Raw genomic sequence first — 54,925 nt, forward strand, 5'->3', positions numbered from 1 at the left:
AAGAGTTTGTTAAACAATGTTGTTGCACTGTAAAGTTCTCAATTCAAGAATCCGGGTTGTGCCCAACAATTAGTTGTTTTTTATTTCCCTCTTTTTGTACAAAAGATCACTTAATACTGACAAAAGTTCAGACTCTTTTTTATTCTTGTGTCAAAGAACCATGTCCACAAGAAAGAGCTCCTAAACATAATATTAATATCTCTAGCTTACCCTTTGTAGCATATGAACTTTAGTATGGACCCATTTCATATTGTACTGAATTTTTAGTAAAGTGAAAATATTATTAATATATGTTTAAAGCATTTTTAACTGAGATTGTCGCAATTTATTGTTTAAAATTAACATTTTAAACTTTTTAATGGTATAAATTTTGTTATAGCATAGCCTAAATATTTAAATTATTACTGAAATTTCAAGCATGATTTTAATATTAAATCAGTAAATGGCCTTTTAAGGATTAAGACAATTGGAACATGTTTATCTAAAAGGGGCAGTCTTTTAGATGCCCTTAAGACATTTTTAAGTGTTAGAAGTTTTTATAATTAAAACACGTCAAACTTTGCTTTGAAATTTTAATAAATTACAATTTTAACAATAATGCCAGTAATTAGTATTTCTTTTTAAATTTAATGGCTTAAGTGTTCAAATAAAGTATATAGGTGGGAAACAACAAATTTCTTTTCTAGACTAGTTTGCATATTGCTAATCAGAATTAAATAAAACTAACCGAGACCACATAGTTATCATTGTTAAACTGTTGAATTAAGGATCAGAATGGCTCTACTTTATGGCTAATTATCTCCAAATTGTTTACAAAAAAATAAAAATAAAGAAATGAACATGAAAAAGAAATACTATTTAGGTGATTAAAGCATCTTACTTACCTACAACAGAACCTTGCCATCTGCTTCCCTATTAGGCAGTTATGACTAGTTTTTCAAGGGGTTCACAATAAAATCGTATGCAATTAAAAGGGGTTCTTTAAAGATATATGTTATTAATTGAGTGGGATCAAGACTGAGTTTTTAGTGGGTCGCTAGTATAATATCACACAAGGTTTTTAAAAAGATCTTTTAGAAATTAAATAACCTACTTAGACTAGGGATGATGAATTTTGATAAGGGCGATTTTAGAACAATTAAAATTGTTACTTTAGGCATTGTTAACTTTCAAGATGTAACATTTTACTAAAAATTAAAATGCCAAATTAATAATAAATGAGAGATAACATCGCTGTTTCTTTTTGGAACAGGAAAAATAATCTATCAATTGACCTAATCCTTTAAAGCCAAGATTCCACTTTCACTTGCTTCACTAAGAGGTCACTTATCCAGAACGAGCTTTGAGTCCCCATCTTGTGATAAGGCCTAAGGCCAATTGCTACGCCCAAGCGTGCCTGGTGGCTGCACCACCTCCACTTTGGTAAGCCGTGTGGTCCTTAGGCAGTGTCGCGCCAATCGTTGTTGTTGCTGTTACCGTTGTTGTTACATAGCCATCCATTGCTACAAACACATGTTGTTCTTCTACGCCACTCCCCCTATCCCACCAACATAATCAGTTGCCTTGTTTTTGGAGGATACTGATCGATCCTTCACAGTATATGTTGAATGCGGAAGACCACCATTGGGCAGAGATGATAGAATGAGTGAAATGAGTTACCTCAGTTGGTTGCTCCCAGGACTGTCATTTATATAGTCATAGAATTGTCTTTCTTGAAGTTGAATGTAGAATTTGTGTTCCTCCTAGGACAGGGGCTCCTTTACCTTTAGGATAACTTCCAGTTAGGGCCTTTGAAATTCCTTCTAGAATCGTTACTTTCTCTGGACCATTTCAAAAAAAGTTGACAAACTGGGCGGATACGTGAAAGATATTCTTTCTTTTCCATCACTTCGACATGTATAAAAAAAATATTGTGACATTTCATTTCTTACAGCATTCTTAAACTGATCATTTTTTATATATCATAATAGACGATTCCAACGTTTCGAGTCAAAAAGAATAGTTACAAGAGGTTTTTCAAACCAGAAAAGATTTTTCTTTTTTTTTTTCTATCAATATTTCTAACTTCGAATTTTCTTGATTGCCATCCAGATAAAAAGTTTCATAAAGTGGTCTATTTTTATAGCATGTCTCGTTAAAATGAAAATGGAATTCATCCTTTATTTTTTCCTTTTCATTCACTTGGATCTCTTTCGTTTCGTCGATTTTGTCCCGATCCTCCTTTTCTTCCGAAAAAAGGGAAGAAGAAGGATCTTCTTCGGTGGATCCCTATTTAGTCCCATTCGTTTCAGAAGTTGTTTCTATTTCTACATTTGTTTCTTCCTCACTTTCCTCCCTTTCTTCCGTTTATGAGGTTTCTTTCAGTTTTCTAGTAAAAATGGGTGACGGTATTCTACCTAAAGAGTAGACGCAGGTAATAAATAAGAGAATACTAAAGATTCGAGCCATAGAATTTCTCAATTCTGACACAAGGTACTAAATATAAATAAAACTTCTATAAAAAATTCCACAGAGATGGTTTGGATAAATAAAATTCATCTTATTCTTCTTATTAGTAATTATATAGAATTTGAATCAAAAACAGATAGAAAATCATTTTCAACAGAAATTGCTTATTTCTTAAACTTAAAAATTTGCCGGAAAATCGACATCAAGTTTCAATTTTAAGGGACTCCCTTTATTTCCAGATTACAAAAAAGAAAAAAATGGATTTAGAACTCTTACAAATTCTAAAATTTGTATTTGATCAGTTCTAGCGAATTCAAAAAATAAAACAATTAAAAATAATTCTCTTGGAATAAAAGAAATAAATAAACAAGTTCCTCATTGGTCACACAAATTAATTGACAATTTGGAACAACAAGAGGGAGAAAATGAAGAAAACATGGAGGAAGATTATGAAATTCATTCACGAAAAGCCAAACGTGTAGTAATATTTACCGATAATCAAGAAAATACAGCTACTTATAATAATACCAAAGATACGACAGATTTTGACCAAATAGACAAAGTTACTTTGATCCGTTATTCGCAACAATCAGACTTTCGTCGAGACATAATAAAAGGATCCACGCGAGCACAAAGACGCAAAATAGCTATTTTTGAATTGTTTCAAGCAAATTCACAATTTCATATTATACTTATACAGAGAAAAAAATAAAAATAAAAAGTAAAAAAAAAAAGACGAGGACACAAGAGAAGACAACAAAAGAGAGGAAAGAACTCGGATAGAAATAGCTGAAGCCTGGGTTAAGGTAAATTGCCCAGCTGGTACCAAACCATGAGACTGTATATTAATTTGATACCAAGACTTTAATATGAATCAAAATTGTACTAAAAGTACAGAAAAGTATATCAATTTAGTCTAAATATTCAATTTCTGACAACGGATGGTGACGTGGTAAGCTGAGAAAATAAAGTTAATTGATTTGGCACACGCTGAGAGGACAAAACAACCGAAATATACCTCCTCAGCTTACCACGTCATCATCCATTGTCAGAAATTGGACATTTAGACTAAATTGATATAATTTTCTGTACTTTTAGTACCATTTTGATTAAAATTAAAGTTTTAATATCAAATTGATATACAGTCTTAAAGTTTGGTACCAGCTGGGCAATTTACCCAAAAGATTATCCGATGTGGTATAACATTCATTATTCTAGTGGCTACCATATACTATGATATAATAATTCAGCTGAATTCAACTTTAATTGATCTTTGAAGCTTGGAAGGCTATTCGCTTGACTAACAAGTAAAGACGAGCAAGATAAAGGCTGTAGGTGTGTCCTTTTTATTAACTCGCTCAGTGTCACAGTACGCCTTGCTTACCCACACGGTTTGCTTAAATCCGTCCCAAAACTTGGTTAAAGTTTATATATGAAAATACATATATTTTAACTGTAGACCAGACTCGAGCCAAGCTTGATTAATACAAATCCGACTAAGCCGCCTGGTCCGCGGGCCGCTTTTGAACAGGTCTAAGTGCCACTGGTAGCCAAGAGCTTCGGCCGAAAAACATGCTGGCAATAGATGTTTTAACCTTGGTCTAGTTATCAAGCCCATTTATTTATCCAATCACAACCCCAAATAACAAAAATGTCAAAAGTATTAAATTTTTATTCAATGAATGGGTGGAGTTGGGCCCATTTATTTATCCAAAACTATGAACATTTTGATTCACTCCACCACCAAATAATATATCAAGATTTGGGCATAATTCATAAATTTGAACATAAGAATCATGATTATAATAATGTAGGTGGGATCCATAATCCATACAAAAAAGAAGCATAGTTGAGGGTATCTTTATATCAACTAACCCGCATGCAATCTTAATTACCAAATCTAAATTTAGTAGGAAAATTTTGCATCTCTCATCATTATGACACATCAAACTACTATTTTTTAGAATTATGAGCCTTAATCTGATTTTCTATTTCTGATACATATTTTATTTAAAAATTGCTCTATTTTTTAAGGAAAAAAAAACACAAACATAAAAGTAGTTCTTTTTAAGAGAAATTTGGATTGAGTGATTTTAAATTAGTTATTTTGTAAAATTTATGGATTTAGCATAATTCATAGTTTAGCAAGTTAAAAGGTGGTCTAAAATTTATGAATTTTAAGAAATCATCATTTTTTCTAAAAAAAAAAATTATTTTTTAAAATATTAATTTCTCAGTTTGGAAGTGAAAAAGTCTAAAATTTCATCATTTTAAATGTTATAATACTTTTTTATTTAGATGTTATTTTAATATATTTATTTTATTTTAAAATTATCCTTAATTTTAAACAAATATCTATTATATATAATAAAATTTTATAAATTAATAAATTTTGGGCCCATGATTCATCAAATGCTATTGGGCACTTGTTCGGTATGCGGACGGGAACACCTACTTTATGCCCATTTGTTTTTTCTACGCCTTTTGAATGTTTTTTTTATTATTTATGTAACTTTTTTAATTTTTTTAAAATATTGTATGCCTTTTGGAATTTTTTTAAATATTATATATTTTTTAAATATTTTTTTTATTTTTCATACTTTTTACTTACCTTTTAGACTTTTTTTCGACTCTTTTATATTTTTGCACTAATGTGTACTTTATACTGTTAAGTATATAATATATGCGAATGTATTTATTAAATATTTTATTGATATTTTTATATATTTAAAATAAATTTAATATATTTATAGAATATATTAAACATTATTAACTACGAGATATGAAAATCATTATTCTTTCAATATGAGAATGTTTGTCACGTCAAAAATAAAAATGCAGCGTTGTTGAGGTCAAGATGTTGGTAGCTTTTTAATTTTTGAAAGAAACTATGGGTATGGAAAAGGTGTTGGTTACTAGAGATGGTAATGTCGCGATTGTTATAATGGTTGCATGGCGTTTACGAACAATGTACAATGACGATGATGAGTTCAAAAGAAATTAAAAAAAGTTAATAAATCCCTTTTGAATTTGATTTACAATAACGATGGTTGTGGATTTAGAAAATTGATGATACTGGTTTTTTTCAACTTAAACTGTGTTGAAACTTTGCTTAGTAGAGCCTTGAAATGGAGGTTTTAAGTTTTATTAATTGCGAAGAAGATAAAGATATGAAGACGCAACAAAAAGAATTTTTTTTTTTTTAGAAAGCGGAAAAGCGATTAAACTTGAAAATAAAGACAAGGAAGAAAATGAAGGAAAAATTAAAGAGAAAGTACAAAACATATATTAATAATGTATTTATAGAAGAAAGACAAGAACTTAGCGGCTCCGAGAATAATGAAGATGGTTGAAGACACACGTTTCTTAACTCGAGTATATAAAAGTTATATTGTTGGTTTTATAGTATTTTAATTAAATTTTGAAATATATTCTATTGTTAACTATGAAAGTTTTGAAAAGTTTAACTTTTTTTCTTTATATAAAAGAAAGGCAAATGGCTCAATGACAATGAACACAACAAAGGTGGCTTACACCGTTAATATCATGATCAAACCAAGTCTGAAAATCAGGGGGAGGAACAACTAAGAAATGGAACCCAAAAAGTTGTTAACTTCTGTTACGACCATCAAACTTTATATGTCTCATGTTTTCTTTCCAATATTAGTTGTATTGATTTTATATACGGAGTAAAATTTGTGTCATATATCTAAAATAACCCCGTTATATATGTAATATGTATTGTTTGCTATATACTTTAAAATATTATATTTTATTATTTTTTTAGAATATTATTTTTATATAATATATAATTGATATATTCATTTTATATACTTATACTTATATAATACTCAAAGTAATAAATTTTATAAGATATATTCAAACGCACACAATGTAAACACAAATTTATTGAATTCAATAAATATATGTTTCTCATATATTTAAATTCTTAAAAAAACATATAATATAGTTGTTTTAAAGAATTTTAGTGCTGCAATTTAAATACATTCTAGTAATTGTACCATAATTCCTCTAGCATTTTGCATTATGTTATTTTATTAATATCGGATCTAGATATTATTAAGTTATATTATTTTTATTATTTTTATGATTATTGTTACTAATATTTTTTTAAATACCATAATACTGCATTGCAAATGCTTAATGTATAATTTTTTGTGATTGATTATATGTCGTTATGTGCTTTTAGGTTGAGAATATAGTAAAATGTGCTATTTGGTAGGTAACATCAAGACCGTGTGTGCATATTAGGTATCAAAAGTTAAGATAATATTTATTATAAGATTAATTTATTCTGATTTGAGTATATTTTTCTAGGCTTATTTTTGGGAGACTAGTTGGCATTACCGAAGATAATATATGTGATTGTAGAATTTTATCATCTAGACGCCGATTTTATTGGATTAAAGAGCATTATGGTAGTAGATTTAAAAGTTAGAGTTCTACTATGAGATCTCATCCAATTTATTTGATAATGTGATGTTTTTATGATGTATTGCATATATAATTGTGTCTATTGAATACTTTACTATTTGTATTAACGTTTTATAACGTTAACTCACTTCTAAAACTGACAATCTTTAATTAATTTTTAAAGTGATAATTAGGATTTTCTTCATCTTTTATTAGTCATATTTCCTTCTTCTCCAGGGCTTTAATGTAATTATATTTTCCTGTATTTATATTAATATAACTTCTAGATACTCTGCAAAATACTATGGTTAATGTAAGAATATTTATTATAATTGGGTCCGGTGGATTGTACATTTTGTACTGAATGGAGTTCCAAATAAAGTATATAATTATGTAAAAGATTTGTCATTATGATGAATATTATTGAAGATATTTATTATTGAGGTTGGATTTACTAAGGCTTTCCATACTTTTATGTCCACTCATCCTCTAGCTGATCAATTTCTTAGGTTTAGACGATGACAATCTTTTAAGATGAGACTTTTTTTTATTTTTTCTAAAATTGAGATCACACTTAAAAAAATTACAAAGTGAAATTTAATTTTATTTATAATTAATTTAAATTAGAATTAAATTTTTTTTAAAAACTATGTAGAAGTTATTTCTATATTATTAAAAAAAAATTCTACTGTATTTATTTTAAATTTAGATTTAGATTTAATTTAATTGAATTTAACTTTAAACACGCCCAGCTTTTTCAACTTATACTTTAATTATAATTTCAGAATGTAATATTTTAATTATTTTTAAAATATTATATTAACTAATAAAATTATTTTCTAATTATATCTTATTTCTAATCCTATAATATATTATTATATAATTAGTAAATTAAGATATACAATTACCTTTTTGTATTTATTTTGATAAATAAAAATCATACTAATAAATAATTTCTATATTAATCAAATGTTAGTTAATAAATCACTTTATGAATCAAACAATAATAATTATCCCAAATATAACATTTATTTTACATTTTCAATGTTATATTAACTAATAAGTTTAGTTTCCTAATTAATATAATAACCTCTAACCTTAAAAAAATTAGCATTTCAATAATATTTATAGTGTTAATTTTATATATAATTATTCAATCCATTAAAATATTAAAAATCTTACTAGAAAAAGACACTTAAACATATTTTGAATATCATAAATATATAACAAATAATTATAAAACATCAAAGATTCTATTAAAGTTTTTATATATACTCGTTCACATTATTATTTATAATTTATTATTTAAATAATAATTACGATTATACAATTTATAAATAAATAACTAATTATTTATAAATTACTGAATTAATATTTATAAATTAAGATATTAAAAATAATATACTGAATACACGAATAAATAATGACACACAACACGTGGGTTAATTAATATTTCGTAGCCACATAGTAAGGGAATCCATGTACAGAGACTTTATCTTTCAGAACCTCATGATGTTTCTATGAAATGACTACAATACCCTTCACATTTATATTCAAGAAGCGGCAATCACGCGCAATTAATAGTGCGTGAAGGGGTTTAATTTGGCATTGAATGCCTCTCACACGTACTATCTGACTAGGTCCCACATCATCACCAAGAGGCTAATTTAGTCATTTAATCCCAATATTCAAAAAGTAAGCAAAAATCTAATTAAGTCAGCGAAGTGCGAAATCTACGGCATTATCAAATAAAATAGACCTCGATAACAGCGCTTGTGGTAATTTGTTCACCTGACCGACCAACGAGATCTTGCCACGTACGATCCAAGTCACACCAAACTTTTGCAAATCACAAATACATTGAAAATTTTGGCGGGCAATGAATCAATAAAGAAATTCAAATAAAGAGCAAACCCTAGCAGGCCCCGTCTTTTTCCCTCTCTCCCTCACAGACTTTCTCTCACTAAAGAACAACTCTTTCTCTCTCTAGAGCCTCCTCTGTTCCTTCGTTCTCTCTTGAGATTTTTATGTGATCTCCTGAAATTTCGGGTGAGTTCAGCCTCTGTATTGTATTTTTTTATTACTATTTTAGCCTTATGGTTCTGATTTGGTGTTTATGTTTTCATTTTTACGGTCGTTTCTTATTTTGATTTGATTTTTTTTCGGATTTTTTTTCGCAGGTAAATAAATTGAAGGTAGTTGATGAGATTTTGTAATTCTGTAAGTTTTTGTTAGTTTTATTAATTTTTTTGGGGCATTTTTTGTGTGTTTTATTGAATGAATTTACTGGAGTTATGTGATTCAGGTGTCATTTGATGAGGACTTAAGTTATTTCTGAGTGACTATTGATTGAATGTAAAAGAGTAATAAGTGTAAATTATGGGAAAAGTATCTCCAAAAGAAAGGGATTCGAGAACTCCCAAGCAAAAAAGGCGATTACGGAGCTCTAGCAGTAGATATCTGAAGCCAGGTGCCCTTGCTCAGCTTCGATATAATAAGGCTTCTACGGCTACGAAGTCATGTACTGATCTTGGGAAGAAACGGGTTGCTGTTCTCACGAATAAGAAGGCTGAGGGAGATGATATCATGATTGAGAATAATAGTGTTATTGATAAAAGCCCTTTGATGTTATCACCAGTTGATTTACTTAAACACAGTTATTTGGTTAGGACACCCAAGACGCCGAGAACTGAAGATTGTGAATCTGATTCTAGGCTTGAATCTCTTCCTATGGATTTACTGGTAATCATTTCTTTTGACCCTATTTGTCTCTGTCTCTTTGTGTGTGTTTGTGAAAACTATGTCCATATGAATGTGCCTTTGAGGTATAGTTTAGATGCTGAAGATTTATTTGTACTGTAGTTGGTTCTGATCTGATCCTCTCTTGTGTTTGTGAAATGAACATATCCTTTTGAAGAAACAAATTTAAGTTACTGTTAGATGAATGAGACAATCTGTTCTCTGTTTTCTTCTTTTTTAATGTCTTAACGAAGCAGAAAACAAGAACAAATATATCATGGATAATCCAAAGTTGTTCTACTAACTGACATGTCCTCAAAATACATAGGAACTACAGGCAATTGTTTGTCTGATTCAGACGGCTGGATGTGTTTTGGAGACTAATTTGTTGAGCTATACCAAGATGAGACTACTTAAATTCTGTTTTATGTTATTATCATAGGAAATTTTGTTTTGTATTCTCTAGATTTCCCTATGTAGTTCTGAAACATCATTTTGCTATCTATACAACGGGAGGCATGCTTTGGAGTATCATGTTCTACTGTGGTTTATGCTTTTTTTTTTGCCTGTCAGTTTCTGCTACTATGAGAAGGCCGCTTTATGAATATTTTATAGGCTTAAAGGGCTTTTCTTTAATTTAGAGAAGGCTGAGTTCCAGAAATGTCCAACTGATGGAACACAGAATATGTTAAGTTCTGAGGTTGTAATTAAATCAATGAGTAAAAGTAAATTTATTATTGCAAATATCTTCTAGTCAATATCTCAGTTTATATCTTTTTGTTATAGTCTGTTTGTTATTTTTCTGTTTCCTTTCCCATTTAGTGTTTGTGACAGCAATTTGTTCCTTTCAGTAGGCAAGATGGAGTTTGAACTTTGTAGAATATTTAACTTCCATTGCTTTGATGTTTATAAATGGGACACAGATTTTCTCCTTAATCTTTATCTTTGCTATTCTCTTTTCAGTTTAAATCCTGTGTGCTGATTCTTTTTTGTTTTTGCTATTTCTTAAGGTGAAAATACTCTGTCACCTGCATCATGACCAACTGAGGGCAGTTTTCCATGTATCTCGAAGGATTAGAAGAGCAGTAGGTTTCTCAGTCCCTTTTTCTGTTCTACTGCCTGGATATGTAGCCATTTGAATTGGCTTTGTTGAGTATCATATATTAGATTGAATTGATAACTGATAAATCTCTTCTTTCTTGTTGTGAGCAGGTTGTGCTTGCTAGGCAATTTCATTTCAACTACACAACACCAGATCGCTCCCGGCAGGAGATTTTGAGAGTGATGACACCACGTCCCACTGAACACTGGCCATTTGTGAGGTGAATATAAAAAAATTATGATTTATTATGATAGAGTTTGTTTTTGCCCTTGTTTTAGTTGTGCTCATGTTGTTTGAACGATAACTGCAGCAAGGGGGATGGAAAGGGCGCTTTCATGCCAAGCCCACATACTCCTAAAGCACCAAGGCATGGTCCACGGCCACCCTCTCGCGTCAAAGTCACTGAGATGAAGCAAATTGCTGCTGTTCTCTTCCAAGACTCAGCATTTCCTTCGAGATACATGGTACCATCTGCTTTGTCTAAGCCCTTATGCAAATCATTGGCCTCTAACCGGGCTTTATTCTACGAGGATGAGTTATGCCAAGCTGTTGCTCAGAATAAGCTTCGCTGATCTCTATTCTATTGCCTCGTGTTCCCCTTTGTGTATAGTTTGTTTTCTATCACTATAGGTAGTCATAGTCAGGAAAGGAAGTATGCAATTTTGTAGCTTTGCTGGGTTAATATTAAGGAGATGAAAGTGGACTTTAGATTTGCATTAGGAGTTAGAAAATTTTAGGTGTGGCTGTGGTAATAATATATTTGCAACTGGTTACTTGTATATTTCTATATATGTTTGAAAGAATGTCTTTCTTCTCAAAGAACCAGTATTTTGTATTAGTAGTTTCATAATGTTTTTATATGCCTTTGATATGTAAAAAGAATCCATGGACATCAGTTTTGGGTCATTTTTTTTATGCACAAGCCTTGAATCACTTTGCATTCTTTTCCTTTATGCTTGCTGCTAAATTATGTACCTCTTCTCTATTCAAAGCCTAACAGTTGGTCTGGAACAAGTGAATTTTATGAAATTTTGTGGCATATTCTTAGGATTCAATTATATGAAATTGAATATAACTAAAATCAAATTTGTACCAAAATAGGTGGAATTTTGGAATTGGACTTCACAATCTAAAACAACATATTTTTGGACCATAATATTCTCATTATTTCTTCATCTTTCTCTTTGCATATCTTCCCCTCTTTCTCACCCTACTTTTATTTTCTCTTTCTCATCAATCCCTCTCTCCTTTATACTTCTTTTTCTTATTCTACTAAAAGCCTATTTGGAGAATAATGCAAGAAGCAAGTAGTTCATCATAAATACAAGAAGAAGAAGCCTTCTGGTAGAAATAGGCTTAGATACTAAACCAAAATGATATTCATCAAGCTGCAAAGCATGTGAACTACACGTGCCAAACATTGAATGAAGTTTCAGATCATTCAGGGTAATTCTATTCGGAACTTGATAGATTATCTTGCACCTTTACACAGAATGATTTCATCAGGGAGATGATTAATTTGGCATGGAATTTTGTGAACACCAACCCAGAAGAATTTGTACAAAACTTTTTAAGGACTAAAGGTGTAAGGATTTGGTGAGGTTTCTCTATTGGATGGTAACTTATCTATCCTACAATTTGTATTTGAAGCATCTTCACATGATTTTATGTCATCTATACGATTACACAGTGTAGCCACCTCTATATTTCCTGTGCCACATCATCCTCTAGTTGTCTCTTCAAAACCTGTTACATCAAAATTATTGCCAATGTCCTTAGTGAGTCATACCCACAAACAAATGTTTTAGCTATATCGATGGGAAATGAAACTGGTCCAGCAGAGCAACTATTCAATTAGCTGGCAATTTGTGTTCTGTGGTGTTTAATCCGTTGTGTTAAAATATATGAATAAATAATTGTTTTGACTAAATGTATAAAATATTAAACTCAAATACCGTAACATGGATAGATCTACTATTTAATAAAATAAAATATTTTTAGATAAAAATTAATTATTTAAATTTTAAAAAATATATTAATTCAAGTGTAAAATAACTCATATTTAAATTATTATTTTAAAACATAATTGAATGTTTATAATTTACAAATAATAAAATTACCTATATAAATATATAACAAGAATGTATATATACATATTATGTATATTAATCATTTTAAATCAACATATATATTTGTATTACTCGCGGATTAGATAAGTCGACTCATTTAAATATAATTTTTTTATGTCAAAAATATATTGACCCATTTATAATTAAAATCTATTTATCTTGTCATAATCGAATTGTATTAAAAATTACAAACCCTATTGCTTAGTTTGAAAGTGACTAGACCTTTAATTGCATTAACTAGTTTGAATATTTTACCAAACCTTTGGCAATAAAAATATATTTAGAGGTGACACAAATCTAACTATAGTTGAAAGTTCAATAAATTAATGGGTTAGTTGAAGCAGGTTTTGCAAATTTAAAGTGAAATTTTAATTTTAATAATGTGAAACTTTGGTTTTTGTAATTTAAATTATTGATTATAAATTTGATATAATATTATTGACACAGCGTGGGATAGTAATGTTAAATTTGCAAAATGCTAAAGATCATATAACTTTTCCTTTTAGAACTGACTCTCGATTAATCATCTTATACTTTTCATATATTGATTGATGTCATGCATTTCCACTTAAAATCAGCTAGAGAAATATGCAATCAAAACATGTTTAGGTTACATTATTATTTTCAACATACCAAAACACAATGTATATAGGATGCTTATCTTCCCAATTAAATAATAATTTCATCAATGTGAGGGGCTAACAATGAATTCAGAACAGACTGCCAGCCTTGTTGAGGACAATAGTGACAAGGGTCTCATAGGCCTTTTCTGTAGGATGGAAACTATCCCAGAAAACGTATTTGGTGTCATCTTTGCAGGTTAATGGGTCATCAAAGCTATTGCAAAGGTATGTCACCTCTATCTTTCCTGTGCCACAGCATCCTTTATTTCCCACATTAAACCCTGCATCCACAGCAAAATCATGCATCATGCATTTTTCTTTACTCGCATTATGTGAATAAGATAATTAAAGGAAAAATAAAAAATATCCATAATTGTCGTAATTAAATTAGGCCGATCTATTTTTACTTTAAAAAGACTGTTTTGCACCCACAAATTTAGTCCAGTGGTAGATTTTATATCTTTACTCAAGTCCATTTTTCCTGTTTATTTATAACAGTGATATATGTTTGTGTTGATAATAGATTACCATATTTAGCAGGATTTTGAATGAGGGAAAGCAATGGATTGTAGACATCAAGATAGATAACAAGAGCATCATGAAGTGTAGAATTGAGAGAAAGAAGAGCTGAGGAGAGCTTGGAATTGAAGATGACTGCTGCTTGATTTGCTTCCTTGAAACACTCTCTTTGTATGCCCCCACGAACTGTTCTTTGTGATGGCACACATCCTATTGGCGGTAAACTCATCACTCCAAATCTTCTTGCTCCAAGTCCATATAGTTCCTATCAATTTCTTTTCCTCATTAGACAAATTTAGCCAACATATCAGACATTCTCCGTTCTGATTTGTGTATGTTGTTGGTGAGTGTCAGAATAACATATTAATGTTATTACTAAAAAGGTGAGTTTTGCCATAAATTTTAATTCGACTTGCTTAGGAATTGTTTTACATTGATGTTGGAAAAGTATTTTTCCAACCTCAATTGCTATTTTATTTTTATTTTTTAAATTTTGAAAATTATTTTTGTAAATAATAGGTAAACTAATGCTTTTTCAAAAGTAGATTTAAAATAATAATTTATAAAAAGTAAGAAAAAAATTCAATATATATTACATCAAAAAATACTAAACCTGTTTTTTCAATACTCAGCAACATTCAAAACATACCCTTAGTCCATAACTCTTGTTTTGGGAAATGTGATAATAGTAGATAGTTCTTATTTTTCAGCCACATTTCAAAGAATTGTCAAATATAAAAACAATCAGTGAGACAGTGCAATATTTGAGAGAGGGGTATCTTGAATGACATTTTGCCAACTTTCTTGCAACCTTAACTAATAGGGATATTTTTATCTAAATTTAGTGTATATTTTATTATTTAATATTAATATGTATTAATTATTTAAGTTTAATGTATAGGTAGAGACATACACCAATCATAAATAAAAAAATTTCAAAAACACATCGATTCTGAGTAATTGGATAGAGCCATAAGTTCAAAAAAAGTTAAATAAAGAAAAAGTTTGAATATTTTTCATGTTTATCTAATTTTTTTACATTGGATTCTATTTTTTTTTTCTATCAAATATGATCCTATAATCTTTAAAATAGTGTTTTCAAACATTTCAAAATACGATTTCATAACATTTATTTATCATTATATATCAAAATAGATAAAAAATACAGACAAATTTCAAATTTTTAATTAAATCACAATTAAATTTTTAAAAATTTTAAAATTGGAGTGTCAATTTTTTGAAAACAAAACAACTAAAACATATATAGAAATTTTAAGAAACTTGAAAGTTATATAGAGAGAATTTTTTAAAAAAATTAAAAGTTTGAGAGGTTAAAATGAAATACATCTAAAAATAATTGCATTTTGTTTCATACCTCATCATCTTGATGGTTTAATTTTCTATTTGATGACATCTAACTACCTTCTTGAAGGCAGCAACAGAAAACTATATTTGCTACCACAAGTCCTTATATATTTAATTAATTACTGGAATAATGGTACCACCAACTTTAACTACGTGTTATCAGCAGGAGCTAAGACAAAGCTATGCTGCCAACAGGCAACGTATCTAAGCTTATACCCATCAATTTTTGCTATAAATGCTTGATGTTTACTTATGTAATAAACCCCTGACCAAACCCCCACTAATGTCCATCGCTTACCAGCACTTGTATTGGAACTCATGCTGAATTAGACTCCCCCAAGCAATCTAAAAACCGAACCGAACCAATTTTATTCGATTCGGTTATATATCAAATAATTTGGTTAAACTAAGTTAATTAAAATAATTGATTTTTTAATTATTCTATTTTATATTATAAAATTTTTAAGTGATTTTAAATTCTAATTAATTTATTTAGTTAGATTATTGGGATGCTGTTCATTTTATATTTACGTACAATTTATTTAATTTATTTTAATTTTAAATTCAGTCTCATTTTCAAAATTGATTTGAAATGAATCCACTGAATTCTCACCGTGCAGATAATAATTCTCACTGAATTCAATTTCAAATCATAATATTTTTTATAAGAAAGAGAAAGAAAAGTATCTCTAACTGTGCAAATAATAAATCCTCAACAGCAAGTCTTTTTCATCAATTGACTTTCATACATAAGAATTAATATGGTGCAGTAATGATCTTGTGACACATAAACCCACTTTTTGCACTTAGATTTTTCCTATTTGTGGCTGTGGTTGTTGATAATGTACGTACCTGGATAAAACTTGAAGCCGAGTTGACCAAGAAATCAGCATAAGAATTCACATCGTAGTGCAGTCTTCTGAAAGGAAGAGTAAAATAATTATTGACGATGTCGTTGGCTCCTGTGCAGATTACGAAGACGCTTTTGGATAATATCGCTGCACTTCTTTCTTCTCCGACAGCTGATTTTATCTTTTGTGTGTATTCTTTGAACTGGTTTAATTGATCGGACAAGGAAAACGCAGGCTGCAGATCAACCAATTCAAAATATTAAAATTAATCTATTCATACATATATATGGAAAGGTGGAGAAGAGAGATCGATTAGTACCGCTAGTGTTGATGTAATTGGATCGTAGCCATTGCCGCCGGAGGCAAAGCATACTCCAGTGAGGAGGTCTTGAAGCTGCAGATTTGGATCAAGATATGCCGGCAAGATTTTCTTTACTCCTAATGCTTCAGCTGATGATCCAAGTATATATATATAGTTGCTCAATTTCTTTTTCTTTTTATAGTTTCCCACTAGTTTTTTCTTTCCCTTTTATCTTTTGTTGCAATAATTATTAAGTGATGCACTCTAAAGTAAAGGAAAAAAAAAAAAATATCGCTATATATTAAATTAAAACCCTAAATCATAATATCATGATTTTAAAAATAATTCATTTATTATTAAATTAAAACTTATCCGTAAGAAAAAAATCATATTATACATGTAAAAGTTGTAAAGATATGAATGGAATGCCGAATTGATATTCAACTTGTCTCTAAAGTTATAAAGTCTCAAATTCGAACCCAATAGAAACCAATTAATAGAAAGAAAGTGCGAGTACCTATAAGGTCGGAAGGGACCCTTCCATTGCTAAATCTTCCAGTTGGTTTTCCACCAATGAAGTCTCTCCCATAAGGTGGGAAGTTGCATTTAGCACTAGTTTTGATATAGTTGTTGTTGCCTGTATCAACAATGGAATCTCCAAATACAAAAACTGCTGGAACCTTTCTATCGTTAGGCAGACTTATGGAAGGAACTGCATAATTCAGAGGAAACAAACTGTTGCCTAATAAAAGAAGCAACAAAATAGAGACAGGAAGAAACTTCATTATCTTCTATTCTTTTGTTTCTCTTTTCTCAAGGATAGAAAACCAACAAATGTTTGACAATAGATACAAATCTATCAATGATCATATGTTATGGTGTGTTAGCTATTTATTGGACTCACAAAACACATTTAATTGAAGTTACAGATGTAAGCTAACAGTTGAGATAGCTATAGGGTTCCATTAATATATTCCTCTTTTCTTTGCTGTTGTTGCTGTTTTTGATTGGTGGCCATCTAGGGTACAGTTGCATCAGCTGGATAAATTGGTGATGTAGCTTGAAGGGTCATATTGCCTTGATTAACTTCTTGAGTGAATGTGTTTCTACATTCTTATTATTATTATAAATTAATGTAATGCCTGATTTCTTGAACCTTATAACAAGTGTATGAATTCATTCCCATTGTCGAGCTTCTTTCTCCATTTGAGGTTAGCTGATTATTTGTGCCATGTGTAAGTTTTTCAACCCATCACTCTAGCTTTGCAAGTGGTTTGATTTCTTATTTAAAAATAGCTTCAAGTCTACTTTAATTATAGTAATATAAAAAAATAACTATTTTTATTATATACTCCACCAGTCATTACAATTTTCATAAATAAATAAAAAATCAAATTGTCTTATACTATATCATAAAAGAAAATTTTACTTTTTGATTGTTATCCTTTACTACCAATGTAGATGAACATGCACCACTACTTTTACATAAAAAATTAAAAAATAAAAAATAAAAATCTTGAGCCGCCTCTTTTTTTTTTAATTCCTTTTCCGTTTTGTTTTTATTTTCTCTAATTTATTTATTTTAATTTATTTTTTTCGATACAAGGGAGGGTTAAAGCCAAAGAAAACAAGAAAAGCAAGAGATCAGAAACCAAACAAAAAGGCTTAGGCCGTGAAACCCCAGTGGCATCAACACTCACCAACAGTAGGAACCACTTGAATCTCATGAATCCTTAAAGCGGGTCAGTTACACCTCGATTTTTTTAATTTTTTTTTAAAATTTTAAATAAGTCTAATTGCAAAAACAATATTTATACCTTTGCGCTATTAAATTTTATAAATATATATCTATTAAGAAAAATTTAAATTTCAATATCATCACAAAAGAATAAAAGAACTCTATAAAAAATTCCAAAAAAAAAACATATCTTAATCATTCAATTAAAATAAAAAACAAATTACCAATCTAAAAATTATAATGCATCAATGTAAGAAATTTTAATAAATAATAATAAATAGAAAAAAGAAAAAGATCCATTATTTCCATAAAAGGAACTGTAGACGAAAATGTAGAAGTAGATAAATAGAACTAAACTCAAATCAAACCAGCTAAATGATTCCGCTTAACTTCATGTTAAATTTAGTCTACATAAATTATAAATATTATAAGAAATTATTTAATTAGATATATAAATTTTTCAGATTCAATCTAACTAGAATGGACCTTAAAAATATATAATTTAGGAAATTTTTAAGAAATTAGTAAAATTAATAACAAATATCATTTTCACTGTGTAAATTTTTTTAAATGTTACTTTTTAAATTATAGCGTAGTCGTTTTTCAGTTATTTTCAGTTTTTTTAATTGTTTGTTGTTATTTTACTTAAAAGTATCCAAAAAAATTAAAAATTAACTAAAATCATAAATTTGAAAAAAAAAATTAAACAGTGGATTTCTAATATCTTAATCATAATAAAAATAAAAAAACTATAAATTTGATAAAAGATATATTATATATTTTTATATTCTAGTCTCAAACTCATTTAAAATTTGAATTTTAAGTTAGTCGAATCTAGATACATAATATCTAAGATTCAGATTTCATCAATCAAATGAGTGATAGAATGAGTATAAGATATATCAACAAGTCTATCCCAAAAATATATTATTATTATTATTATAATTAGTAAAACTAAGGTAAAAGTAATTTAATTTTTTTGTGAAATTTTTATTTATATTTTACTTTAATTAATAACTGTTGAGTTTTTAATTAAAATAAAATTAAAAATATAAAAATTAATTAAACAAACTAAAATTAAAAGAGTCAATAAAATAAATTTAAAAAATTTAAAAGCCTAATAATGCATTTTCCTTAAAAAAAAAGTACTTATATCAATTATACATGCATTACCATTAATGTGGGAGGGATTTGAAAATATAATAAAGACAATTTATGTGAGTGGTTATGCATATCTGCCACTAAGAAAGAAAATGAGGGAACCCTCACCTTGACTCTTTTCTTTAAAGGAAAAAAAAGCTTCTACTAGAAGCCAAATGTCTATCATAGAATTATTTGATTAGTATATAATAACATATGTTTATTTTAATTTGAAAATTATTTTAAATTTGAATTGTTGTCAAAATGGAAAAGTCAAGCAACTATTTGATGTATTAGACATTTTTCCAACTCTCATGCCCAATAATTTCAAGAAACTTAATTACTAATATATATATACTATCTATTATAAAAGTTATAGTTGACAAAGCCTATAAAAGAAACTTCTCTAGGATTAAGCATATATATGTGCTAGAAATTATATATATACATCTAATTTGCTCTTCTTTGGCTTGAATCAATGTATTTGTACTATTTAAAACCTTGCATAAGATTTTGGTGAAATTGATAAACATGTCTTATGTTGTCACCTTATCTTCTTCAAACAAACTGAGAAATGTCACATGTTTCTGTCATATGGATGAGATTTGTGCCCAAATGAATACATAAAATGTCAAGGATCAAATCTTTAAGATATCATACCTTAAAACTAAGGTATCTTAGTCAACTTGCATCTTAACTCATGAGACACATTAGTTGGATTAGAATCCAAGTAATTAATTCCTTGACAAATGGGCAAGATTATCTTATGTAATTGGTTCTTTATGAAGTTACATCAAGCTTATGAGATGTCAAGATTTCAAATTCCAGTACACTATTCAATTGGTTTTTTTTTTGTTTTTTTTTCTCTTTAAAATTTGATAGAGACCATGAAACAGGTGTAAGCAAATGACTTCTTTATTTTTATTAAGCAAAACCATCACATTATGTTTGGCCATTTTTGTAAATACATTTTTATCTTTAAATTCTAACATTTTAATTTATTATTCTTACCAAATTTATCCAAGCTATAAATTGTAAAAATGCCAAAATTAAAAATTCCTCATTTTTTAGGATTTTAATTTCTCACTTGGGAGATAGAAAAGTCTAAATCTACTATTTAAAAATAAATAAATTATCATAATATTTTTTTTATATTTTAATACTATTCTACTAAATTTATATTATGTCAAAATTATCCTTAATTTCAAACAAGAATTCATTATTTTTATCTTTAATCTAAATATGAAATTTTAAAAATTTATAGTTTTTAAAATTGATATATTAAATTAAAAAGAAATTAAACCTATTTTTTAAATATTCAAGGGCAATCTTAAACACACTCTAAACATGGTTAATTTGAGTTACTGTTGTTAAACTGAATCATATGTTTTGTGAACATATTCTTATTACCACAGGCGAGGCAGTTAGCTTCCCATGTAGAGCAAGTTGAAGAACACTTTGAGACATAAGGAAGTAACCATAATTAGGAGTGATAAGGTTATGAGATTATTTGAGACATGTAATATGAACATAATTTAGTGATATAGGCTTAACTTAATTTAGTAACTGTGGGTTTATTATACTATATGTCATGGACTCAAATTAAGTAATTAATTTTAGATTGATTATATTATACCTGAACTTGTGCATAATTAAATATAAAAAGATAATAAAAATATTCATTTTTCATTAAATTTACGATGTTAATTTCTTCTTTTTATTATGTGAAAATATCAAAAATTATGGCTTTTTTTAACTTTTTTAAAATACAGTTTTGTTTTTTCTTTAGTTCTTGTTACTAAACAACAACTGAAAAAAATCATATCGTATTTAAAAATAAAAATAAAAAGTGGTATTTAAAAAAAATTGTACAATAAAAATAATATTTTCTTTTAGAAATACACTAGTTTAGATATCCTGGTTTTGCATGGTAATTCTAAAATTTTATGATATGTGTAGCTATATAATGTGCTGTTGAATATAATTTTTAAGGTTAATAATAATAAATAACCTAAATAATATAAGTTTTCTTTGTCTTTCTAATATTATATTTAGTTAAAATTTATTAAAAAAGTTATTTCATTTGAAAATTAAGAAAAAATATAAAATAAATAAAATAAAAATAACAAGGTTGAAATAATTTTTTACTGTTATGAAATATATTGACAAATTAATGTGAAATTTATTTAAAGATTTTATATATTTTATTAAAATTTAACTATTATATAGAATTTTAAATTAATTTACACTTTATTCGATGCACATAAATTTTGATAAAACGAATTTCACTTATTGTATGGATTTCAACTAAATATAATATAAAAATATATTTCAGTGAGGAAATAAATTTTTTTTATCAATCACCAACAATAGTTTAGCTAAAAAAATAACTAAAAGAAATTATTTTACAGAAATACTAATATTCAGAACACTCATTATAGAGTTTAAAATACAAGTTATTTATAAAAATCTTAAAATACTATTTTTCACTGGATATAATACATGTATTAATTTATTATAGAAATAAAGATAAAATTATAAATATGTATTTAAAACTAATAAACTATATGCATATTTAACTAGAAGCATCCCTTATTTCAAAGAGAGGGTTATTCTCATTTCATTTGATGGTCAGAAGCGAATTGAAAGCTAAGTAATGGTAATTCTAAAGATTCTCTGGTAAAAAAATAGAAATGTCTCCTATGTTCCACCTAATATGTGGAAGTATTAATGCAATTTCACGGAGTCATTCGGTCTGAATGCTACATGAAAAATATAAGCTAGATGAAGGAACGGAAAGACCTAAGATGTAGAAGAATATAAGATGAGCGATTCGGCGGATTTGGATTCCTATATATCCCGTCATGTAGTACTTTTTTTTTTCATTTTATGATATATAAAATTTATATGTATAGATATCATTATCTACACCCACAAAGCCGTATGCTTTGAAAGAAACTTGTACAGAGATTTTAATATATATCACTTTTTCAATTCTAGATTACTATCATTTTTAATAGTCCATTCAGATAAAAAAATATTTAATATATTTAATTATAAGATATAATTAAATTATAATTTTATAGATATTATAAAATTTATTATTTTTATTTTAATATATAAAAATAAATTAAAAAAAGATGAATAATTAAAAAGTTTTGGTTTAGAAAATAACAATTAATTGGTGATAGCTCGATATAGTGTTGCAAAAACTTTACTCGAAGTTTTAAATTATTTCACCATCACCAACGCTCCATGACTTGTACTAGATCGTGTTTGTCCACGTGTAATGAAAATAGTATGTTCACATGTGTCAGTCCAGAAGAGCACCACGGTAGCAGCAGCTCAAGCTGATGAGTACTGAGGACACCACCGCCACCTCGTCTTTTTGCTTGTGGAATTTTATACGAACAGTTTGATAGTTCAGGGAGAGCTCATTTTTGCCATTGTTGCTGCGGCGATGGGTCTTCTCGATTTCTGCTCTCAACTCTGTGGTGGCAACCACCACCACCACCATGATAGTAAGAAGCTCAGAAGTAAACAATTGAAGGTAACTAATTCTAAATTATGCCATTTCTAGATAATCATGAGTCTTAGCTCTCCTTTTCTTGAATGAATCTATGCTGCGTATAATTATAATTATATATTGTTGTTTTATACTTCCATTTAAATGATAAAAGAAGGTGATGGTGTTAACGTATTTCTGGTTCTTCATTAAAGTCTATATGGTCTCAATGTTATGGAATTCATCAAAATATTCACATAATTTGCTTTTACTATGTTAGATTTTCTATGTAGTACATTAAAAGTGACTAACCCAATAATAGAAGTGTACAAATTATATTCATTACATTTAGTTAATTTTCAAGCTAAAGTTATAAATAATTTTATTCTCTTATAATTTTTATTATAAAATATTATAAAAATGATAAATCTAGTCCGAAAAGGAATTTTTACCTTAATCCAAACCTCAATTCGAAGAAGTCGATAAAGATTTCTTCGAAAAGCCCAATAAAAGCGACCATGGAACAGGTCTGAATGTAATGACTAATGTAATGTAATTTCAAAATGGATGCATGTCTCTGCATACATCAATGGCAGACAGTAGAGATCAAAGTGAAAATGGACTGTGAAGGGTGCGTGAAAAAGGTGAAGAAATCAGTACAAGGAATGAAGGGAGTGACAAATGTGGAAGTAGAACGTAAGCAAAGCAAGCTCACTGTAACCGGATACGTGGACCCAAACAAGGTATTGCAACGTGTCAGACATCGAACGGGTAAGAGGGCTGATTTCTGGCCATACATACCGTACGATGAACTTCCTCACCCTTATGCACCAGGAGCTTACGATAGGAAGGCCCCACCTGGGTATGTCCGGAATGTGCTGGAGGATCCTGAGGCTGCTCCTCTCGCACGTGCTAGCTCTTTTGAAGTTAAGACTACTACTGCCTTCAGCGATGACAACCCAAATGCCTGTGTTGTTATGTAGAAGGCTTATTTAGGGTTTTTTTTCTTTCACCTGTTTGTAGCTTTTTGGTATTTACTCGTATTTGATAGCTTTTTATTTGTAAATTTTTTATTAGCCTTTGTTTTTCTTTATAAAATAAAAATATTACCATTGGGAGGTGGCATTTATTTATTTGTTCTTAAATCTGTTTTCAGATAATTTATTTTCATTTTTAATTGTGTAAATTATTTAAAAACGACTCAAATTAATTCTTTAATTGTATTTTTATCATAATATTTGTAGAATTTTTGCTAAGACATGTATTAGATTAGAGTTTAAACTTTGCTTGTTGATGAACTTTCATGATTATTTAACTATTGATTTTAATGTAATATCATTTATTATGATTATTAAAAGGAACAGTGTCAAAATAGTTTAATATGAGTTTTATTGTTAAAAATTTTATATTTAAAACTTAATATAATAATTTAAAAGTATACAAGTGAAGGTAGCCGTTAGTGAATTTATGAAACTGCAAGGCATAATGTTAAGTACATAAATTTCATAAGGTTGGGCGTTGAAATCAGAAATTTAATCTGATATATAAATTTGAAATACAAAATAAAAAGAATATTTTAATTAGAACTTACCGTTTAAAATTACTATTTTTTGATTTGTTGCAAATACTAATATATAAGAATTAATTTTATTCTTTTAATATACAATTGTAACAATAACAACCTTTCAAATTTTAATTTATGCATAGAAATCCTATTATTATATTGTCAATTTCCTTTATTTTTTTCTCGTTTTATTTTCTTTTGTTGATCGCCAAGGAAATTCAGCGGCTAAGCATATTTTTGCTTGTTCTTTGTTGCTTTGGACAGTGAATTTTCCTAGGTTCATTGTTCGATGGTGAAAAAGGAAAGGAATAAAGTTTAGTTATTGTTTTGGTTGAATTTAGTTATTTTAAAAAAATTTAGAATATTTAATCTAAATTTTTACATATTTAACTCAAATTAATTATATTTATTAGAAAATGAGAGAGCTAGTTACAGACTCCATAGAAAGAGAATAAAAATAAATATTCTTATAGTATTCTTATTTTTTTAATTAATAATGATAATGAAATAGACAATTATATTAATAATAGTATTAAGAGCGACAATAATAATAGTACCGAGAACGATAGAGATGAGAGCGATTTCAGTAAAAATAATGGTGATAATAACTATTTATTGATTAATAGCATTAATTGTATTAAAATTATAAAATAAATAAAATTATAAATTCTTAATTACTTTTTGTGTTCAATTTTTTTAAAATAGAATTATATTTTAATCAAATATATAAAAAATTTAAGTTAAAAAATCTATTATTAAAAAAAAAAAGACTAAATTGAATCCATATGACAAAATCAATGATCAAATTGCACTTTGATGGAATTCCATCAAGAAAACTAATTAAACATATCTTTGAAACCCGATTAAATTACATATCAATGGAGAAAATATCCATTTAAGTTTTTTTCTTAAATCTAATAAGAGAAAATATCATTTTTAGTAATATTATGTAATTTTTTATTATTTACAGTATGGTTATTTTTTAATTATCTTATAAAAAACTAAAATAAAAAATCAACTAAAATTGTAAATTACAAGAATTTAAAACTGTATTTTTAATATTTTAACACAATAAAATTAAAAAAATACTGTAAATTTTATAAAAAAAAAAAAATATTTCCAATATTTTTCCTAAGAACATTTCGGCTGATTTTAACCCATTTGGGATTCATATACCCTGTTGCTTGCTGCAACGCTCAGAGTTCACAAAGGCAACAACCGCGGAAGGAGCAACTGCTGAACAAGCAACAACATTTATGATCTGCTGAACAAGCAACAATGGGCGACGCTGTTGCTGCAGGTACGCTCAACAGAAACCAAAAGAAAAATAAAGAATTGAAACTAGAATTCAAACAAATAAATAACGTCTTCAACAATCAGGTGGAAGCGAAGTAGCTCCATATCTACAGTTGTATTCAGCGAGTTGAGCTGACTCGGAATCAACGAGTCACTCTCTAAGACAATGGTCCTCCATTCGCAGAGTTAAATAATTTCAAAAGGTTAAAGCTCTCTCTCTCTCTCTCTCTATCTCCTTTTAATGATTCTTTGTTCCTTTTAGAATGCAATCATGTCTATGACCGGGTTACATTAGAGAGTTAAAATTTAAAGATTGAACCCATATCACATTGACATGAAATAATATTAAATTAAATATTACATAAAGTGGATAAAATTAATAAATTTGTACAGTCAAATAAATAATAAAATAAAAATTTGAGATAGACAATCAATTGACGCCCAAAAAATAAAATTTTATGGGTTTATTTACTTATATAAAAATATATTAGTTTTTAAATTTTTTAAATAAAAACAGAAAATAGAATTTTGAATTTATTTGTGCTTTTTTTTAATTAAAATAAAAAATGGTTTTTTATGTTGTTAAAATTATAACCAAACATTGAAAATTTTTTAAAAACAAATTTAATATGTTTGTTTTATATTTTCTTTATACAAGAAGTTATTTGTTTTTAGATGAAAACAAAAAAATAATAATTATAACATATACAAGTTTCATAAATTTTACAAAATTTTTATGAAAATAATTATTTTTTTTATTTTTTTAAATAAAAATTAAAAATAAACTCTCTATAAGCATGCAGGCCCAAAGATTTAGTTTGGTATCATTTTTTATCTTTTATTATAAAAAGCTAATAAATATTTAATACATTTAGTTGTTGTGTTTAAAAATAATTTCTTATTTAATTTTATATAAGAATGTAATGAAATTGAAAAGAATAATAAAAAACAAATTGTGGAGAAAAAAGTGAAGAAAAAAATAAAAAAGAATATATAAAGAGAAAAAATAAAAAAAATAAAGAAAATATGAAAACAACACTTATTTGTTTATTGAAAATAGTTTTATTTTCTAAATATTATGTAAAATGTCTTAACAAACACAATTTATTTTTTATATGAAAAAATAAATAAAAATATGAATTAAAAACATGACAACACTCAAAGCAATTTGATTTTTTTATATTTTTAGAAATAAAATAATTAATATATATATATATTGGTTAATTTACCATGAAATTCTATATTGAATAAGCTAATATACAACAAATGAATCTTCAAATTTACTTGAAAAATCTTTCTTTTATATTTAAAAATCAAGTACTTTAGTCCAATTTACCCTAATATAAGAGAAAAAGAGTTTAAACAAAATAAAAGGTAATTACTATTTACTCTCTATATTTGTTCATATTGTACTAGTTATTTTCTAATATTTAAAAAATACTTTTTTTTCTTATTTTTCAATTTTGTAATTTTATATTAGAAATTCATTCTATCAGAATTTCCATTAAACAACCCTTAACTAGATTTAGTTTTATATTATTTGTCAATTGATTTTTGGTGTAAACAAATTTCTTTTTATAATTTATTTATTATATTAAAATCTCATTATCTAATTTTTATATAAAAATTAATTTTATTATTTGTATAAAAATGATTAATTAGTGTTCTTTAATTACTATAATTTTTAGCATAATTAGATTTTTATAAAATTTAAATATCTTGAAATTATTTATATTAATCAAAATATTAAAAATTTATATACTTTAACTTTAAATTGTTAAAATAAAATAGATAGTATTACTATTATTAATTTTATTAAATTAGAATTATAACTTTGATAAAAAATTTGATAATCAAATTATACTTTTTTAGTAATTTAAGTCTTTAATTATATTAACTTTTAAAATGTAAGGTGATTTTAGTACGATAAATAAAATATAGAGGGTAATTTGTATATTACATAAAAAATCAGAAAATAAATAGTATAAAATCAGACCTAATTAACAACTTTTCAACAGAAATTCTAATGCAATAAGTTTTTAATATAAAATTATGAAATAGAATGACGAAAAAATATATTTTTTAAATGTCAAAATATAATTAGTATAATATAAAAAAACACATGAGACAAATAGTAATTATTTCATAAAATAAATAAAATTCTAAGATATTCAAATGGCTAAAAGGCTCAAAAAATTGTTATATAGAAAGTCAGATTCTAAGAGAGTTTCGTTTACTCTTTTAGTTCAAAAACAACATTATTTTGGACTTTTCAGCTTAAAATCGACCTATTCGATCATGTAATGTAATGAGTTAATAAAAAGTGCACGCTTAGGATTATCCGATCTGGCTCTCGGACCGGCTTCTTATTTTTTTGGGTGAACTGGCCGGGCTAGCCGGTTTTGACGCTACGGTTAAAGCGTATTTCGAGTCTCACTTTAGCTTTGTCCGATTAATTAACAACCAACGACGCCGTTTAGCATAAGTGCGAAAGCAACGGAACGCTCTAGGAAATCACATGGGGCCATCCCAACAGACGGCTTACGATTCAATCACCTCAACCATATAAGGATCGATAAACAAACCAACGGTAGAGATGTAAGCCCAAAGGTGAACCTGAAGAGCACAGAATCACTGATCGATCGCGAATAACAAAACTAAGTACTTGACAGGCAGTTGAGAGGCTCGTTCGTCGAATACAAGCAAAGTCAAGACTCAGCCTCGATCAATCCATAGAAATTAAGATCGTTTTATTTGTGTTTTAGAGAGAGAAAGACTGTTCAGAGAGAGAAAGTGGGAGAAGAATGATCGCAGACGGAGTGGAAAACGAAGAGAAATGGCTAGCGGCAGGAATCGCAGGTCTTCAACAAAATGCTTTCAACATGCATCGCGCTTTGGTAAAACCCTAGCTTGCCCCGCCCAAGAAAACAAATTTATGAAAGGCGTGAGCTTTTAACTCATAGAAACTCTAAATTTTGTTTCAGGATTCGAATAATCTAAGAGACGCTTTGAAGTATTCAGCGCAGATGCTCTCTGAGTTACGGACTTCGAAGCTTTCTCCTCATAAGTACTATGAGCTCTGTAAGCGCTGAGATCTAATTTCTCTCTTTAGAAGGTTGATTTAGTTTGAATTTTTAGAAATTGGGTTCTAATTTATTAATAATTTTCTTGATGATATAGATATGCGCGCATTTGATGAGTTGAGGAAGTTGGAGATCTTCTTTAGGGAAGAGACACGCCGTGGTTGTTCAATTATTGATTTGTATGAGCTTGTGCAGCATGCTGGTAACATATTGCCTAGATTGTAAGTAGTCCATATTCAACTTTTTGATTATTTGACCATTTTTGAATGGCATGTTAATCTTATTGACTTAATGGTTTCAATTCATTATTCTATCACCATTTGCAGTTTGGTTCATGTTAGTAGTGTTTAATGATATAGTGAGTAAATTTTCTTTGAAGATTGATCTTTTGATTTGCCTCTGGAAGCTGAGAGTTTTTAATGTAAATTTAACTTGTTATAACTACAAGGAGAAAGCTTTTTAATCCAAATTGTGTCATCCTATTGGAAATTTCTTCCCAGTTTACTTTATCCGTGAATGTTATGCAACCACGTTGATAGTGGTGGTATGTTTTTAGTTTTATGATGCTTTTAGGTGCTTGATATAAGCCAGTTGTATGTCATCTGAATTTTTGTTGTACTTGTTATAACTACAAGGAAAAAGCTTTTTAGTCCAAATTGTGGCATCCAATTGGAAATTTGTTCCCATTTTAATTTATATGTGAATGTTACGAGACCATGTTGTTAGTGGTATGCTTTTAGTTCTACGGTGCTTTTAGGTGCTTGACATGACCAAGTAAATGTTATCTAGAGCTGGACTCCTCCATGTTCTACTTTGTACATGCACTTAAAAAGGATATGAAGAAAACACCATAAAACCAATCTTATAGAACATCTCAGCGTGCAATTAATTGTAGCGCCTTTATTGTTTAGATTATTGTTAGCCATACTCAGATTTTATATTGGATTCTTATGATTAGTTGTGCATCTCTTGCTTGTTTTATGAATAAATTTGGAGAAAATAGAGAAGCTTAAGGCTAAATTACGATGTTTATCACAATATTTCAGATCTGATGTTTTGATTGGCCAAAGAAAAAAAGAAAAAGAAACTATAGGAATCACACCAAAGAAAAGGCTCCTTTGGATTCGCACCTAGTTGAATCACACAATTCTAAGCAATATTTGCAGAAAAGCATATTGGTCGAAATCTGAAAACTGAAAATAAACTATAACAAATCTAAGTATTTATAAGAGTAACTAACCTTAAAACCTAAAGAGTTTAAGACTCATAAAAGTAATCCTAGTCCTAAAGGATTTAAACGCTTAAATAAAATAAGATGTAATACTTAACCAACAGGACTAAGAATAAGATGTAATAAACTGGTCCTGCATCAAGATACCAATTAAGACTTACATAGTGTTTGGTAGAAAAGAATTTCATAATTTTTTAGAGAATTTATTTGTAACTCCATATTTTATGTGTTTAGCTTTGAATTTCTCATTGAATCCTTGGAATTGGTTATAACTAAACCAAGTTCTATCAAGTTTGATAGAATTTCCAAATGAATTCTAAGCTTGTGAGATATTTTTCTTTTTTTCATTATAGAATTACCCTTGATTCAAGTACATTCTTCCTTTCTTATTTCTGCTTTCTTTCTTTTGTTCATTTCCCTCTTTCTTTGTCTCTCTTATTACTTCAATTAAATCAAATATTTTAAATGAAACAAATGAATTTATTAGCAAATGTAGAAGAAATTCATTCGTAATGAAATGAATTCTTAGTAGATTTTGAAGCGAACACAATGTTAATAAACTTTCCATTCAGGTTCTCCATCATCTCACATGTTTCAACCAACTGCTTGAGCATTTGAACCATCTTTGGCAGTTTGTCTTAAACATGTTGCCATTGTGCCATCTTTTAACCTAAGTACTTTTCTTCAAAATTGTATTGTTATACGATCTAAAGGTTTCTATGAGCCAACCTTGCTTTATAAAGTGGTAAAATGGCTTAGGGACCTGGAAATATTATTTGTTGTAGGCTGACATCATTTAATTGACGTATTCTAATTTAGCTAGGTATCAAAAGTTCTTGGAGCCAACTATCAAGATAAGCTTGAATAAAAGCAATTCCACATGTATTTGTATGTAGCAACCATAGAAATACCAGTGGACAGACACAGTCTGGCTGTTTGTATTGTTCTTTTGGGTTGAACTTTTGGTTGGGAAGTAGCAAATTTATGTTGCATGTCAGGCTAGCACAAGCCCTTTTAGCATTGATAATTTTTTTTTTTTTAGTTAAGAAGCTACATCTAGATTAATTGTTCTTTAAACAGTAGACATGCATGTGTACAGTTAACTTCGCGCAAAGTTCATTTTAATTGCATTTTGAATTTCTTAGTAGAGAGTGGTAGATTTGCTAAGTGTTGATGTTATATAATATCTTTTAACTATTCTGTTCCATCTTTTAGGTATCTCCTCTGTACTGTGGGGTCTGTGTACATTAAATCTAAAGAAGCTCCTGCGAAGGATGTTCTTAAGGATCTTGTGGAAATGTGCCGTGGCATTCAGCATCCTGTACGTGGGCTGTTCTTAAGGAGTTATCTTTCTCAAGTCAGTAGGGATAAGTTACCTGATATAGGTTCCGAATATGAAGGGTAAGTATATTATATGCTTGTTGTGGATTCTCTTAAATATTTATTGTAAAAATTCTTTTCTGTGGCTATGAGGAAAAAGTTAGTGGTCTGAGATCAGTGATTTGAGTGTTCCTAGTCAATATTGGGCCATGTTTAGGTGGTTCTAGGTAAATCTACTATTTCTGGTAACATCAGTGTGACAGAACCAGAAAGTTGAACCAAATATATAGTTGTATGAAGAAAATCTGAATAGCTATGAAGTGCTTTCTGCACTTGTATGCTGCAGGTGGTGGACCCTTCAACTCTAGTTGTATTACTGATTTGATAGAGTAATATTACTATTGAATCTTTCTTGTTATTTGTAAAGCTGTGGAGGATTATTTTCAGGTCTTACATGTGTATTGACTTTTTGAACCCGTACAGGGATGCTGACACAGTCATGGATGCTGTGGAGTTTGTCCTGCAAAACTTTACTGAGATGAACAAGTTGTGGGTGCGGATGCAACATCAGGTTGGTTAATATCTATGACTACCTGCTCTCATGTTTGGCATGCATCACAATGCTTGCATGTCGTGAAGGTAAAATACATCATGAGGGCATGATTTCTGGTCATGCAGGTCTTATAATGCTTGTGAATCATTCATACTCTTTGCTGATCCTGAGTTGAGGCTTGCTGTCGGGCTTTCTGGTCTGCAGGGACCTGCCCGGGAAAAGGAGAAGCGGGAGAAAGAAAGGAGCGAGCTACGTGATCTTGTAATACCAATAACCTGTAAATGGTTAATTTCTGCAATGCAACTGTGTAGTGTATGTGCAGTACACATGAGCAGCTAAGTGTTTTCTCCCTGGTATTTCATAGGTTGGGAAGAACCTGCATGTCCTCAGTCAGATAGAAGGTGTTGACCTTGATATGTATAAAGAAACTGTACTTCCCAGGGTTCTTGAACAGGTTTGATAATTTTATCATCTTTCGACACAGATAAACACACATATATATTCCTCCCTGATGCCATAGCACAGACTGAATTTTGGATCCCTATACTTTGACAGGTTGTCAATTGTAAAGATGAGATTGCTCAGTTTTATTTGATGGATTGCATTATCCAAGTATTTCCAGATGAGTATCACTTGCAAACTCTTGAAGTCTTGTTGGGTGCATGCCCACAGCTGCAGGTATGAACTTGGTATTTGTTGTTATCTGCAATGAAATTGTTGATGTGGTTGTTTATTAGCTTTTCAATGATACATGTTCTTTGATGCAAAATCTTTGGCTACTGATCTCTGCTGCCCTTTGGGTCTTTATGTTTCGCAGCCATCTGTTGACATCAAGATGGTGCTTTCTAGATTGATGGAGAGACTCTCAAATTACGCAGCTTCAAGTACAGAAGTTTTACCTGAGTTCTTGCAAGTAGAAGCTTTTTCGAAATTGAACCATGCCATAGGAAAGGTAAAATATTGTGCATTGATGTTGAGTCTTATAACGATCAGGATATTAGAGATGGATGCAAAGGAGGAAAAGGATCTAACTTTGATGAGAAAATAATTACAATACGAATTTATTACATCAAGCCATCTATTGTTACATTGTGGAAATGCGGTGCTTTAGTCAGCAGTAATCTTTCTACTTCTTTTACATGGTTTTGAGTCTGATGTTTCTTTCAAAACGTGGTTTCTTACTCATCTCCTTTTTGATAATGCATTCTGTTTTTAAATATCCTTTTTTTGTGATTAAATGATGCATGAAATTCTATTTTGTTTTTTTGTATGGATGCATAAACTTGCAAGTGTATAACTTATATGTTGATGCAGGTCATAGAAGCACAGGTTGATATGCCTATGTTTGGAGCTGTGACTTTATATTCCTCTCTCCTCACTTTTACCCTCCATGTTCACCCGGACCGGCTGGACTATGCAGATCAAGTCTTGGTACATGTCACTGTCTAAACTACTTTTGCATGTGCAGTTCAATTCTAGATTTGTCTTGGAAAGTTTCACATTTCACTCAAAACCAAGGATCTGATCACTTTGTTGTCCTTCAGGGAATATTTGAATTGTGATGCTAACACTGACATAATCTGTGTTTGCATTTAGATTGGGATGAACATTTTATTTCTTTATCTCCTTTTTCTCTTTTAGGTCTTCATTATGAAAATTTCTTCTTATGATTTATGAAGTGATAAAGTAAGAAGAGAAGTTATTAATGACAGAAGCTTGAGTCAAGAGACTGTGTATTTGTCAACATTTCCTGGGTGAAGGCGCCTGCAATATTGCTATTGAACTGAGCAATTCAATTCAGAGAAAATTGTTTGATCACAAATTTTTGTCTAGGAAATTAAGAACCAACATTTGTTCCGGCTCCTGTCTAAGATGGCATTGATTGCTCGCTTGTCCACGAGCGCATCCTTGGGTTAAGAACTCAATGCTCATCTTAGAGCTATGCAGTCTGAAAGACAAAATCTAGTTTGAAGTTGGAGTTTGTCTGTCACATAAGTTGACTGTAATTCAGAAATTATTTAAGCAAGAACCTACATTTATCTATAAAGCGAAAAATTATTCAAACAGCTTTACCATCAAATTCCTTGTTACAGAACTCCCATTTGCATCATAGTTCTTAAAGGTGTGCCACAGGCATATGGCGCACGAGGCGTAAGCCCTAGGGCCTTAAACACGAAAAGTTGGTCGGTGTTTATTAGGTGCATGCCTTAGGCAATGCGAGGGCACCTGACTATTTATAAGTGTTTTTTTTTTCCTCTTTAACTGTTTATTCATCTATAGATCTCCAACATTGATTTGAATATGTAAATGTCTTTTTAAAGATCCCAGGCATGTAAACTTAAATTAAAACAACCATAAGAAAGAAGGTGCCCATCTCTAAATTTTAGTTTCTTTGAAAAATGTCCTCTTCTTTGCGCCTCATGTTTATCAAGTGTGAGCCTGCACCTTGCACCTTAGACTCTAGGACCCCTTTCAACCTTAATGTGCCTTTAATAATTACGATTTGAATTATGACATTGGAAACTCCTATTTTGAATTTTTTTTCTTTCTTAATATGTATAAAGTGATTTGTTCTCTATTGTTCAACAGGGAGCATGTGTTAAGAAATTATCAAATAAAGGAAAGCTTGAAGACAGCAAAGCCACAAAACAAATTGTCGCACTCTTAAGTGCTCCATTAGAAAAATATAATGATGTTGTCACTGCTCTGAAGCTCTCAAACTATCCCCGTGTCATGGAGTATCTTGACAATGAGACAAATAAAGTCATGGCAACTGTTATAATCCAGAGTATTATGAAAAACAACACTCGCATTTCTATAGCTGATAAGGTATGTTCATATGACTTGCTCATTCTTGTCTTTCAAATAAGCTCTTTGTATTCATAATATATCCTTTCTATTCATGTTGCGTAGGTTGAGGCATTGTTTGAATTGATCACAGGACTTATCAAGGATTTGGATGGAACTCATGAGGAGGTACTTGAAATTTACAACTTTTGCTGTTATCTGTTATGATACATAATCATAAGAATATAACTTTTTAAATGCCTTTCTGAGTTTATCATGAAAGTATGCTTTAGTTTGTTTATATTACTTGCAAGGAATCACTATTTTGTAATTCCTATCTTCTGCGTACTTCTAGAAACTCAGTCATCAAATGTAGTGTTCTCGATGTAAAGCACCTTTTTTCCCTGTCTGTAGGTTGATGAAGATGATTTCAAAGAGGAGCAGAATTCTGTTGCACGTCTTATTCAGATGTTGCATAATGATGATCCTGAAGAAATGTATAAGGTATCTGATTTATTAAAATGTGTGCAGCTTTTATTTTCTAGAAGTTCACTTTTGAATCATTTTGTTTGATGAATTGTCTTTTCTTTTTGTACTTGTGATATTGATTTATCAGTTAGAAAAGGACTTGCATAGCTGAAAACTCTTGCCTTTTCTTTTCTTTCCTGTATTCAGTTTTAAAGCTTTAATTTGTTTTGCATAATATTGCAGATCATATGTACAGTGAGGAAGCAGATCATGACTGGAGGACCAAAGCGTTTGCCCTTCACTGTTCCCCCTCTTGTATTTTCTTCTCTTAAGGTTTGCTCCTTCCCGAAGCCTAATGTCTTTGAAACGGTGAAAAATTGTCTGAAGTCCTGAAATAAGGACAACTGTTATTTTCAACATTGAAAGCAAGCATGATGCTGGTTATTTTTTTGCAAATGATGTGCATTCCATGGAATCACAATCGAAAATCTAGAACAGCTATCTGCCTATGAAGGTGTACCCAGTAAACCCCCTAATCCTTCCACTTTAAAAAAGCACCTCATGAATCCTTCTTCCTAATTGTATCTGCAATGTCTAAATCAGTTGCTCTATCTTGGTGATTGGTCCTGTAAAAAATAAGATAAAGATTTGTTGACTGAGGAAGAGTATTATGGCCTCCTTTCTTTTTCCTTAAATCGTCAAATGCAAATTTTCGTCTTTCTACATGTACTCAATATTTTTTTTGTGCAGTTGGTTAGGCGACTACAAGGCCAAGAGGAAAATCCTTTTGGGGATGAGTCATCAACTACACCAAAGAAAATTTTTCAGCTTTTGAATCAGGTTCTATTTTCCATCTTATTTTTTGTCTGCCCATCTTGATCTTGTATCAAGACCTTGTAAAATGTCAGTACTTGGTATACTTGATGGTGTAAAATGATCTTGTTTCAGATGATTGAGGCTTTGTCAATTGTTCCAGCACCTGAATTGGCATTACGGCTGTACTTACAATGTGCTGAGGTATGAAGAGGCTTAGCATGTGAATAGTATTTGGATATCCTTATCTTGTATCTTGATACATTCTTTTTAAAATTGCTTCTTCATCAGGCTGCTAATGACTCTGATTTAGAACCTGTTGCATATGAATTTTTTACCCAAGCATATATTCTGTATGAGGAAGACATCTCAGTAAGTCGATTCTAATAATCTACTGTCATAGAGTCTTAACTTGAGCGAAGTCATCCCTACTTGATCATTTCATTAATGCACCTCTGTTGTAACAGGATTCCAAAGCACAGGTGACTGCACTGCATTTAATAATAGGCACTCTACAGAGGATGCATGTCTTTGGTGTTGAAAATAGGGATACTTTGACTCACAAAGCTACAGGGGTAATTCGAACATCATTTACTTTAAATTAAATTCTGAATGTTCCGTACCCAGGGCTCTATACTGATATTTGATCTTTGCTTGGAGCAGTATTCTGCGAAACTTCTAAAGAAGCCTGATCAATGCAGAGCTGTCTATGGGTGTGCACATCTTTTCTGGGTTGATGATCAAGATAACATGAAAGATGGAGAGAGGTGATTACCAAGCATTTAGCATAAATAGAGGACAAACATGAATTATTAGCATGGTCAGACCTTGCAATTTCACATAGATAACGATTTTATCAACTGGTGCTTTAAGTGTTGATGTCTTTTTAGCACCATAGTGACTTTCTACTGATAGAAAATGGCAACAAGAGACTTTTGGTTCTCTCTGTTTTTGGGTTGAGAAGATGAGGAGGGATCTCTTGGGGGTTGGGGTTTTGGAGCTCTGCGACAAGGCAATTCTGTTTCCTAATATATCATTATTGATTTGATTTATATTGACTTATCTGCACCAGGGTTCTGATTTGCCTAAAGCGTGCATTAAGAATTGCAAATGCTGCTCAACAAATGGCTAATGCTACGCGAGGTAGCACTGGATCAGTCACGCTCTTTGTTGAGATTCTGAACAAGTACTTTTCTTATCACATTTTGCTGGGCTGTTATTTTACCCATTAATATAATCTCTAGTTAACTTTCAAACACAAACTCTAACCTTTGTTATATTTGAAGGTATCTTTATTTCTTCGAAAAGGGAAACCCACAGGTCACTGTTGCTGCTATCCAGAGTCTGATTGAATTAATTACAACTGAGATGCAAAGTGACTCTAGTACACCAGATCCTGCTGCTGATGCATTCTTTGCTAGCACGCTGCGGTACATCCAGTTCCAGAAACAAAAAGGTGGAGCAATTGGTGAAAAGTATGAACCCCTTAAAATAGTGACAGGATGATCGGATGGCACAGGATATCTTTCAGGTTATTGTTCTTTTTTTAAAAATATAAATGCTACCATTGATTCCATGGGTTAGGGTTTATGTGCTATGATCTGGGTGAAGTAGCTTTGTGCTTCCAAGTCCCGCCAGTGCAATGTTGAAAGCCTGTCTACTTATTAGACCAGTACTGAAATCATATGCCAACATTTTAAAGATGGTTTAGGAATTTAACTTTCTCGAGTATAAAGTTAAGCGATGTCTATTCTCCTCTATTTTTATTTTTCACTTTTGTTTTTATTTTTTATTTTTTAGGGTAAATGTTATCATGTTCAGCTTTACTTACACTTTGTATCAAACCTTTTAAATAACCTTTTAAAAGTTTGCTTGACCTTTCCTTAATAAGAGTTTCCAATTTTATTAACTGTAGCATTAGAGGGAGAACTTTTAACATGGTGCTATAGGACCTATTAAAGAATGAACGCTAGATCAAGTGTACAAATGATTAAGATAGTATTTGAGATAAAGAAATATGTTAATATTTCATATATTTAAATGTATGATCCTAGCTATGTTATCTCATCTTATAATTCATTTTCAACCAGTATTTATTTTGATCGAATTTGATTTAATAACTAATTATAGGATCTTGGTGCATAAGAGATTTTCTTAGTTGAAGGCTAGATACACACTACTCTTAAAGTGGAAAAAGAGTTTAAATTACAATATAGGAAATACATTACAAAAAGGGAAAACTTCAGTTAATCCACCTGTGGTTTAACCCGCATGCGGTTTAATGTACTTTCATTATAGGGTTTATGGTTTGTTTTTTGTCACTTCAGTATTCTGTGAATATGACTGTTAGCAAATATTGATCGAATTGCATGCTACCGTTACAAGATTCTGACATGGCAAGTAGTAACTACTATAAATGCAAGTCAAACTTACAGGAAACACTGTAAAGCCTGGGTATGAGTTTGATTGCAGCTGCAGGTTTCAAAGCACTTCCGTAAAAAAGTAACATAATGGCCAAAAATTTTCAGGTTGACTCGGCTACTTATTGTATTCAGAGGAGACTACTACAAACAAGCCTCTACTTCTCATACTATTAAGTCTTTTGTTCTTTATTATTATTTTTTTTAATCCTGGTTTTCAGATGGTTCACTGATCACAAGAAGCAAACATGTGGGGTTTACTATACACTTTAAAATTGGACTCACATTTAAACAAGAAATTAAAGTATCGAAAGTCCAACTAAATTTAAAGCAACTCCTTATTGGTTTCCCTAATCCCTTATTATTATAGGAAAATAAGCATCCCATAAATCTAACTCTAGATAGATGGGTTAAAAGTTTTCAGGAAAGAGTATATGTAAGCTGATTTCTTGTTGGTGTCTCTGCAGGATTATATGCATCCTATTCCTAACCTGCCTCTAACTCTCTCCTATTGTTTATAATATAAACAACAAAACCCTACTTCGTCTACATCCATCTCTTGTATCAATATCTGATCATGGCCTCTAATTCCAAGCATTTTCTTTATTCTTTTATACCTTTATTCCAGTTTTTCCTACAGTGCAAAATCCTAAACGTAGGTTCAAAAATGTCACAAAAGTGTTACCTGGTAAATTTTGAGAGAAAATTGCAGAGAGAAAGAAGAAGACACTAAAGAGAGAGGAAGGAATATTTCATTAACAAACTTTACAGCTCAATTCCCCACACTGCCATCTTAGGCAAATAACAGAATCTCGGCTAAAATAAAAGAGCATAACTACTAACAAATATCAACTGCTAAATGAGATAATATGCTAATGAACTGCAGAAACGACAGCAACATATTTTCCACATAACAATCCTGTCCCCTTAAAGAACCTTCTCCACAAGGTTAATTTGAGGGAATCTCTGCTCAATGTCAAATAGGTACTCCCAGAGCTCGATCTAACCATTGTATCAGGATTTTAGCTGCAGCATTATACCCCCTTGAACCCACTGAGGAAGCAGCTGAGGGCATAATCTTTAGATAAAGTCACCTTATGAGACAAAACATCAAACTCTTCAAGATATTCATGTAAGGCCCCTGTTTGTGCGACTCCCTTAAGGTCAGCCATAGGGTCTTCATAAACTTTTTCTCCAAATCAACCCTTAATAACTTCTGCATACTTTTTCTAGGGATTTTCTCCAATCTTATTTCTATGCTTAAGGAAGGGATTGATGCCATTGGAAGGCTCTTCCTTCCATATGAATTGTAGCTAGCTTAGCTTTGGCATTGACATGCCCTTGACCATAATTGATTCCTCAAACTTTTTCATCTCTTGCAACCTGGTGTTTTCAGCTACGGCCATGGTAGGATCAGAGTTTGGATATGGCGGGGACCAAAGAAGAAGAGGATTGGAATTGCTCTGATATCTTATGTTACCTGGTAAATTTTGAGAGAGGAAATTGCAGAGAGAAAGAGAGGAAAATTTCATTAGCAAACTTCACTTCCAGGACAATGATTGAGCAGCTGCATATACATGTTGCAGGCTCAATTCTCCACACTGCCAGCTCAGGCAAATAACAGAATCTCAACAAAAATAAAGGAAGCAATGGTCACTTCACACATGTGCATATTAATAACATAACTACTGACTAACATCAACTGCTAAACAATATAACATGCTTATACGACAGCAGCATATTTTCCATGTAACAAAAAGAACTATAGAATCATGACTACAAACTCATGTCAATGATTCTAGAGCACAGATTGCGTGAAGTAGTATCCTTTACCGGATTGTTTCGGAACAGTATAATAAATCTTGCAAATAATGTAACTGTTGGAAACATTATAGCTATAAACAAATTACTCTGTTTGCGACTTGTGACAAAGCTGTCAGGATGCTTAAGAGTTCGAATGACCTCCAATACCATTATCTGCTGCAGGAAGTTTTGTATTTGTTGCCATTGGTGATGAAGCAGGTATAGGGCCAACAAGGCCAGCGGAGGGCATATTTTGACGCAGCAAATAACCCAAATAACAAATAAGTACAATGAAAACAAAGTGAAATGGCACGAAAATAAGGTCACAGTGGGTTTATATAGGCACCAAAACCCCTAAACATTATATGATAAAACATCAAAGTTAAGACAGTGTAATGGAATATGCATAATGTGGGCACATAATTGTTCATGGGGTTCAGGCTTTTCTATTTTAATTTTTGTTTTGATTTTATGTTTCAAAAGTTAGTTCATTAATTAAATTCCTATCATAATTTGCAGTGCTAAAATCTTTATTAGTTGCCTTGTTCTTTACTATTCCCTTGGTCTGTAGAGATAGTCATTTCAAGTATTATTTTGAACAGCATGAATATTATCTATACATTTGAGTTTAAGAGGGAATCAACTAATCTAGCTCTTCTGATTCTCCAAGTAAATTTAACAAGTTAGCTAATAGTTTATGGAAAACCCTAATTAAGTTGAACACCAGGAGCCTAAGCAACCAAGTAAAAGAGAATCTGGAAACCTCATAGGTTGCAACAATATTTCAAATAAACCTCAGTTTATTTAATTGAAAATAAGCAGCTAAATAAAAGAATAAGCAAATAATTTGAACACCTCATTGTTTGCAACTGTATTTGAAAGTAAGCCAAGTAAAATAATGAAGAAACAATAGATATTTAATGGAATAAACCTACAATAACTTGAATCAGAAACTAGCAAGTTGCTAATAAATTGAGCTTCAAATTGGCAGCATAACATAGCCAAGCTCTTGAAAATGATATGAATAGATAGAATCCATGCGAGGCAAATTTGTTTTTTTTTTTCTCCTAACTGGGATAGTACCAGTATATTAATACATAAAAATATCAAAACCGTCGGAAGAGAAGGTGGGCAATTACATAACAGAATTCAACAGTTAGACATCCAGAATGATCCAAGAAAGCAAATACCAAACCACCTGATGCTTCACAGAGATCCTAGTTACTCTGCTGGAACAATAATTGAGCTTCTATAAGAGCAACGGGGAAAGGGAAAAAAGCAGAACATAGGTAGAACCGAGGCTGTTAGTTTCACGTATCCATCTCAATCACAATATGGAACACGCCTTTTGCGCTTTGCTCTTCTTTTTCTTCTGCTTGGGTGGTTGGAGGACAACTCTGATTGCTTGATCGAAGACTGCCTTCACATTCTACAGAAAGATCACAAATATTACATAGTAAACAAAAACCTGATATCAATCGACATAAAATAGAATGTCTGCAGTATTTTGAATACCTGCTGTGTTTTAGAACTGCATTCAATGTAAGCAGGCGCACCAATCAGCTTCCTCAGTTCCTCTCCCTATTATATAGGTCAAACAATGATCACTATTATTATCAAAAAAGAAAAAGAAAGGAAAAGATACTCAGGTCAATGCCCAAGATGGAAACATATATACCATGCATCATGCACAAGGCATTTATCCTTACCTGAGCTGTAGTAATAGGCACAGCACCAGGGTGGTCTACAAAGAATTGCTTGTCATCCCGAAGATCTGTCTCATTACAAATCACATAAAAAGTAAGGTCAATATCACCTGTATTTTGTACTCCAATTATGTACCATGATCAAACAAGAAGGTAATAAAATGAAAATAGCAAATTAAAAATACACCTCCAAGTTCCAAGTACAAAGCCACAAAATAGAAATTAAATTGCATTAAAAAATCTATCAGCAAGGCTGATAGTAAATTATAGGCACCATATACAGAGTGACAAGCCTTGTTTACCAAAATAATTAAGCTTAAGTTACACTTATATCCCAGTTAAGGGAGGTTCAACAACGTTAGGATCAAGTACTCTCCACATGTCTAAAAGTGATGATACCCAAGAAAAATACCATCATACCCAAAATGTCAACAGCATGACCAGTGGTCATTAGTGTAATAAACATTGTTTCTTTCTATGATGCCAATATCAAAAATAAAAAGCAATGACCTGCTTAAAATCCAATATATCCACCATGATCAGCTATTAACACTTCCCTCTTCTCATTGCATGCCAACCATTCTTTCTCACATCGTGAACCGCACAATAAAAACAAATTAATGGATTAAAAATGACGACACTCACAATTTCTCTCTTTCTCTCCTTCTCTCTCACCCACAAACACTCACACACAGATGCATGTGCACATGCATGATCACTCAATATATGGTTATTTACAGGATTCAGACACAATAGACATGTTTCCATAAAATTCAAAACATCAAAGAAGCATTCTTGCAGGTGACTAATTAGATATCAGGCATTAAAGGAAGATGAACACCAGGAGAAAGCCCATGGGCAGCAGCTGAACAAAATGAGACAATAGCTTTAAGAATGAGCTTTCTTTGGATAAATAGAAAATATGCCACCAATTTGATATAGAAAATTGCTATAACAAATCAATTTGATAAAAGCTTGTAAACTTAATGTGATGAGTCTTGCATCCATCAAACAGAAATATTAATTACTTATGGAAAGTCTACACAAGCTGGGCCTCAAAATTATTAAGTAAATTGTCTTAAACTGAGAGCTAGAATTTGTGCAGTCAACAACATAGAAAAGCAACAAAAGAACAAACAAGTATCAGTTACTCAGCAGCATCATACATTACATACAATTCTAAGGACCACAGCACAAGTCTGCAACAACGGTTATTAAATATTGACTAATGAACTAGTAGTATCTATGGACAACAGCACGAGTCTGCAGGTAATCAGGCTATAGCTGATTGAACTAAAAAGAAAAGATCTCCACTCTAAGAAATCATGCACAATAGCAGCTGAGGACCAAATAATTAAATATTATTCAATAAAAGGAATGTAATAGGGAAATATGACAAACTATTTAGATTAAGCATATGAATTATTTTACAACTCTATGCATAGATCATCAAAGTTAAGACAAAAGCACATTTGATACAAATTAATATATATCAGAGAACAAAGTAAAAATTTACCAAGCTTTGTGCCCACAAGAACAATTGGGACCCCAGGTGCATAATGTTTCAACTCCGGAATCCACTGAAGATGATGCCAAATAAGGAAAGTTATCATTAATTAATAACTCTCATAATCTAGGAATCCTTGAGACTAAAAACAAGAGTTGATAGCAAAATTATGAAATTAATGTAAACAACAACCTTCTTAGAAACATTTTCGTAACTGGCCTTGCTAATGAGGGAGAATGCCAGTATGAAAACATCGGCTCCACGGTAACTTAAAGGTCTTAATCTATTGTAATCCTCTTGCCCTGTTCAAGTGGTAACATATGCATACCGAAAATCAAATAGACATCCATAATAATATTTCTAAATTCAGAAAATACAAGAACATATATAAATAAAAAAATCAATAAGTGCTATTAAAATTACCAGCTGTATCCCACAACCCCAGGTTAACAGTGGCACCGTTGACGACCACATTTGCACTGAAATTGTCGAAAACAGTTGGCACATAATCCTGTTTTCCACACAGAAAAATTGCAAAAAGAATTAAGGAAATGGTATGATGTTTCAAAACACCAAATTAAAAAGACATTTAAGAAATTTATCAAAATAATATTAATGGAACCGGATCACAAAAGATAGTGTTGGCATTGAAACAGTCAAGGGAAACTGGAAGGAGAGTGAAATTCGAAATAAGGATTGTAAAACAGAAAAGGAATGAAATTAATTGTTCATAGCTACACTTGTCTAAATAAAAACACCTCATGATTCTTCAACTAAGCCAAAGAAAACGATGGATGTGAAAAAGAAGGAATGACTCATTTCCAGTTGAAAGTATTTAATTCATTTCAGCTAATGCTTCTTTTACATTAATTACCAAAAACAGATAACAAAATGTGACGTTCCTAAAATCCAATCCCATAGCAAACAAAAGAACAATGCTTTACAAATCAGCCCATTTCATATTACCAAAAACAAAAAAATCAAAATTTCGATCAATAAATAAACTGGGCTTTTTAAGAAAAGCATTAAAATAAAAAGAAAAGGAACAATATTCCATAAACATTTCCAAGTATAGCAATCAAATTACGCAATTGAAATCACCAAAAATGCAGAATGAATCAGTAACTGCCATAATCTCCGTACAATAATCTTTTCTTTTTTTTCAAAAAACAAAAGAAAGAAAGAAAGTATTACCGTAGGGAAGGTGTTGCTGGTGTAAGAAATCAAAAGGCAAGTTTTACCAACGGCACCATCACCAACCGTGACGCACTTGATAAACCTCGATGCGCTCATCTCTTTTTTAAAATTTTCGTTCTTTTATGTATAAATTTTTTTTAAGAACTTGAAAAACAAATTTAAGAATTTAAAAAAGAAAAAAAAAACCTCAGATCTTTCACCTGAGGGCAGTAATTGTAATCAGAACACACACAACTCTACACCAATGCCAACAATTCTTCCTCTTCCTCTTCTTCTTTAACACAAAATTCGCTTTTGTTTCTTCTTTTCCTTGTTCTTGTTATTCAAAAAAGGCCATCTGTTCATCGAAAAGCCGAAGAAAATGAGAAATTGATTGAGCCAAACCCTAAATGTAAAAACGAAAAATAAAATAAAATAACAATAAGAAGAATTCGTAACTGAAAAACGAGAGAATTCAGCAGAACTGAGAGATCTCGAAGACAGAAATGAGAGAGAAAAGGGATTATTTTTTCAATTTTTAATTTTTTGGGGTGTTGGTTGGCCGGCAAATTATGCCGTTGAAGCGTTCGTTGAGCGAAACCAATCTTCTGTAACAAACCTCCCGATTCTTTTGTTTCTCCTTTTTTTTTTCTTTTTTTTTTCTATTTTTTTTTTCTAATTTCAGTTTTTTTTGCTAAATGCATGTTTAGATATTTAAATTTTAATTATATAGTCATTTTTAACACTTTAATTTCTACTATTATTTAATAGATATTTCAATTTAATTTTTTTATAATAATTAAATAAGTCTTTTGAGATTTAGATATATGCATATAAATATTTAAATATTATTAAAATAAATTCAGATTTTCTTTAGTTTAATAAAATATTAAAACCATTTAAAAAATTATGAAAATAGGTTTAGTGTTTCTTAGATCAAACTTAAAATTAAGGAATTAAAATGATTAAATGATCACATTTTATATCCTTAAATATATATTCTTTTTTTCTATTTTTCAATTAATTTTTTTTTGAATTTATATATATTAATAAATGAGATAATTACGTTTTTAGTATGAATTTGTCAAAAAATAACAATCGAGTAATTAAATTTTTAAAATTAACAATTAAGTATGGCAATCTGTAAAAAAAATATCAAAATGGTATTTTTAGCATATGTGACTTTTAGATTTTTTTTTAAATTTTTATAGATATAAATGAGAGAGTAAAAATTATTAAACACATAAAAAAACTAAAATGAATTCATTAGTGAAATAGCTTTAGGCTAAAATTCATCTTATATAACTCCCTTTGTTTAATTTCTATTAATCCTCAATTTAGTAGCCATGATTATTAATTTCTAATTTATAAATCCTAATATTTATTGCGTTATAACTCTAATGACTTAATAAAAACACGTTTATATATGATAGATAAGTTAATCATTTTATTATTTTTATAATACTCTTTACTATAGATTTTTTATTTTATATTTTATTTAACATAAAAAAGAAGTTAACATCGACATTTATAATATGTGACTTGCTAAAAATACTATTTTATTATTTTTTGACAAATTTAGACAGCAAAAATATAATTATCCCTTTACAAATCTAACTCTCTTTACTTAAAAGTGAATTATTACCTTTCAAAAAAAAAAAATGCTAACTTGAAACAAAATTTTGAAGAATTTGATTGTAAGTAATATAGTATTAAAAAAGGTATAAAGACTATAAACTATATATAGATTATAAATTTAGATTAGAATCATATTGTAATATTTCTTTTTAGCATTTTTGTACAATATTACTGCAGAAAAATTATTCCTATAAAACGAAACGTTATTAAATCAAATGTTAAGACATTATTGAGAAGAAAATAATTTTTCCATCTGAATAAATTAAAAAAATAATAAATAACAAATAAGCTATCCATATTATTAGATGAATAAAGGATACCAATTATAAATAAAATTATGCTAAAAATCAGATCAATTAGAAAGTATTAATTTATATTATTTGATATGAGTCTGATATTTAATGGTAAGTTTAAAGATAAAATTAAACTTTTATTATACTAAATTAAACTTTTAATAAGTATAACAACTAAACTAAACCAAACATTATGTGAATTTGTAAATTTTTAAAAATATCAGGAGAGTAATACTAATTATTATTATTATTATTATTATTATATTTATTATTATTGTTATTATTATTTAAATGTGTAAGTCTATTTTCAGAATATAAATTAAATGAGTCCTTTTGATATTAAATGTATTCATTAGTTTGTGGCATTAGCAAATATAGGTTGTAAAACAAACATAGATTTGCAAATTGCTACAATAAGGTAACACTATTCAGAAAAATAATTATGTATTTTTAATATTACGAGTGAAGCGACTTAATTATTATATATCTAGAGCCATTAAAATTAGAAATAAATTTATAATATGCAACATATTATTCCAATTTTATAAAAAAAAAATATGAAACTAAAATATAATTTACACTGCATATATTACTTTAGCCTCTCAACACTAGTTATATATACATTTTTATATATATTTAGTAAATTTTTCTTGTATTATAGAATATCATACTTAGTCGAATTCATTATAAATTCAAGATTATGCAAATTCCCCATAATTCATTCCCATTGCCATTTATTAAAATATTGGTAAAATAAGCTTATAGATATTTTAATAGTCTTTGAAAAATAGTATAGAAATTGTTTTAATACATATTAATTTCTCTCCAATATCTTAAATATGTTGAAATAAAATTTGGTCTTACCAACTTTTAGAGTTATAAATCATATACTAACTATTATTAATTCATTCAAAATTTTATATTTTGATATAATGTATTTGGCATTGTGGGTAGTTGCTAAATTTATATTATTTATAATATAAATCAGTCATATAATGTATTATTTATGAATTCCAAATACATGAACAGTATTTTTTTTTTTTTAAATGCATGAATAGCATATAATATAATAGATATCTCAAGTAATGAACGATGCTCCGAATACATTTGGTGATTCTTCCTTCTTTGACTTTTTGCCGTGTATTCGTATTACTAAATCTTTTAAATAAAAATAAGAATAAAATATAATTTTTTATATTCTTAAAATTATAGCTAAACTAGTCATTTACTTGTGCATTACACGATAATTATTATTATTTTAATATAAAATTAAGTTCATGAATATAATTTAATAAAAATTTTAATATTTAATATTTAATATTAATTTATAATATTTCAAAAAATAACAAACTAACTAATTTTAAACATTCTTAATTTTTTAAAATTTTAAAATTTTATTACTATGATAATATAAAAATTAGTTTAAAATATATATTAATTAATTTTAATATTATATAACTTAATAATATAATTGATAATACTATTTTTATGATTAAAAATTTATTATATAATTAAAAAGTTATATTATTAAATATAATATTAAAAATATAATTTAAGATGTTATATTTTAGAATTAAAATTATAATTTAATTAAAAAATAACTTATTAGTTAATATAATATTAGAATATAATTAATATGCTATTTTTTAGGATAGAATTGTATTATTATCTAATTAGGAAATAATTTATTAGTTAACATAGTATTAAAAAATAATAAATATACTATTTTTTAACAATAGAGTCAGTATTTAATTAGAAATGTAACTTATTAATCAATAAATTAATAAAAAAACTAGAAAATTATACATAAGCTTAAATCTTATGTGTAAAAAATAGTACACATATTAAAATAAAAATTCTACACATAAAAAATTAAGCATACGTATAAAAAATTAATACATATATAGAATTTGAAAAACTTTTTATATATTTTATATATTTTTTTATATAAAAAGTCACTTGTTTTCAAACGAAAATTATAAACTTTCACTTCATTTATTCCAAACTTATTTTTTATACTTAATATATTACCTAAATAGAAAATAAAAAATTATAAAATAAATAATATATTATAAATTTCTATTCTTTAAAAATTTATAAAATAAAAAATTATAAATAAACATGTATTATAAATTTTAGAAATTTTTATTTTCCTTAAAAATTAAAAAATAAAAATGGAAAAAGATTTTCTATAAAGAAGCATATCATTAATTTTAATTGTTATTTTCTGTTTTCTTTTGGGAAAGTTTAATTGGAATTTTTCTTTGAGGAGAAAATAAAGACGAGAAACACGTTGGATCACTTGTTTATTAAAATATAGAATTGGGAAAAAGAATTGTAAATGAGCGATTGGGTTATCCACCACAAGGATGGTTAAAACATTACTATTGACAGCATGTAGAAGAAGTTATCTCGTATTGCTGGGCTGATCGGTAAGTTGGTTTTGCCACAAACCTGCCAGTTGCTCTTCACCTTTGTTGCTGAGTTATGTTGCGAGTTACGAGGAATATTAAGGGTTATGGTCTGAGTTATCTTACTTCTGGAGAAACCCGTGCACTTCGAAGACACCATCAATTACTCTTAGAACGCCATCAATTTAGCCATTGAATAAATCCATAGGGTATGCAGGGCTTAGTACGCATGATTGTGGTTCTAAACAATTTGAGATGGTAGTCATGTAAAACCAGATCATCGCAGAACCTCGGATCATAGTTAGAATGAGATGGTAAAAAGGCTAACTTGAGAACATATCTATCTCAAATTGAACAGATATAGCATTCATTTGATACTATAGAATTGCATCTGATCATTGCAAGATATTGTTCTATTTAGCTTAAACTTGGAGAAAGAGCAACAACATATGAAGTGCTAAGGCTACCAAAAAAAGAAAGAGAGTTAAGAGGAACTAAGAGAGCAATTCAGGCTGCATATATTTTCGCCCTTCCTCTCCTGCCTCTACATTAGTTAATACATAAGCACTTTATGCAACTTGTAAGTTAAGAATATTTATGAGATTTTGGCATTAGCAAATATCGGTTGTAGAAATAGGCACAACCTTGCAAATTGCTAAACAAAGCTAACAAGTTTCAGAAGAACATTCATATACTTAAATTAGTACAAGTCGAGTGACTCAAGTACCCTGCGAGCTTGTATATGTAGTGCAGTCATTCTCTGCTCAGGGTCAAGGGTTGAGCCAAATTGACTGGCTGCCCATATCAAGGATGCCGATGTCTCACCAAGAAGTCGCCTTATGTCTTCATGTATAGTATACAATGGAGGTCCTTCCCTTCTATTAACATGGCCAATGAATAGCAGCAAGAATTCCCCACATTTCAACCTAATAATAAATAAAACCATCATACTTTTAGGAGTAAATTTGGAATCCAAAACATATTTTTTGACTTTGGAGACAAAAAAAAAATCTTATGTGTTAAAAAAATGATGAAACATTATCTAAAGCACATGTAAACACAAAGATGACAAGCTTCACGTACACGTAAAGCCATTTAAAATACTAGTGGACCTTCGGTTAGAGATCTTGCTTAAAGGCACTCTATAATCATAATTTGATAATCAAAAGTGAAAACTTAATAAATAAATAAATAAATATAATATAATATATACAAAAAAATTGTGAGGGCTGTATAAAAACAGTTTCATTGACATTAACTAATAACAGACTGCTTTCTTTTCTGTATCAATTTCATCAATATTTTTACATTGTCTTCTTTTTTCATTAGTGGTGTTCTCCATGTCAAGTAATCGAGATTTAATATCTAATCAAAGCAACATAATCCCAATATTAATATGAGAAATCAATGAGAACCTGAGATTTTCATCCACTTGCTTGTCCCTAATGAGCACCGCCACTTCCTCAATACCATTACAAACCTCAAAATCCTATCCACATATCAACAAAAAAATAGACATTAAGTATGGTGAGTAAAACAATCTAACCGATTTGAAATTATGGTTCAATCTTGTTGCAAAAGAGAATTGCTATTGCATATCACTAGCATTTGTAAGTTTCCAAAATCATATATTATTTCAGTTAAAGCTACTGAACATGATTATGAAAAATTTGAGTCTGGCTTATTTGCACGCAAACTCCTGAGCCCCAAATTTAACTTATTTCTTCCACTTTTTAGGCGGTATAGTTTATGAGATTTAGCAACAAGTTAAAGAATTTATGAGATTTAGCTTAGGGTATATTTGGGATTGTTACGGGGTGTTGAAAAAGCAGATGTAGAATTTTTTTGATTTAATATGTTGATTTTTTTCATTTTTTTCTAAACTGTTCTTTTTCAAATATGATTTTGGAAAAAGTACTAATTCACCTGCTTTTTGCCAAAAATAATTTTCAAAATTTAAAAAACAAAATAGCATACAAATTGAGGTTCCAACTTTGATGCCAAACAACCCCTTACTCTCACAGCCAAAGATATTACTTGATTTATTAAGAACCTTTCATAACATTCTTGATTTAGAATAAACTACTAATAAGGAAATATACTTAGAATAATTTTTTTTTTTTGTATACATATATCTAGAGTTAATCTAGAGATAGCACCTAGAACAAAATTTAAAAAGAGAGAAAGAATAGGATACCATTTGATTGGACGATGAATCCATCATTATTGAAATTAGAGCATCTAAACAAGCACCTTGCTCCGCCGCACCTCTACTTGATAATATATGCAACAAAACCTGCAAATCAAATCTTCCAAACTAATTATTTACAAATGCAATGTTGTATTAAAAATGAACTAAAAGGATCAACAGACACATTAGTCAATTCAGTTACTAACTTTTAGCTACCCACACATGATACAGCTAAAATTCTAACGCTATAACGGAAGACATGAAATAGTGGAATTACCTCAATAGCCTTATGTTGATGCGCCAAAATGGTGCTTTCGCTATGAAGAAGACAACAACCTTCAAGAACACGAAGAGCAAGCGCAATTTCAGCACCAGTTGAAGGACTAGTAATCTTCAGAGGCTCTACCCCAAATATAACATCCAAACTCTCCACTCTGTCATCCTCTCCTTCTTTTAAGCAATGTTCAAACAAAACTGGAACCACTGCTCATATCAAACCCGGAAAAAAGGAAAAAAGAAATAATAATTATAATAATTCGATTTAATCAGAATCTGTCAATTACAAAATAGTGAAATTAGAATTAAACCTTGGAGTTCAGGTATGGACTGAGTTTGACAAAAGAGGTTGATTCTTGAGTCGGACTGAGCAACAGATCGGAGAAAGTTAAGAAGAGAGCGGAGGCCACGGAGTCGAAGGAAAGAGAATTCGGCGCTAGCATCTTTGAGACCAGTGCGGAGGGCGAGAGTTACTTCTCTGTATAATCTTTGTTTGTTTAACGAGTTAACTAACTCATCCACCGCCGTTGACGACGGTTGCTGGGGCGGTGGATCTGCTGATGATTCTTCTTCTTCCGGTGAGTTTTCCTTGAATCTGGAGCTCCATAATGCCCTTTTCAGATGCATTAACTTTTATTTTTTCTCTTAAAAATTCTTCTACTTTCTCCCTGTTCCGCTTGTTTGTTTTCCTTTTTCTTTTTCTTTTTTCTTTTTTCTTGCTCTGTTTCCAGATCATTAGACGATGAGCATGGCTGTACGGACAAGAAATACTATTGGACATAAAGACAATTATTTCTAGAAATAGGATTTATCGAAGTATTTTCCTTTTATTTATAAAAATTATCGAATGTTGAGATTTGTATCTGAATCTGTCATCCATTATATATCCGGTTCAAAGTAATTAATTAATTAATTAAAATTAACTGAATTACTACTTGAGTTATAGTAGACTATCCCAATAATTATACCTTATACAGAAATAGTTATATTATAATAAACTATTATTTTTAGGTTCCAATTTTAAGAAAAATTATCTCTGTATAATAAAAATAATATATTTTTTCTATAGAAAAAATAATATAATTGAAAATATATTGTATATATATATGACAATGTTATGAAAATTTAAGACAAATTAAGTTATTTATGGAAAGTGATTTAGTATAATAAATTTATTTTTTAAAATTATTAATATATTTTTGGCCATTTATATACATAATAACTTGTTGGTATTGACTTCTTTTTATCCCGAACCCATACGTGTTTCCATAGGTCTTAAAGTAATTAATTTGTTGAGAAATATGCGTACCTATATTTTTCCACCGTAGCATGCATTTCATGTCATTGTCCGTTGTCTTTTCTATTTTTCTAAATATAATTCAAGCAGGTTTAAATGCCTGAAGAGCATATTTGCCCAAACAAATAAAATTACCTCGTCATTCTTCTTCTATGTTATTTATGAAAAAAAAAAAACTAAAATCTTTAAGTACAAGAAGGCCATTTTTGATCGAAAATTGGCCCACTTTCACCTTTTTCTACTCCTTTTGTTGCCTTTTATTTTCAGTTTAAAAATAAATTTTAGATTTTATAATTTATTCATTAATTTTTTAATATATGTCGCATGCATAATAAAATATTATTTTAAGAATTTTAATTTAAAATCTTAATTAAATTTAAAAAAATATTTACCATCTCATCCGCCCACTTTTAAATTATATTACTATATATTAACATAAAAATTAGACACAATTATAAAAAGAAATTAAGTGGGCAAAACTAAAATAATAAAAGGGAATAAATATAATTAGTGAAAAAGTTGAAGAGAAAAAAGAAAAATTAGTACATAATCACTTGAATAAATAAAATAGAAAACAAAAATAAATTAATATGGTTAGTCATAAAAATTAGAAAGCAAGGGCATCATAATTTATCAAATTATAAGAATTTAATAAGATTGTGGATAACAATATAAGTTCCGAAATAGTGCCACCCTGTTTATATTAAAGAGTCCTTTTTCTCTTTTTAACTCTTCAACTCATATAATTTATTTCCATATTATTTATATTGATTCAACCATAAATGAAATATAATTTTATAAATAATGTGATATTTAAAACTGTATTATGAAATTTGTAGATATATTAAGCTTTTATTTAAAAGGTTATTTTCAAATTTTATGTTCTATTAATTTATTATTTCATAAATACAAATAGATGTCAAATCACTTAAATTATATTTATTTTATTAAAAATACTTCCTATATCAATATTTACTGTAAAAAGAATGAGAGAAATATAACCAATTCCAAAAATAAAGTATTCTTTGATATATATAAAAAATACTTCTATCTCTTATATATAATAAAACAAAATTATATAATATTGTTTGAAACTTTACTCTTTAAATAATTATTTACACAACAAGGCAACAAAACATATATTATATTGGAAATAAATTTAGAGCCTAGTAAATGCTATTTGTACATATTATTAAGATAAATGTACAAAATTCTATTAGAGCAACATTAAAATGATTTTCAATTTTTAATAAGTCTTCTTAAGCTGATTATGGACGAACCAAAAATATGTATTAAGCTACATATAAATCAAACATAAATATAAATCTTATATTTTTAAAATGAAATTTGGGAGGTGAAAAGAACATATTATTAGAGTTTTGATGTTTTTTTAGTAAGGGTATAGTTTCATTGTTATAAGAATCTAAATACTTACTATAAATATAAAATTATTATCATTTTTAGCTTTAGCACTTTTAAATGACATTTTTAATTTTATTTCCATGTATTCTTAAATATATTTTGATATATTTTTAATATATTTTTTGAAACACATCTCTTATTGTTATCACAATGCACTAACTACTATAGAAAAATATGTTATATCCTTCAATTCATGGATATTAGAAATAAAATAAAAAATAAAAAAATAAAAAATCTATCTCACTTGTTTAATTTGATGATGATGCAAGTTAAATGATATTGTTTCGGTATATTTTATATATATTTTTAATTTTTTTTTGAAAAAATATGAAAAATAAAACAAATTATATAAATAAAAATTAAAAAAAATGTAAAAATAAAGTTTCTTAAAAAAGTCATAAAAATATATTTTTAAAAAAAACCTTAAATTAAATTTAATAAAAAATACTCATACAGAAAATAAATTAAATTTGGAAAGAATATATTCTCACAAGATACATTTTCAAAAGAATTTTGTCAGAATGCATGAACCAGAAAATATGACAATGGGATCATCAAAACTTGATATTTTAATCAATTAGTTGCCTACTTTAATCAATTAGTTACAAGATATGACACTATCCCAAGATTTGCTACGAATCAGACAATGAACCCATGTCTATTTGATGTTCTTGTTTAATTGTTAAGATGTCTTCACATGTGATGGCTGTTTGTTCAAGTCATAGTACTCCCTAAAATATTTAATAATAATCTTATACTTGTGTTGCCTGTTTTTG

The 54,925-nt window shown here is 29.2% G+C and overlaps 6 protein-coding genes across 8 annotated transcripts; 3 read left to right on the forward strand and 3 right to left on the reverse strand.

Annotated features, from left to right (window-relative positions):
• Positions 1 to 8,673: 8,673 nt before the first annotated feature.
• Positions 8,674 to 11,656, forward strand: LOC8268079 (F-box protein At4g35930). 3 transcript variants are annotated; one of them, XM_015726585.3, is made up of 6 exons: positions 8,674 to 8,931; positions 9,063 to 9,077; positions 9,188 to 9,624; positions 10,632 to 10,706; positions 10,834 to 10,943; positions 11,034 to 11,656. In XM_015726585.3, the coding sequence occupies exons 3-6, from the start codon at positions 9,262 to 9,264 to the stop codon at positions 11,293 to 11,295; spliced, it is 810 nt and encodes a 269-aa protein (XP_015582071.1). In that variant the 5' UTR covers positions 8,674 to 8,931; positions 9,063 to 9,077; positions 9,188 to 9,261; the 3' UTR covers positions 11,296 to 11,656. The 3 variants fall into 3 exon arrangements, with proteins under 3 accessions (XP_015582071.1, XP_048230406.1, XP_015582070.1); XM_015726584.3 differs by having other exon boundaries at positions 8,675 to 8,931; positions 9,063 to 9,102; XM_048374449.1 differs by having other exon boundaries at positions 9,063 to 9,624.
• A 1,717-nt stretch (positions 11,657 to 13,373) lies between these two features.
• Positions 13,374 to 17,712, reverse strand: LOC8268081 (GDSL esterase/lipase EXL3-like). Its single transcript, XM_048374447.1, has 5 exons — positions 17,029 to 17,712; positions 16,530 to 16,660; positions 16,212 to 16,445; positions 14,004 to 14,259; positions 13,374 to 13,756 (listed from the first exon to the last, which is right to left on the reverse strand). Exons 1-5 carry the CDS (start codon positions 17,294 to 17,296, stop codon positions 13,563 to 13,565), a joined length of 1,083 nt encoding a protein of 360 aa, XP_048230404.1. The 5' UTR covers positions 17,297 to 17,712; the 3' UTR covers positions 13,374 to 13,562.
• Positions 16,535 to 24,006, forward strand: LOC8268083 (heavy metal-associated isoprenylated plant protein 27). Its single transcript, XM_002531113.3, has 4 exons — positions 16,535 to 16,672; positions 18,118 to 18,253; positions 22,707 to 22,939; positions 23,491 to 24,006. The coding sequence occupies exons 3-4, from the start codon at positions 22,850 to 22,852 to the stop codon at positions 23,875 to 23,877; spliced, it is 477 nt and encodes a 158-aa protein (XP_002531159.3). The 5' UTR covers positions 16,535 to 16,672; positions 18,118 to 18,253; positions 22,707 to 22,849; the 3' UTR covers positions 23,878 to 24,006.
• Positions 24,007 to 28,325: 4,319 nt separating this feature from the next.
• LOC8268085 (vacuolar protein sorting-associated protein 35A) lies at positions 28,326 to 37,769 on the forward strand. The gene is made up of 21 exons (XM_002531115.4): positions 28,326 to 28,651; positions 28,739 to 28,835; positions 28,935 to 29,058; positions 31,284 to 31,469; positions 31,872 to 31,959; positions 32,146 to 32,202; positions 32,306 to 32,395; positions 32,497 to 32,619; positions 32,759 to 32,893; positions 33,256 to 33,372; positions 34,531 to 34,770; positions 34,855 to 34,917; positions 35,143 to 35,232; positions 35,440 to 35,529; positions 35,947 to 36,036; positions 36,145 to 36,213; positions 36,301 to 36,381; positions 36,477 to 36,584; positions 36,673 to 36,776; positions 37,082 to 37,195; positions 37,296 to 37,769. Exons 1-21 carry the CDS (start codon positions 28,559 to 28,561, stop codon positions 37,513 to 37,515), a joined length of 2,379 nt encoding a protein of 792 aa, XP_002531161.1. The 5' UTR covers positions 28,326 to 28,558; the 3' UTR covers positions 37,516 to 37,769.
• Positions 37,770 to 41,128: 3,359 nt separating this feature from the next.
• Positions 41,129 to 45,305, reverse strand: LOC8268087 (rac-like GTP-binding protein RHO1). Its single transcript, XM_025159453.2, has 9 exons — positions 45,081 to 45,305; positions 44,843 to 44,979; positions 44,640 to 44,759; positions 43,869 to 43,956; positions 43,638 to 43,747; positions 43,455 to 43,518; positions 41,942 to 42,006; positions 41,748 to 41,813; positions 41,129 to 41,661 (listed from the first exon to the last, which is right to left on the reverse strand). The coding sequence occupies exons 3-9, from the start codon at positions 44,736 to 44,738 to the stop codon at positions 41,560 to 41,562; spliced, it is 594 nt and encodes a 197-aa protein (XP_025015221.1). The 5' UTR covers positions 44,739 to 44,759; positions 44,843 to 44,979; positions 45,081 to 45,305; the 3' UTR covers positions 41,129 to 41,559.
• A 4,043-nt stretch (positions 45,306 to 49,348) lies between these two features.
• LOC8260673 lies at positions 49,349 to 52,258 on the reverse strand. The gene is made up of 5 exons (XM_048373577.1): positions 51,742 to 52,258; positions 51,432 to 51,637; positions 51,161 to 51,259; positions 50,379 to 50,452; positions 49,349 to 49,889 (listed from the first exon to the last, which is right to left on the reverse strand). Exons 1-5 carry the CDS (start codon positions 52,055 to 52,057, stop codon positions 49,664 to 49,666), a joined length of 921 nt encoding a protein of 306 aa, XP_048229534.1. The 5' UTR covers positions 52,058 to 52,258; the 3' UTR covers positions 49,349 to 49,663.
• Positions 52,259 to 54,925: the final 2,667 nt, after the last annotated feature.

Source organism: Ricinus communis, chromosome 5 (genome assembly GCF_019578655.1).
Source record: "Ricinus communis isolate WT05 ecotype wild-type chromosome 5, ASM1957865v1, whole genome shotgun sequence".
NCBI classification, from domain to species: Eukaryota; Viridiplantae; Streptophyta; class Magnoliopsida; order Malpighiales; family Euphorbiaceae; genus Ricinus; species Ricinus communis.

Coding starts and splice junctions, on each gene's coding strand:
- LOC8260673 (XM_048373577.1), bottom strand. CDS start 52,057: ATGCATCTGAAAAGGGCATTATGGAGCTCCAGATTCAAGGAAAACTCA. Junction 51,260..51,431: donor ATCAACATAAGGCTATTGAG/GTAATTCCACTA, acceptor TTTGATTTGCAG/GTTTTGTTGCATATATTATC. Junction 49,890..50,378: donor CAAGTGGATGAAAATCTCAG/GTTCTCATTGAT, acceptor ATTTATTATTAG/GTTGAAATGTGGGGAATTCT.
- LOC8268083 (XM_002531113.3), top strand. CDS start 22,850: ATGGGTCTTCTCGATTTCTGCTCTCAACTCTGTGGTGGCAACCACCAC. Junction 22,940..23,490: donor TCAGAAGTAAACAATTGAAG/GTAACTAATTCT, acceptor CATCAATGGCAG/ACAGTAGAGATCAAAGTGAA.
- LOC8268079 (XM_048374449.1), top strand. CDS start 9,262: ATGGGAAAAGTATCTCCAAAAGAAAGGGATTCGAGAACTCCCAAGCAA. Junction 10,707..10,833: donor CTCGAAGGATTAGAAGAGCA/GTAGGTTTCTCA, acceptor TGTTGTGAGCAG/GTTGTGCTTGCTAGGCAATT. Junction 10,944..11,033: donor GAACACTGGCCATTTGTGAG/GTGAATATAAAA, acceptor CGATAACTGCAG/CAAGGGGGATGGAAAGGGCG.
- LOC8268087 (XM_025159453.2), bottom strand. CDS start 44,738: ATGAGCGCATCGAGGTTTATCAAGTGCGTCACGGTTGGTGATGGTGCC. Junction 42,007..43,454: donor TCTTGTGGGCACAAAGCTTG/GTAAATTTTTAC, acceptor GTAATGAGACAG/ATCTTCGGGATGACAAGCAA. Junction 41,814..41,941: donor TGCCTATTACTACAGCTCAG/GTAAGGATAAAT, acceptor CCTATATAATAG/GGAGAGGAACTGAGGAAGCT.
- LOC8268085 (XM_002531115.4), top strand. CDS start 28,559: ATGATCGCAGACGGAGTGGAAAACGAAGAGAAATGGCTAGCGGCAGGA. Junction 35,233..35,439: donor ATCCTGAAGAAATGTATAAG/GTATCTGATTTA, acceptor ATAATATTGCAG/ATCATATGTACAGTGAGGAA. Junction 35,530..35,946: donor TTGTATTTTCTTCTCTTAAG/GTTTGCTCCTTC, acceptor TTTTTTGTGCAG/TTGGTTAGGCGACTACAAGG.
- LOC8268081 (XM_048374447.1), bottom strand. CDS start 17,296: ATGAAGTTTCTTCCTGTCTCTATTTTGTTGCTTCTTTTATTAGGCAAC. Junction 14,260..16,211: donor CGGCTTCAAGTTTTATCCAG/GTACGTACATTA, acceptor AGAAATTGATAG/GAACTATATGGACTTGGAGC. Junction 13,757..14,003: donor TCAAAATCCTGCTAAATATG/GTAATCTATTAT, acceptor CTGTGGATGCAG/GGTTTAATGTGGGAAATAAA.